Source organism: Cucumis melo, chromosome 8 (genome assembly GCF_025177605.1).
Source record: "Cucumis melo cultivar AY chromosome 8, USDA_Cmelo_AY_1.0, whole genome shotgun sequence".
Lineage (NCBI taxonomy): Eukaryota > Viridiplantae > Streptophyta > Magnoliopsida > Cucurbitales > Cucurbitaceae > Cucumis > Cucumis melo.
Window position 1 is genome coordinate 12,857,855 of NC_066864.1, and position 59,151 is coordinate 12,917,005.

The 59,151-nt window shown below is 32.9% G+C and overlaps 3 protein-coding genes across 3 annotated transcripts; 2 read left to right on the plus strand and 1 right to left on the minus strand.

Moving 5' to 3' along the window:
* Nucleotides 1-7,001: 7,001 nt before the first annotated feature.
* Nucleotides 7,002-7,995, plus strand: LOC103495858 (beta-glucuronosyltransferase GlcAT14B-like). The gene is made up of 3 exons (XM_017046324.2): nucleotides 7,002-7,605; nucleotides 7,705-7,780; nucleotides 7,875-7,995. Exons 1-3 carry the CDS (start codon nucleotides 7,002-7,004, stop codon nucleotides 7,993-7,995), a joined length of 801 nt encoding a protein of 266 aa, XP_016901813.1.
* A 24,368-nt stretch (nucleotides 7,996-32,363) lies between these two features.
* LOC103495860 (ER membrane protein complex subunit 8/9 homolog) lies at nucleotides 32,364-36,288 on the plus strand. The gene is made up of 5 exons (XM_008457539.3): nucleotides 32,364-32,714; nucleotides 32,873-33,019; nucleotides 33,148-33,207; nucleotides 35,737-35,903; nucleotides 35,988-36,288. The coding sequence occupies exons 1-5, from the start codon at nucleotides 32,508-32,510 to the stop codon at nucleotides 36,016-36,018; spliced, it is 612 nt and encodes a 203-aa protein (XP_008455761.1). The 5' UTR covers nucleotides 32,364-32,507; the 3' UTR covers nucleotides 36,019-36,288.
* On the minus strand, nucleotides 34,694-37,434 carry LOC103495859 (uncharacterized). The gene is made up of 2 exons (XM_051089391.1): nucleotides 36,613-37,434; nucleotides 34,694-34,997 (listed from the first exon to the last, which is right to left on the minus strand). Exon 1 carries the CDS (start codon nucleotides 37,346-37,348, stop codon nucleotides 36,617-36,619), a length of 732 nt encoding a protein of 243 aa, XP_050945348.1. The 5' UTR covers nucleotides 37,349-37,434; the 3' UTR covers nucleotides 34,694-34,997; nucleotides 36,613-36,616.
* Nucleotides 37,435-59,151: the final 21,717 nt, after the last annotated feature.

Consider the following 59,151-nt stretch of genomic DNA (forward strand, 5'->3'; position numbering starts at 1 on the left):
TTGGAATTTGAGAGAGAAAAATGTTTTAGGTTTATTTTGTAATTCAAAATGACAAAAATTATCAAAAGTCTTCTTTCATTTGAAATGATGCATAATGCATGTAATTAGTTCATAAAATCAATACCTAATATTCCACTAACCATTAGTGGAATAAAGGTTAGGTATTTACATCTCATATAACCACTTATCCCACTAAGTGTTAGTGGGATTATGCAACAAATTGTTTGAATTTTCCACTAACTTTAGTCCAAGGAAAATATTGTTATTTGACCATTGAAGCCAAAGTCAAACGTTGACATTTTCAAGTCAAAAGTCAACATTTTGACTTTTTACCTTTTTGTCTGTCATGACTAATTTCGACCTCTCGAGCATAAATTTGCATTTCTTTTTTTTGAAATTTAAATCACATTTGAATATAAAGCCGGTCAAAATTTGACTTTTTCAAAGTAAAAAAGTCAACATTTTGACTTTTTTCAACTTTAACTATTTCATCATTTTCAAACTTTCAAATATGGACCTACATTCATATTTTTTAAATCATATTTAAATATAAAGCTCTATCTCAAACTGATAACCAACGTTTATATCACATATATTTGTCGGCTTCTCTCTCTTTACCCAATTCGAACTATTCTAACATATTGTTTTAAGTTAATTCTATATGAACTAGCAAGGGAACCTAATGGACGTATAAATCATGGGCTCCAACGATCCAAGATTAATTGGCTAAACCCTTTTAAATCGAGCTAATTAACATTTTTAACTAACGAGTCATTCCACTAAAGTCTCGTAGTTGCAGTCCCCTCATTATAGATATATTTGTGTCCATCTGATATAACCATGATTAATAAGTTAATCATTCACAGGTTTTTCGTAACCTCGACTAGGCCAAAATACCCTATAGTTGCACTCCCTTCATTAGAAGAATGTTCCTTATTGGATCGATTTATATTGACAACTGTGAATCTTAATAATATTACTCATCTGAGCTGTGAAAGCTCTCTAAACTTAGGTGACATTCACTGAACAGGGTTACTAAAGCTTCGTGTGTTGTTTACTTCTGTTGTTCATCTAGCTATTACAACAATTAATTACTTTAGGATTAACTAAAGGTTTTATCGATTATCTCACAACTTTTTCAATTGGTATTAGAGCAAGGTTGAAAGACTCATACTCGAAGCCACACATGATATCGTTTCTTAAAATTCTTAATGGAAGGGCTTAGATAGCTCTTGTAGCTGGATGAGAACCACCAATGATCACCGTAGATGGTCAATCTGTTCATAAATTTGAAGTTGACTGGATTGATGCTAAAGAACAAATTCTTTTGGAGATGGTGCAAAATAAAGAATCCTAGCAAAAGGAAATATTGAGAAACACAATATGCCATGCCTAAATGATGTGAGATATGTTGAAGGTCTCAAAGCCAATTTGTTTAGTGTTAGTCAACTTTGTGATCAAGATTATATTGTTAACTTTAACAAGGATGGTTGTATTGTGATTAGTGCTGATAAAAGAGTTCTTATGAGTGACACTAGACAGATTAATAACTGTTATCACTAGGTGTTGAACAATAATGATTTATGTCATCTAACTAAAGAGGATCAGACTTGATTGTGGGATAAGAAACTTGGACATTCTAGTCTAAGTGTTATTAGTAAAGCTATAAAGAATGAACCTGTTGTTGGAACTCCTAACATTGACTCAAACATCAAATTCTTTTGTGGTGACTGCCAACTTGAGAAGAAAATCAAGTCATCACACAAAAGTATGAAGGAATGTTATACAAACAAAGTTCTAGAACTTCTTCATACAGATTTAATGGGTCCTATGTAAATAGAGAGTCTTGGAGGCAAAAAGTATGTCTTTGTAGTTATGGATGATTTCTCTAGATTCACGTGGATAAGATTTCTCAGAGGAAAATTAGATACTGACAAAGTATGCATCAGTTTGTGTTTAAGCCTTCAACGTGAGCAAGGAAATATTATTGTTCGAATTAGAAGCGATCATGGAAAGGAATTTGAGAATAAAGAACTGAATAATTTCTGTGAAGTAGAAGGTATTCATCACAAGTATTCAACTCCCTTAACACCTCAACAAAATGAGGTGGTAGAGAGAAAAAACAGAACTTTACAAGAGATGACGAGAGTCATGCTTCATGCCAAAACTCTTTCACTTTAGTTTTGGCTTTAAGCTATGAATACTTGTCACATCCATAATCGAATTACTACTTGTTCTGGAACATCTGTAACTTTGTATGAGTTATGGAAAGGCAGGAAACCAAATGCTAAGTATTTTCATGTATTTAGAAGTACTTGTTATATTCTTGCAGATAGAGAGTATCACAGAAAATGGGATGCTAAATCTGATATAGGTATCTTTCTAGGATATTCTCATAATAGTCGTACCTATGGAGTATTCAATAATAGAGTGAGGATAGTTATGGAAACTACAAAAGTGGTTGTGAATGATAATAAGAAGTCACTGTACAGACGAATAGATGACGAGGATGATCTACCAATTCAATCTTCGGTTGCTCCTGAATTATATATTGTTGATGTTCCTTCAGTAGATACAAATGTTACTAATTATGGTAATAGCTCTAAATCGACTAAGAAGGAAGTAATTTCTTATGTAAGTGAACTTGCTCCATCTTCACATGTTCAAAAGAATCATCCCTTAAGCTCTATAATTGGGGATCCATCAGTTGGAATAACTACCAGAAAGAAAGATAAGATTGATTATGCCTAGATTATAGCAAATATTTGTTACACTTCATCTATTGAGCCTACATCAGCCAATGAAGCTCTAAAAGATGAATTCTTGATAAATGCAATGCAAGAGAAACTATTACAATTCAAATAAAATAATGTGTGGACTTTTGTGCCTAAACCTGAGGAAGCTAATATCATAGAAACCAAATGGATATTAAAAAACAAGACAATGAGAAGGGATCGATAGCTAGATTGGTTGCACAAGGTTGCTCTCAAGTAGAAGAGGTGGATTTTGATGAAACCTTCGCACCTGTAGCTAAACTTGAAGTTATTCGCCTTCTACTTAGCATATTATGCGTTAGAAAATTCAAACTATATAAAATGGATGTTAAAAGTGTCTTTTTGAATTGGGCTTGAATGAAGAAGTGTATGTGGCTCAACCTAAGGGTTTTATTAATTTACTTTATCCTCAGCATGTGTATAAACTCAATAAAGCTTTGTATGGGCTAAAGCAGACACCCAGAACTTGGTATGAACGTCTCACGATTTATCTTGGTCACAAAGGTTATTCCAAAGGTGGTATTGATAAGACCTTATTTATAAATAAACCTGACACAAATTTGATTATTACATAAATATATATTGATAATATCATATTTTGTGGATTTTCAAAAGAGCTTGTCAATAATTTTATTGATATTATGCAGTTCAAATTTGAAATGAGCATGGTTGGGGAGTTTTCCTGTTTTCTTGGTCTTGAGATTAAGCAAAGGAAAGAGGGCATCTTTATATCATAGGAGAAAAATGCTAAGAACATTGTTAAAAAGTTCTAACTTGAGAAATCTCAGCAAAAGAGGACTTCAACCATTACACATGTTAAAATTACCAAAGATAGTGATGGAGAAACTGTAGATAATAAACTTTACAGAAGCATGATTGGTAGTTTACTCTATTTGACGGCCAGTAGACTTGACATTGCCTATGTTGTAGGAATATGTGCTTGGTTTCAATTTGATCCTCGTGTTTCACATCTTGCTGTAGTTAAAAGAATTATCAAATATGTTCATGGCACAAGTAAGTTTGGAGCATTATACTCAGATGATACAAACTCTATTCTTGTCGGCTACTGTGATGCACTCGGCTACTGTGATGCTGATTGGGCAGAATGCTCAGAAGATAGGAAAAGCACTTCACGAGAATGTTTCTTTCTTGATAACAATTTAATCTCCTGGTTTAGTAAAAAACAAAATTATGTTTCATTATCCAGAGTAGAGACAGAGTATATTACAGCTGGGAGTGGGTGCACTCAGTTTATATGGATGAAATAGAAGCTAAATGAATATGGTATACAATAGAAGACTATGAAACTTTATTGTGATAATATGAGTGCAATTGATATTTCGAAGAACCTTGTTCAACATAGTAGAACCAAACATATTGATATTAGGCATCATTTTATTAGGGGGCTTATTGAAGGAAAAATTATCACTCTTGAGCATGTTTGGTCGAATCTTCAACTGGCTAATATCTTTACTAAACCACTGGATGTGAGCTCATTTGAGCATTTGAGAGTTGGTTTAGGTGTTTGTAAGATTTAATTATTTTTATATACTATTTTATTAATTAAGTGAGACATGGAGAAAAGTTGAGTGGCATATATTTATGGCCACGTTAGTGAAATATTTGCTTTTTTAGGGGTTATTCAATTTGTTCAATTTTATGCAGGAAGTCTATTTTTTGTTTAAAGTCCCCTCATCTTTAAGAAACCCCTTCATCTTCGTGATTCAGAGTTCACGTTCTTTGAGTTTTTTCGTGGTTGAAAATGGTGAACACGCGTAGAGACAAGTATCAAGCTCACTCGCTCAACGTTGTTGCTGAAGTTTCTGACACCAGAACCAACATGCATGGAGTTTGAATGAGGGGACATCGTTTTAAGAGTACTCCTCAAAGACCCTATTGACTGCTATCCAAGAAGAATTGGGTATCTCTTTCTGATAGCTCGAGTGTGCCATTGCATGATGAAAATGTTGCTGAAATTACTTCTGATAATGTCAAATCTGAACCTGTTCCTTTTGAGTCTCATTTGTCTACTATGAATTCAGATGAAAGGGATGATATTTCATTAGCCAGTTTATTAATAAGGGTTTTTTTTTGAAGTCTAGGTCTGTTGCTGTCACTAGAAGAAATATGACCTTTAATGTCGGTTGTAAAACATGAAAACGGATCTTTAATGTCGTTTTTTAAAATACGGATGTTTAAAGTCGATTTTAAACCGACATCAAAGATGAAGGATTAATGTCGATTTTAAACCGACATTAAAGATCTGTTTTTTTCAAACCGACATTATAGATATATTAAACATTATAATTTCGTAAAAGATATATTTAGGGTTTCAAACCCCAAGTCACCATCTCTCCTGCCGCTTTCCATTTCTCTTTCCCTTCCCCTTTCCTTCATCTTCTTCAGTCGAAGGAAAACCCAGCGCCGACACTTCTCCTTGCCATCGAACATCTGTTCGCCGGTCGTTGTGTCTCCCAACTGCGCTCAATCTGACCACAGCGTCGAATCTGGCCATTTTTCTTTTTATCTTCTATCCTCTATATTTTCATTCTTTTTCCCCTTTTTGTTTCGATCTAACCTTTTTTTTTATGGTTTTCAATTTTTTTCTCAGCAAATAAAAGATTGGAAAGATGGTAGAAAGGAATAACATAAATGAAGAGATTTAAGAAGAAAGCAGGAATGGGGAATTTAGAATGGAGGTTGTGGGTTTTATATATGGAATCTGAGGCCATGAGTTTCAGGTAATTTCTTCCATCTTTGTTCTAAGAAGAAATGCCTATAAGTTGTAAAGAAATTTCTGACTCTGGGTTTTGCTTATTCTCAATATTTTCTTCCTCCTTAGGTCCTTACAACGTAATGACATTTGATTTTGAGGATTTTGTGTCTCCCAAATGATTTTCGCGCTCCACATCACCGTGTACTTCTACCAAATCCCAATTCCTAATCCATTTCTACTCTTGGTATCCTTCTTTCTCTTCACTTCAAGTACCGTTTTTACGACTAACTTGCTGAAATATTCAACGTTGATTACGGAACTACTCTGAAAATGGCGCTCAAATTCCATCCTCTCACCTCTCAATCTCCTAAGTTTCCGTCCTTTGCGATGCCGCAGCTTGCAAGTCTCAGATCTCCTAAGTTTGTTATGGCCTCCACTCTCCCCTCTACCTCCCAGGTAACTTCTTTTTCTTTTTCCTCGTTTTTTTTTTTTTTGTAATGCTTTCCAGATCTTTGTGAATCTTTTGGTATGTGTTCCCTTGTTTTGCATTGCCTATCGTTATATTAACTCCTGTTTTCTTTTGTATATCGTTTTTTTTCGTTCATTTCGAGGTTTGATGTTTTGTTGCTAATGAATTTATTCGATTTATCATTACCTCGGATTGACATTTAATTGCATGGTTGGTGCGTTTTGTTTTGTTGATTGTTTGCTTTTATGTGTCGCAATTCTGTGTGATTCTTTGCGCATTTTATCTTCTTGATGCGGTTTCTTCCACGAATTTTATTTTTAATTAGTTTTGTGTTTCCATTGGTATTTCATGATTTTTCTTCATGTCGTTATATTTTTTTTACGATTGCCTTTGATCTCTTTTACTCAAATGGAGAATGCATTGAATGGTGATGAGCATGGAAGTTTTTCATTTGTATTATTTTTCTTTCTATCTCCGTCTTCGTTTTCTATTACATATCACCTCAGTTGAGTGATTATGGATCATTCCTGCTGAAACAAACATGCTTATTCCGTTTTGGCTCATCAAAATGAAATTAGATGATCAATTTTATTTTTCTTCGACGGTAAATTCGAACTGTAGTTAATTGTGTGGTTGCATGACTGTCCATTCGGTATTCTTTGATTAATTGGGTGTTTCGACTCAATTGTATTTAATTGCTTGCCGTTTATTTTAAGTTACTTCTCTTTAATTTGTACCGTTGGTTTTTGGCTAGATCGTTGCTTAGGTGAAATGGGTTTCTCTTTTGAGCTTGTTTTGATTGTTTCTAAGCAATATTAGAATATACGTCGAATGATTTCCATTCTTTCCTCTTCATTTTACACAAGGCCAGTTAAGGTTCTGGCCAATTTGTTGTTGGTCGCTTTAATAACAGCATTGGAGATTTTGACAGAGGGGTGAGCGATAGAAATAGTGGCTTTGTGTGAGTTATCAATCTGTGGTTAAGAGCATTATTCGGAATGATAGAGCGTAAAGCGAATGTGGGTGGCTTTTTAAACCCGTCATGGATGAGGTCATGAATTCTCATTCAGGAAGGATGTTCAGCGATAGAAAATGGATTGTTCCATTCTTTGCAAGTCTGCTCATTTCAAGTACCCTGCTTCTAACAGCGACTTTAAGGTTGTTTATTCCTTCACAAAGTGATGAGCAATTGCCATTGGATGCTGTTTCGTTTGCAAAAGAGGAGGATTCGAGTGGGTTTTTCATTGAGCCTGAATTAAGAAGTTCATTGAAAGAAACAAGTGGTGTTGTGAAAATGGAACCTCCAAGATTAGCCTATTTAATTTCGGGTACAAAAGACGACAGTCGGAGAATGATGAGGACTTTGCAGGTTGTATATCACCCAAGAAATCAATATGTTCTGCACATGGATCTCGAGGCTCCACCTCGAGAAAGATTGGAGCTGACGAATCTAGTGAAGGCTGATTCAACATTCAATGAGGTAGAAAATGTGCGTGTAATGGCTCAATCCAATTTGGTTACATATAAAGGTCCTACAATGATTGCTTGCACGCTTCAAGCAATATCGGTTTTGTTGAGGGAGAGTATGGATTGGGATAGGTTTATAAATTTAAGTGCTTCAGATTATCCATTGATGACACAAGATGGTTAGTACACTTGTTTTATACTTCTATGATCAGTTCATCTCTTCCAGTTCCTATTGATGAATATATTTCCATGTGATCAAATTCTCTTTAAATGTGCAGATTTGTTTCATGTGTTCTCCAACATAACTAGAAATTTCAATTTTATTGAGCATTCTCAGATTGCGGGGTGGAAATTGTATGTAGTAGTTAATACCTTGAAGTTTTTTTTTTCTGATCTAGTAATTATAAGCATTGCCATGTTATGATAACCAACCTATCTATCATTTCAGGAGTCACCGAGCGAAACCGATCATCATCGATCTAGGCTTTTACTTATCCAAAAAGTCGAAACTTGCTTGGACAACTCAAAGACGCTCACTTCCAACATCCTTCAAGTTGTTTACAGGTTAGTATGTATATCATTTCTTTCATGTACTAATCTACATGTAGGTGCAATTTTTCTCCGATGTATAGTAAACTGAGCAACAAGGTTAACTTTTTCCATATTTAGAAGGTTATTTTTTTGGTTCAATTGTAAACTTAAGTTGAACAAACTAGCCATGTTATATGATCAAACAAAATTTGATACTAAATAGATTAATTAGCGTCTATCCTTTGACTGTAAACTTCGAGCAATTCCCATGCGCAACCACATTAGCATTTGTAAGGAACTTGTTTGCTTAGCTACTTAATGAAAAGTCTTTTGCCTGCGTTGCTCTCTCTTACATGGCTTATAGGTGCGCGTAATCATATTTGAATTCGGTGTTTGGTATGTGTGGCTTTCCAATTGCTGTTCAGATTTATCTCCACAGTGTTTGTTTTTTATACGCATATTATTTTTTGAGAATTAAGTTTTTTGATGGTGCTTTTCTACTTTTATTACTGTTTTTGAAGAATTTGGCATGATTTGTGTTAGTGTTGAGTAATTGATTCAACTTTTGTGATATCCTCTATTTTGAAATTATACGATTGAATTTTTTTTCTTAATTACATTATTTTGACTTCCATATTTAGCTTCTAGCGCTAAGTTGTGACCCTTTAAAATGTTAATGTATTACCATTATTAATGATCCAGTTATTCATATTTTAGAAACTTGGTAAAATTAGCAGAATAGTAGTAAATTCTCCATGTTCTTAAGTTGATAGTATATTATCTCTCTTCTTCTTGAAAAAAAAAAGGTCCACTTGTATTTTTTTTTCTCTTTATATTGCTAGAGACTGTTCTGAAAGCTCGTTTAGTGTTCTAAATACTGCTATTGCTAGGAAACGGTAGGATGTTGTCCTTGAGGAGAATGTTCCCTATGTCCTTCCCAAGGTTCTGTGTTCAATGTAGGAAAAAAATAACCTAATGTGTTTAATATTAACAGACAATTTAAAGGGATATAAATGGAATAGAATATCAGGATAGTGATTTGTTTGGTAAGTTAATGTTTTCCTTCATGGCATATTGAGTAAGATGGTAGCTGATGTCTTTTAAATTTACTATAAATTTAAGGGATATAAATTCACAAAGTTCATTTGTTGTTTCTAGTTTGTTGCCATATTTTTCAGTCAGGTTATGGCAAGGAGGAAATACCGCTGGCCCTGGTGTGGTGTTTTTTCTTTTAAAGATTAAAAAAAAAATCTTTGTGATATGTGGTTTGCTTGCTTTGAACGACCTTTTTTTCTCTTAAATAAATTGGTTTCTATTTTTTACATTTTTGTTTTGTTTATGATATGGGTACTTAGTTACGTAGGTTTCGGTTGGAGCCAAGTTGTATATAAATGTACACATTATTAAGATTTTATTTTGTATATGTACAAGTAAAAGATTTCATTTTTAACTATTTGGTGTCATACAAAATAGACAATAATGCAAGGATTTAATAAAAATAAATTTGAAAAACCGACATTAAAGACAGCTTTAATGTCGATTAAAAAAAATTAAAGACATCTTTAATGTCGGTGGAAAAACGACATTAAAGATGTATCATAAGTGACATTAAAGACATATTTAATGTCGGTTATCCACCGACATTAAAGATGAACCGATATTAAAGGCCTTCAATAACACCTTCAAAGATGTCGGTTTATAACCGACATTGGAGGCCTTTAATGTCGGTTTACAACCAATATTAAAGATGTCTTTAATGTCGGTTATAAACCGACATTGAAGTCCAACCGACATTAAAGCCCTTTAATAACGCTCGCAAAGATGTCAGTCGCCAAGTGACGTTAAAGGCCTTTAATGTCGATTTCTTGTAGTGTGTTAGTCCTCCTACCCCTTCTGTACATTCTGATAGTAGTTCTTCTCAAAATGTTTTTATTCCAACACTTGGTCAGCCTTCTACCACAAATAAGAACATTGAACAAATTGGTCATTCCCCTCTTGTTCGGTCTCATGTTCCGTCAAGTCCTCCTGTTGAGATTCAAAATTTTGTTCTTGATCCTAATCCTATAAGTCAGCCTACTGATAGAGTTGCAGAGAATGTTGAACCAAATGATAATAGTGCACCTACTTATGATGACCCAAATGTGAATGTCCATCCATTTGAGTCTGAACAACCTCGTGCAGACCCAAAACCAAAAGTCAAGAAAACTCAACATGGTCGTCGTATGGTGACTACTAAAACTGGTCGAAAAAAGACACCTCAAAATATTCCATCTGTACCCATTGATGGAATCTCATTTCATCTCGAAGAAAGTGTTTAAAGGTGGTAGTATGTTGTGCAAGGTGAATTGCTGATGAAGTCAATGTGTCTAATAAACATCATTCGTGTTTAAGCATCATGGATTTGGTGGTTAAAACTGGGTTGTCCAAAACTATCTTGAATGTTAGTCCTTTTTATCCTTAGCTGATTAGGGAATTCATTGTGATTTGCCCTCAAAATTCAATAATCCAAGCTGTCCTGACTATCAGACTGTGCATGTTCGAGGGCTCAATGTTCAAGATTTCTCTTGCTATCAATTTTTTGGAAACATTGTAGTGGTTGGTTCTCCATCTTTACATCCATGTCATGATGTTTTGGCATTTGTCTTATCTGAAGGAAATTTGTCTGTTTGGCCAGTAAATGGAATTCTAGTTGTTGCTTTGAGTGTTGAATATGTCATTCTCCATAAGATTGACATTGCTAACTGGTTCTCTTCTTTCCATGCTTCTAGTGTTTATGTCGCACTAGAAACTTTTTTATATCAAATATGCAACGATGGTTCTGTTGATGCTAGACTATTTATATATAATCAGCTTTTAAGGCAAGTTGGACTGTTTGGTATGAAGATCCCTATTTTGTTGCCTCGCTTCTTCTCAAGCTTACTAGTCTATCTGAATGCTGATATCTTGACTGCTAATGATGCCCTTGGTCTTGACCTAAAGACCTTGTCTTTGAGCTATAGGCTATTTCAAGGGAGTCATTTTCCTGACTTAGAACATGATATGAGGCCCTCTAGGAATTTCTCGTGTGTTTGACACTGATGATATAGATGCCACTGCTAAAGGGTTCTTTGTTCCTTATGATTTAGCTTCTACAATCATCAATACTCTCATAGTTGAATCTGAGCTCTTTCCACATCTATAAATCTGCTGTTTGATAAATGATTGTAGGTTGATTCTCTTGTTCGTCATCTTAAGACTCTTATTCCTTTGTCCAGTACGATTGATCAAACTCAGAAGTAGAATTTCTTTTCGTTCAAAGGAGGAGAAGAGTTTTGTGAAGTTTGAGGGGCAGTTTTGTTTTGTTTTTTTATAAAGCAGTATGGAGCTCCTATGAACTTATATATGATAATTATTGCTGACATTTTGTTATGTTGAATGAATGATGATCTTCGAAAGACTCTGCTTAATGAATTCTTGATGTGTTGGTTGATATATGCGGATCTGGTGTGTTGATGTATGTTTGATAAGTGGTTATCTCCTGACATCTGCACTACGAGAAGCTTCTGTGAAGCACTGACTTGAACATGTTGAAATTTCATCTTTTTGACAAAAAGGGGGAGTTTGTCGATATTTTTGTCAAAAAGAATTATTGAGATTATTTTATTATTTGTTGAGTTTTTAAATTAAAAAAGATAAAAGATCTTCTTTTATTTTAGGAATCTTTTATAAATATCTTTTTTAGATTTTGGTGGGATTTTGTCAAAAAAAATTTATGAGATTATCTTTTATTAATGAGTTATTTAATTCCATAAAGATAAAAGTTCCTCCTTCATCTTAGGAATCTTATATTATTATATTTTTTAGATTATCCTTGAGAAAATATATATATATACACTACGGAACTTGTGGGTTCTGGTACGACTGACGAACGAAGAAAGCTTTCGGAAGCTATTAGTTGAATCTGTATTGCAATAACTATGAGCGGAAGAAGGTAGTGCAATTATCTATCTATGGTCTCGATGCGTTGATCTAATATGATTGTGATTATGAGTACGGAAAATGACGATGCGTGATTCAAGTGGTCACAGTAAACTACAGTAGAGGATGAAGACATCGTTAAAGAGATTTACCCATGCATTCAAGGGAGCCTAAAGTCAGACATCATTGAGAAAGATTACTCATGCATTCAGGGGGAGCCTCATGTCTGAAGCTAATGAGCATGTTAATTAGTCATATAGTTGAACAATGATCATATGTTGTATCGATGTATATTGACTAAGTGTGAATTATAATAATATTACTCATCAGGGCTGTGCGCAACTCCCTAGATGTATGCAACATTGGCCGAATTGGGTTACCAAAGTTTCTTGTGTTATTCTCTTCTGCTATCCCTCTAACTACTACAATAGTTATTAACTTGAGAATTAACTAAAGGTTTATTTGATTATCTCACATTGTTTTTTCAATTGGTATCAGAGGGGGTTGATGCTGGTTCATTGAGTCTTCAATGGCGTCGATCAGGGAATGCAGGTCAACAATGGAGATAATCAAGGAAGGTCCTTCCACAACTCGTCTTTTAGTTTTAGATGGCACAAATTATGGCTCCAACAGCAGATATCAGAGCAACTTTAGAAGAAAGCATTTTGATAAACCTAATGTTAAAATAGACAGATTTTTAAAGTGCAGAGAATGTGAAGGGTATGGTCATTATCAAGTTGAATGCCCTAATTTTATGAGAAGAGAGAAGAAAAGTTCTAGTGCTACATTATCTGATGATGATATAGACGAAAGTGATGAAGAAGGTAAATGTACTAAAGCCTTTATTAATATTTTATCTAAAGATGAAGTTAAAGATTCTGAAGAAGAAAGTGAAGACAACCTGTCCTTTGAACAATTGAAGATTAAATTGAAAGAAGATTCAGAAGTTAGAGCAGTATAGAAAGAAAAAATATAGAATCTTATGGAAGAAATTGTAGGGATTGTTTTGAAGTTTGGAGTTTGTTTTGATATTTTTACTTTTAGTAGTCTCTGTTTTAGGATTTATTTCTTTTCATTGAGAGGTTTCTTTGGTTAAGTTCTATTGTTATTGATGTGTTAGTTATTTCTTGCACTGATTTTTGTTATTGATGTGATACAAGACATTGTATTTTAAATGTATCTTAGATTTATAACTATAACAAACTACGATGGATAAGGTATCGATTTTGTGAAGCATATTTTTCTTAGTTGACTTTGAAATTATAACATAACCAAATTGAGATTTAAGTGTCGAATTTGAGCATATATTTCCTATTTTTTTTAATCTTCAAATTGATATTAGATATAATATTTTGTTTTTATTTAATTAGATTCCAAAAATATCTATCTTTAATAAATCTTTATATATTTATTTAGTTAGATTTCAAATATTTATTTTTAATAAATGTTTAATATATTTATTAGTTGTATGATCTATCTTTGGAATAATTTTAGAAATATAGTGATTTTCAAAATTATTGACAAAAATAGGATCTAATTTCTTTGTAAAAAACTACCATACTTTTAAAAAAGTGAGACTTTTAAGTAATTAATTAACAATGTCTTATACATTTAAAATTGAAATTAACAAGAATTTAAAATTAATTTACAAACTTTCAATTATCTTCATCACCCTCTACGACATCATCATCCTGTCGTCGTCATATACGTTGCATGCGCCTATGATATATGTTGGCAACATTGAGTCGTTGGGTTTGCTGAATAATTTCTTCTACGACTCTCGTGGTCCTGTCACATATGTTTCCCAAAGCTTCTATAATGTGTTCCACGAAGAAAGCTTGTCCTTCGTTAACAAAATCATACTAAAAGATTGCAAGTAATACAAACCAAATTAATGTTTTATTATTATTAAATGTATAAAATAGAGCATATTAAATCATCACCATGGAATGATAAAAAGTGCTCTTTTGGGTGATGAAGTGTTTGGTTATCGACTTGTACCAGAGAAAATAGTTCTATGATATCGTCGGTTGGCTTGTGGTGGGTGTTTCAACGCGAAAATTATATTGCGAATTCCATATCCTGATATGTTTCACATGAATCCGACGCCAATCCTGATCATGCTTATCCGTTAAATCTATTTGATGCAGGCTTGGATCTGTGAAACTAATCGCTGGTGGCATTTGCAACATATTAAATTGTCGCAACATGCGATCTGGTTGATACTTCTCGACCAAATGAAAACAAATCAATGGACCCACATAAGTCCACACCACTCGACCACTACAACATCTAACAGGAAACGATGTCATAATGTCGGGCATGTATGGTGTCCAATTAATCTGTTGAAAAAACAAACGTCAGTAGGCAACAAAAATTGAACTATAGAACATTCGTATAATAATTTACTACCTAAGACTGCCTCAGTCGATCAAATATCCATCGATATGTCAGCAACATATTTGCTGACTGTTCAGATGCAGGTAGAACACCGTTTAATTTCATCTAATTTGTGAAATAAACCATTAATAAATTATTGATAGTGTAAAATCTATTAAAAAAAACATGTATATGCAACGTTCTCTATGGCGCTACAATGGAGAATCTGTTGTATGCCCATACTTGTAGCAGCATAAATGGGTCAGCGATCTCTAAGGACTGTGCATGACTCGCTCGACAGAGTTCCTTATACAACCATGCAAGGGTCGCAACGTCCCATGCATACGTACCAGCCTAGTCGAAATCCAATAAGAATTGGAGAAACATACAATGGACCAGGGTGTTTGACTTATCGACAAAAAGAAAGCCATCAATCAACTGCATGATATAGGCACGAACGTATCTCTGAATGCTCACAACGTCAGCATCTGGTGGCAATTCTTCAAACTGTTCTACCAACCATGAAACACTCAACCGCTGACCTTTCATGTTAGGCGGTAGAACTCCCAAGAAATCCTCGCAGATAATTTGTGAAATAAACCATTAATAAATTATTGATAGTGTAAAATCTATTAAAAAAAACATGTATATGCAACGTTCTCTATGGCGCTACAATGGAGAATCTGTTGTATGCCCATACTTGTAGCAGCATAAATGGGTCAGCGATCTCTAAGGACTGTGCATGACTCGCTCGACAGAGTTCCTTATACAACCATGCAAGGGTCGCAACGTCCCATGCATACGTACCAGCCTAGTCGAAATCCAATAAGAATTGGAGAAACATACAATGGACCAGGGTGTTTGACTTATCGACAAAAAGAAAGCCATCAATCAACTGCATGATATAGGCACGAACGTATCTCTGAATGCTCACAACGTCTGCATCTGGTGGCAATTCTTCAAACTGTTCTACCAACCATGAAACACTCAACCGCTGACCTTTCATGTTAGGCGGTAGAACTCCCAAGAAATCCTCGCAGATAAACTTCCAGTTATACCTTAATGATCCTGTCAGAGGCTCCCCATCCACTGGCACTCCAACTGCACTACAACATCTTACCGCGTGATCGTGCACTCCCTACAAGACATGTGAAATGTGTGGGTCTCTGGTCTCCAACGCTTGACCAGTGGAGTAATCAAATGCCAATCTAACTACATGAACCTAACCTGGGAAACCCCTAGGAATCCAGTAGCCTCTAAGTATGGTGCAATACACTGGTCGAAGGGGATGGTGTGCTGAGACACTGCCTCTCTCCTCCGACAACTCAACACGACGGTGGAGGAGGTATCCCATATGGCCTGTGATCTATGGGTTGCCTGTAGATATAGATGGGTATCATCAACTGGACTAGGATTCATTCTGCAAATAATATAAAAAAAACTTTCATTAATTACATGAAGAAGAAAAGTAAGACAATTATATAATTATATAATTGCACTAAAAGAAAAATATACATCAAACTCTAATTTAGTTAGAATGAAAATAATACAGTATTTTTAAAACTAAAATATACATGAATCAACGGCAATTTTAGTCACAACGTTTACATTTATTATCAAAGTATACTCAAGCGTATATATAAAAATTATACAAAAGAAATACAGAAGTAGTCCGTTAAACCTTCCTGAAATTACATAGAAGCAATTACATCGAACAATTACATCATAAAATCATTACTCCACTGTTTGAATCGAACAGACAAAATATTCTGGTTCGATTCGACTGCAACAATTTCGTAGTGTTGCGTCACACGGTACTTTTTTACGGCTAGCTGAAGATCTTTCTTGGAATCAAATAACATTCCCTTCTGAATTAAATAGGATGTGTTTATAGATTCATTCCTATTTGTCATGTAGACCCTTGCTCACAAATAGAATTCACAATGTCTCAATCTATCTGTGTAAATATCTCATAAAGGATCTTTTCATTCTCTTCTTCCATATCTAATAAGCATAATAGCAATAATAATAATAGTGATAATAATAACAATAGTAATAATAAGCATAATAGTAATAATAATAATAGTAATAATAAGCATAATAGTAATAATAACAATAATAACCATAACAACAACAATTTAATTGGGGTGATGTATCTTTAATGGTGGTATTCATATTTAACAGCCAATTAAATATGTCGTTGCGACCTGAAAATTTAGTTATCCTTGAACCCGATAATTATTTAGATAGTGATATAGATATAGAAGTTGATGTACTATTTGGTATGAAAGCTTATTATTTACATTTATTATCAAACTATATGCTTATTATTACTGTTATTATTATTATTACTGTTATTATTATTACTACTGTTATTATTATTACTACTGTTATTATTATTACTACTGTTATTATTATGACTACTGTTGTTCTTATTACTACTGTTGTTCTTATTACTACTGTTGTTCTTATTACTACTGTTGTTCTTATTACTATTGATGTTCTTATTATTACTGTTGTTCTTATTATTACTGTTATTGTTCTTATTACTGTTGTTGTTCGTATGAGGAATAGGCATTTGTCTCCGTTGAGGATCAAGGTGAGACGGATTAGTAGCTCGACAACATCTCTATCTCTAGTCATCACTTATGGAATCAGACTGAAGCCCACAGAGCGGAAGAAAAAAAAGCCTATCCTTAAAAGAAAAAACCTACTCAAATTAAATAAAGGGAATAAGGAGAAAGCCTAGGAGTCAAACCACCCTAGTATTGGTTAGCGGACCAAAAGTAGGAGCAGTCTTCAGTAGCTCTCCTTGTGGCCTTTTATTCAAGAAGACTCTTTCATATCATTTATGGAAATTCCCTTTCTGCTCGACCCCTTTTTTCACTTTATCAAGACCTAAGCAATCATGTGTATTTGAGTGAGGAGTATGCTTCCGTCTACAATAAGGCCTTTTCTTTCATCTACGTAAATTACGATAATCGGCTAAAATCCCTTTCTTTTTCATTGATGGCTTTGATTAATCTAGGGCTCCTTCACAGTCACTTCGCTTTACGCCTTCTTTTGAGCAAAGAATTTGCTTGCGAAAAAAGATTCAGTAAAGGTCGTAGGATTTACGAAGTTTCCTAGGTCTAGTCTGCTCACTCTTTCATAAGAGAGAAGGAGATTCCACGCGATCTGGCCCCATTCCATTAATTAGGGTCCTCGATTGTATGATCCCTTCTCCGAAGTGAGAGTCATCGTGGCTGTAGCCTTTCTTCTTGAAAGGGTCTGTTCTTAATTTACTTCCTTTTATAAACTGAATGATCATTCTCCTGGTTCCCTAAGAAATGTGAGAGCAAAAAGCCCAAGTCGTGGAGGTAAGATAGTCAAAAGCCTAGCACACTCTCGGTCAGCCTGTGAAGAAGGAAGTTTGAAGAGTTCTTGGGAAGTCACGAAAAGGCATTAGGCCTTTCATTCTCTATCGATCTATAATTAGCCATCTCTAAATTCAAAGCCTGAAAGGGAAAGGCTGGGAGATTGAATCTAAATTGAGTGCAAAATCTTTTTTATTCTCAATTTAGCCTATGACAAAACCATTGAGGAGATTGGATTTGATCAACATATATTCTATATAATGGTAGACTTTAACAAGAAGACAAAGACTGCATCAAGAACTGCTACTTCTGAAACTGGAATTTGTTCTCTTTATCCTATGAAGATGTGACCGATTCGAAGGACTTATTTACATCTATATTAGCTTTCTTTGACCCTTCTTTTGCTGGTAAATTAGCCTTTACCCACCAATACTTGACTCGTAAGGGGACTGAATTTTGAAATTTGCTCTCTCTCCTTTCAGTTGAGCCTTTATTATCTCTTTTATTGAGTTAAAATAGTCCATTTTCATGAAGACGGGAGACTACAACATCTTCTTTGAACCTCTCGATATAGCTTCCTTTCCTATTGCTCTCCTATAATCCTACTTCGGCAAGGGGGAAGAGGATTTTTCTGACCTTTATTCTAGAGGTCGAGCCCTATATTCTAAGGTTAATCTGGGAGATCAAATCAATTTTCTTGTAAGTGGGACAGGTAAAAGTCAATAAATAAAGAAGAAGGCTGACGACCTTGCGAAATCTCATTCAAGAGCATACCGAAAACTCAATCAACTTACACTTCTCCTGTCCATGAAAGAAGAAAAGCTACAGGCAACCAAGACCTTTTTATTGGATTTCTCACCTATTCATTAAGTGAGGCTGCCGATTTTTCCTTTCATATGGCTATCTTGAAGTATTGATCTCTCGCCGACAGATCTTTCCTCTTCATAAATCTTCCAAATTGACAATTTCCCACTGAGCGGGAAAGATGAGATCTCAATTGAACCTCAACCCATAATTCAAGCCCTGAAAAAGGCATTGAATAAATAATTCACAAATGGGTAATTCTTCTCTGCTAATTTAATTTTCTCTATCAATAAGAACTTTTCTATTTCTTTTTGTAGCATTTTTTATTTAATTTTCAGTCATTTGTAATCATGAAAGTAAAAAACTATCAATTTGCCTTCTATTTCATTTATCGTAAATAATAAAAAAATATGAGACGAGCGTTATAAAAGAACTAGTAAATCGAGCACAAAAAATCTGGAAAAACCGTTAATGTTTATAATAATGAAATCCCCACCGGTCCAGTGAGAAAAAAAGGTTATAATCTGCTTAATTATCTAATTTTGTTAATTCTTCATCTAGAATAGATATTAGGAAAGGAAAGTTGAATTCGCACACTTACTCCATACAGACCGCGAAGAGATCTTTAGTCTTTTCGCTAAGTTACCAAAGATGAAACTCGGGTTTAGGAGATAGGCTTGATCAAGTTTAGGAGGTTTAGGCTACCCCACCGGTTGACTCGCTTTGGCTTGTCTTCTTTCAGTGGCTCCTTATTTCATCGCTTTTTCTTTGGCCGGTTTGAGACCAAGTCGTAGCTCTAGCCCTTGGTCTTATCCTTCTGAATTCACTCATCAATTCCCCCCATCTGAGACTTTTTAGTGTGGAATTTCTCAAATTCTTTGATAAGGAGTTCACTTATATTACATTGAGCTTCTCCTCACAGATGAATATGCATTTCTGACTCGTTTGGAGGTGAATATGAAATTTCATGAGTCCTCCAGATGAATTTGATAGAAGTTTGGAAAGGAGGCTTTATGATCTGATCACGCACAAAAGATTAGTTGAGATTGTCGGGGAGGACCCCCCATGGGTTATTGACATTCTCCCATGGGAAATGAAAGCAAAAATTCTTGGCTGGGCATTTCCCCATTTGAATCGGGTCAACTTGATCGAGTACCCATGCGACCACTAGGAAATTACTTCCTCCTCTTTTCCACCAAGAGTGAGAGATCGAAAAGCCCACTACGCAGTATAGAAAGAGAGAAAGAAGAGGGATGGAGTTAGAAAGGTCAAAAAGCAAGAACTCTACTGTAGGGGTTGAGGGAATTCTCAATGATCCATGAGGAATGAGAATTGATCGTCAATTTCATTCTCAGTTTCCAAAAATCTGAGTTCCATCTTTGATACATCTACATTTTGAAAAGAAAGCCTATCTGTAGGACTGTATTAGAAGTAGATTCTAGATGTAGCATTCTTTCAATTAATGGGATGCCCTAGCTGCTTAGATTCACTATTTCCACAGAATGGAAGAGGAGAGAAGGCTCGGAAAGAGTTATAGGCCCATTACGCGCTTGCCTTCTTATGAAAAGATAATTAATTGGCTTCCATACCACTTTGTTAGGAGTCTAAAAGTGGAGGCGCGAAGCGAAGCGACTGTAAAGGAGCCCTTAAATTATTAGAGTGGAACTAAAAGACTAGGGCATGCTTTGGTCTATATGCCAAATCCACGAATCATGAGAGTAAGAAATCGTAGTCACTAAAAGGAAGAAAGTTGACAAAGAGTCAATTTTCATGGGATTCATCGTAAAGACATTCTCGGTTTGTAAGACAAATAATATGATTGGAAGAAGATAAGATAGGCAACGCGAAAAGCAAGAGGTCATATTGGAGAGGCATGAGTCAGATAATTCTTTCAGATCGCAGGTAGATTGCATGAAGAAAGAAGTATGCTGGGGAATCCCTCACTCAGAATCGAAAGAATCCCATGTAGCGGTTATTGAGCGAAGCTCCTTTTAAGAGTTGTGGGATCGCTAGAGGGTATTGTAGGATCTCCTGGAAAGGATAGTTATGAAGATTACACTTTTTACGAGAAAGAGAAAGGCGTGAAGCAAGGAGACGTAGTTTACAAAGTTGAGAAGAGCTAAGCTCGACTAAGTTCTATCATGATCGGATAGAAGGAGCTCTTCTTTACTTATTATATCTCGTTCATATCAACTTCTTAGTTTCCTACTAGGTAGGATCTTTGTCCTATGTTGTGGTCTATGACGTCTTACCATATCCTATGTATGGAGATGCCTATCTTCTATGTATGCCTCCGCTTTTCTTAGTGCTACTTGTTTACTGAGAACCAAGGGGGATTTCATTGGCTTTCAAAATCGGAAAGGTACACTCTTGGAAAGAGCTTGTCGATCAGGTGAAAGACATTAGACATCATATAAGGAAAGGAAGTCTATCTGAATATCGAGAGTCGAAGGCGAGACTAATCGGAAGATCTTTCCATCTCATCTATCTTATATGATTTCGGATTTGGAACATCGGAGCTTGGAACATAGAGGAGAAATCATCTGTTGACAACCTTCTTTGGAGTTCTTTTTTTTCTCAGACTGCATTTTCAATCCAGCCATGGCATATATAGAGAAGGGTACGATTCCTCTTGGAAGAACAGCACGTAGTGGGTTTCCCTAAGCCATAATGACTCTGGAAAAAGATCTAATTCATACTCTTATTCTTAAATACATCGATAAGCCTACCTTGAATTCTATCTGAGTGATAGCTGTCTCTTGCTTCCTTAACTGACTATGGACTGGTATCATTCAAGACTATTGAAGGAGAGCTCACCTAGTTCAATAAGCACTATCCAGGTGTTTAATGAAGAAGGGTGGGTGCCTATTGGCTTGGCTTCCTTTTCTAGGTTGTCTATCAATCTCATAGGGTTCACTCCCTCAAGTGATGTTCTTCGAGTCATGATGCTATGATTCTCATATTTCTCATCTCGAATTTGTCTGGCATGGAAAAGATCTTGATTCAATAATAGAATCAAAGTCATAATTCGACCCCTTCTTGCTTGACTCGGCCTATTGATAGATTTCTTAGCCTACTGATGATCGCCTTTCAAAAAAGGACCTTTGGGTAGACTTTTTTCTTATCTCAACTGAAAAGAGAAAGCCTACCTTTCACTACCTTTATGTTGAATATGTAGCCTTTTCTCTCTTGCTTGAATCTTACGATCTGAGTTCAAAGGTTAAAGCCAATTGATCATCATCCTATCCTAGCACATCGTTGGAGTCTTTTAACTACAGATATTTGACGTGAAAACAAAACCCCCACTACTAGAACCTACCTTCTTGCCTCAATTTCCATCTTTTCAAGAGGCTTCTCCATGGAGACAGTGATCATAGTCTCACTTTGAAATAAGAGATGAATAAGCGAGATGTGAAAACATTAGAAGAAATCTAGGCTTTAATGTCAGGAGGAAAAAATGAAAAATGAGTTTTAATGTCACTTTTCAAAAGGTTGATGTTTAATGTTGGTTTTAAACTGACATTAAAGAGGGAGCTTTAATGTCGGTTTAAAACCAATATTAAACATCCTCCTTTTTTAAAAGCGACAATAAAGCTCATATTTTTTTTTTTTAATTTTGTAAAAAGTTAATGGTTTCTCTCCCTTTCTTTACTCTTTTCTCTCCAAGCCATACAATTTTACAATCCCTCTCACTTTCTCAATTTCTTTTCTACTTCTCTCAATCTTCATCTCATGCCTTCGATCCCTAACTCTACTCCGAACAACTGTCGCAAGAAATCCATCAAGCCAACCCGTGCTTAGTCGTCATCGAATCCAATACCTTCATCCCTCGTGCCCAGCCTTGCTATCGTCGAACCACCACGTGCCCAACCTTGTCGTCATCTTTGTTATGAAAAAAATTAATCAATTATTTGCCCACTCTCCACTCTCCACTCTCTCTCATTCTCCTCCTTTTTCACACTCTTCGTTCCATATCCACAACCAATTTCCCCTCTTCGAATTTCAACTTCTATAGGTTGATACTCCTATTCAAGCTTTCTTTGTATTAAATGTTCTTTGTTCTCTTAAAAATTGTTTATGGGCTACTACTTCACTGATTTTTTTCTATTTATTTTTTTATTTTTCTACAATTTTGTAGGGTTTTCAAAATTGGTGGTGTTAGAGTTGGGTATTAGAGGTGTTGACCCAAATTGTTTTCTTTTCTCAGCCCATTTTTTAAGTGGCTCAGCCTTAGGTGAAGAGGTATGTGTATTTTAACTTTCTATCCTTTGGTAAGTTGTTTTTTCCTGATCATTTATCTTCATGATTCAGATATTGTAAGATTTTTCTTGAATCTATGTTGCATTTCCTTGTTGCATATGTGCAATTCGTAATTTAAAGATGACCTTGGATTCGGTTGTGTATTTTTATTTCTTGAGTGTTATTTTCATTACTTTTAGTCTACACTGTTAACAAGCACTTCGCCTATATATCTTCCACTGAAATTTGGAAAACAGATAATGGAATAAAAATTAGAAGAAAGTAATATAGAAAATTTTATGCGCCCATTATTGATTAAAGAAAAGAGAAAGAATAACTTCCTACAGAACAACTAAGTGAGCGCCATTTGAGACAACGATTTATTTTTTCTTTTTATCCTTTTCTTTTTAGTAGGATTCCGTGGTTTTGTCTTAACTCTACTGCTACGGTTGGTGTTTCAGCAAAGTAGTTTCTTGTAAACTAAGCTTTTTCTTGGAATAACGTTGTAACCTTATGTTTTCTCTGTATCCTTGCAAAAAGTTCTCAAAATTTGAAATAAATCTAACATTTTTCTGTTTTTATGGAGTAACTGTTCATATGCAAACTTAGTGCAGAAAAACGTTATTCCAAACTTAGTGCATAAAATGTTTTTCAAGTAATGCATAGTTTCTCTTCCAATTTACTTTTCAGCTTAAGGGATTGCATAACTCACCATCCGAAGAATTTTGCTTCATTCCTTTGTTTAGGTGTAGGATATCTTTGCTTCATTAATGTTGTGAATTGTATTACTATAAAAGAATAATAGATTCAACCTTTAAGATGTTTTTTTCATTTTCTCTCTCCTTTTTAAACATCATTTACAAAGTTTTCTTTGTCAGTAGTTATATTCCTGCTCCGAGTTCTTCAACCCCCAATTATTCTTTCAATTTTGTTTGTTGCCATTTTCTTGCCTGTTTTTTTGGGAGTTAGAGAGAAAAGAAGGATTTTTTTCTTCTATATTATTAAAGAAAGTGTTGAAATGATGTAAGCGGTTACTAATTGAGTGGTGTGTTTATTTTTCTATATTAATTGATCGCCACTAACACCAAATCTCTAACTTTTTGACCTCTTTCCTTAAACTCTCGGCTTATGTTTATTATATAATCTCACTATTTAAGCATAGCTTTCAATGATTTTCTGTAGCTATTGCACTAATATAAATGAAAATAATTAATGATATATATATATATAGACACACTTATGTTTGCGTGTATGGGGAAAGCTTTGGTGTGTGCTTGAGATCCGTGCAAATTTGAGTTCCTTTTGTTGTCCAGCTCAGATCTGGGCTAGACGGCCATCACTGACGCTCATATTCGAGTAAAATTCATCATGGTCCATTCGCAATTCAGAACTTAGAACTTGACAATGGAAAATGCAAGTTTTAACCTTTTTCTCTGTCTTGGCTACAACTTCCAATTCTTCATAGTCATTTTGTTATGTATTTTAGTGTTGTTATGTTTTTTGAGTACTCTAAATGTAGAACTTCTGTGTTTTCTTCCACCATAATCTATTTGGTTATAACGATAATTGTGTGCAGGAGAAACTTTAAGAAAAGGATTGAACCGTGGAATTAGCACACTTTCAGTTGGAGGTCTAGCATGAGAATGGCGGAGTTATCATTTCTTGCCGGAGAATGGGAAGAGGTTGTGGTTGTTATCAGTATCTTTATCATAGGTCTGTTTTCTTTTTCTTGCTAATCACCGATTTAATGATTTTGAAGATGACAGATTAACATAAATTACTTACATGTAGGTTGTAAGTATATTATTCATGATCGGGAGATGAAGGAGAGATATGTTTAATGAATGTGTCTATAATTTTTTTGTGTAATTTACTAGGACGTTGATTCAACCACCACCACTTGAAGATCAGAGCATACTTTGTGATTTGATTTTGTAGCTTTATGGTAAAGTAGGCAGTTCAGAAAAGTTCTTTTGTTACAGGTCTTCAAAAGTAACTTCTTATACCTTACGCAGTCGATTCACAATTTGTATGAACATGTCTTGGATTGCTTTTAAGCCATATTTGCTGGCTTAAGGTGAGGATGTATTTAATTCATTCAACGAAAGGTACTTGTTAAGTAATTTTATAGTGTTATGGAGTACGAATAACATGAAAAACGAGATTAGTGATTGATGCTCACAAGTGAATATTATTGATTCAAAATTAGATTTGTGATTCAAAATTAGATTTATGATTGATGCTCACAAGTGAAGATTAACTAGCAATTCTCTAATTTCTGCATTGAAATTTTTTCATCATTTTAAATGGTTAGATTTGTAGTAGAGGATATTTGACTTGTCAACTGTGGCACTTGGAAAATGCTATCCTTTGTTGAGGCATATTTGTAAATATAGGGTGGTAGGTGGAACTACAATACTAGCTGGTTTTTAGTTAATATAGGGCTCAAAGAGTTCTCTTAAAGTCTTCTCTCTAGCTTTCTTTCCCATTCTAGGTTGTTCTAAGTTTTTGCTCAAAGTGGGGTTCGAAGGGTGGATCTTCTCGAGGATTGTTTGGCCCTAAAGTATTTTCTTCTAAGTTTCTTTCTCTCCTCTCTCTTCTTAATCTTCTTTCTATTAATCCTATGTCTTCAAAGATTTCTATGTTATTTAGAGAAGAAGACATGGATAAAAAAGCAAGTAGAGTAAAGATCATGCATATACTATAAGCAAGAAAAAGAAAAGAGAGCATGCAATCTTTTTATATTTTCTATCCTTTATGGTACCACTTAAGAAGATGAATTCAAGAGGCAAGAATATGCAAACTTTTTATTTTATTTTATTTTTTCTAATATGCTACTATTGTTGTAAAAATGAAAATATTTCCCCATCAAACACCCCCCACTTAAGCTTTTGTTTTCCCAAGCAAAGTAATTTTAATAAGGATTAGTCAATCATGCAGCATGCACGGGAAGCACACGACAAACTTAAGTGTAAAATCTCAAACAATCATACAAGTAGAGCTTTGATGCTTTCTTAACAAGTCAACTAAGTAAGCTTAACTCTATACCTCAACAATCAATCTAAAGTTATTCTAAGTTTCATTTGGTCATTCAAAGAAAGCTAGCTATCGGTTGGAGATAAGTTTTAACTATAACTGTTCGGGGAAAACATGTTTAGTATGCACTCAAGTTTTGCTACTCTAACTCTAGACATGCTTAGAAAGAGTTAATAATTTCTTAGACTTGTTTTCCCCTACTGTGGATTGGGAAGGATTCCTCCTCTTTTCTAAGCCCTCGATCAAACAAGACGCTAGGTTAAGAACTTTAAGAACTAGGCAAGTCTGGTTTTGCTTAGGCCAAAAGTGAAGAGTTCCCTAACACATTCCAATCTAACCGACTTAACTCTCTTTTCTTTTTTCATGAGCTATTATGCATATTGCATTGGTATTCTTGTTTTTTTTTTTTTTTTTTTTTTTTTTTTGTGCTCAAGGATAACCTCACTTTTTTTTACATATGGCAAGCAAGCTACTCTTTTCTTTCTTTGGTATGCAAATGGTAACTAGACCTTGCTAGAATCGGCAGGTTATCCTTGTATAGGGTTCTTGACTTAATTCTAGTTTGATCGTTTCCTTCAAAGTGACAACAAGCTTTATTGAATGCCTACCCTTTACATAAGACTTCTAGTTTCATTATGGCTAGACGAGAGACTCATATCTCATCGTTTAACTGGACAAGAAAGTTATGACCGTCTTCAACTTCTAAAAGCTTTCCTATTATTTTCAAACTCTATCTAGGCAAGATTTAGACAAGTGCATCATAGACATGTCCTAGTTAAGCAACAAAGAAGACTAGCTAAAAAAAGGCATTCATGCATCATTCTTTTACACAAGCAATCAAACATTCACTAACAGTCATACTTGGTATTCAAACAATCATATACAAGTGGGTATGATCAAAAGAGGGTATTAATATAAAAAAGACAGCAACACATGTTTAAAGCGCATATTATTAAGTACGTACAAAATTCACTATATTCAGTAAAATTTAAAAGAAAGCAGTAAAATGTACATGTACAAAATATATCATCAATGACTTCTTCTAAGTAGTTCAATTCATGCACACAAGTGGGAGAGGAATGACCAAAAGCATCTATAATATATTCATCTATGCATTCATCAAGTAGATCATCTAAAGATTCAACATTATTGTCCAAACTTTCTAAATCTAAATTGTTTACATGTAAAGCATCATCACAAGAAAGTTTGTTACAATCAATTGCAAAATTATCCAATGCTTTAACATGTGTGGGGACATCAAAAGAGAGACTTTCAACAACATATTCCAAGGAAAGATTATCTATCATAAAGTCAACATGCTCAAGAGAGTGATTATGTTTAGGTTCTATGCCTACATGCATGTAATGTTCCAAGGAAGTTTCTTTTTGAGAATTAATATCAAAGATTGACAACCTTTTTGTCAAATTTCAGATTTAATGAATTTTTTTCTAGGTCACATGAAGGTTTTTGAGCTAGTTAGATTCTTTTTAGTATCACTTTCAATGGATTCATCTATGTAAATGAAACTATCTAATAGTGAGTTTTCATCTTCACTTATAGCTAGCTCATAGTCCAATTCATACAAGGATTCGTCTAAGTCATGATTTTTCTTAAAAGAAACGTTTTCCTTGCAAACATATGCATGGTCATATTCACAAAGAAAATTTTTCATATCAAAAGCATACTCATCAAACAAATGGTACTTAAGAAATTCACAATCAACAACATCATGGTTTTCAAAATTGTTTCCAAACAAGTTATCACAAGCCACAGGAATAGAGTCAATAGATTCTAAAAGGTTGAGAGAAATTTTTTCTATAGGATATTTCATGGATTCATTCATGTTAAAAGATATCCTATCTCCATCGAATTCTACAGAGACAAACTACCTTTGTCAACATCTATAATTGCTTTTGTTGTTTTCATAAATCATTTGCGGGCATTTCAAAGACAGCTTCGAGTCAAAAAATAATCTATGGACATAATGTACATAATCCAAAAAATCTTCCTAAAAAACATGAAATCAAGTGCAGAGAGGCAATTGTATAGTAGCTTCAGGTTTGAGTAAGAGTACTCAAGAGAGGTAAGGACCAAATATCATGAATAAAATGGGAGATATTGTATTTCTTAAGCTTTTAATATTATTTCAGCATTTTGGATTATATCAATATAATGCACAATCAGCATGACGTTTGTGCATTAAGTTTAGCATGCACATGCTTCTCATGTTTTTATTATAAAAATAGAAGGGAGAGAATGAAGTTTTTTTTTTTTTTTTTTTTAGAATTACATTTCATAATCGTAATGTTTTAGAATTTTGATCCATAATTTATGTGTATGTAAGGGTAAAAAAGAAGAATTCCAAATATAGTAATTAAAATCAAAATATTCAACCTATTTTATATATATATATATAACAATATTTAGTTAAATAACAAAAAAAATGCTATTGAATTTTGTAGTTTGTGTCAAAAATTACCTTAACTTTCAAAAGTTTAAAAAATACTCTTAAAACTTTTAAAAATAATTCAAAAACACTCTTACCGTTAATTTTGGATGGAAACTGATAAAATTTTGTTTAAAAAGTACCCCTGGAAAAGTTTCATAAATACCCTTGAGCTTAAAAAGTGATAAAAAAATACTTTCATTTATCCAAATTTTATACCAAATTTCTAACCAACTAAAATAAAAACCTAAATTTTAAGTTTAAATCATAATCTCATTTTTATTTGACTATTAACACACAGTGATTGATCGTGAACATTAATTGTTACATAAAAAATGTATTTGACTGTTAACCCAAAGTGATAATTTGATAGATCTATCAGTGCGGGATTTTTTTTTTTACTAATTATCGTATCAGTATGTTTTAAGGAGAAATTTTCGTTTGGAAACTTTGTGAGATTTTATGGAGTGATGTTGTAACCTAAATCAATAAAATAAAATAAAATAATTAAATAAATATTTATTATTATCAAGTGAGTAAACATGTTTATTATTTATATTATGTTTACATTATACTTATATTAGTGTCATTTGATGTTTTATTTTATGTGATTCTTGGACTTTTTTAGGATGTGTTGAAAATATCGATTTACCCCTTCTATCGATGCCAAATACATGGAAATATAAAATACCAATAGAAATATCAATATATCGATAGAAATTTAAAACTATGGATTTTATTTGAAGTACTAAAAAAATTGGTGTAAAAATTAGATTGATGAAGACATTTTTGAAGTTTTTTCACGCTTAAAGGATATTTATAGAACTTTTCAATAGTTGAGGAGTATTTTTTAACAAGACTTTTCAATAATTCAGGAATATGTTTTAAACAAAACAACGATTTTCACCTAAAACTAACCGCAATGGTGCTTTGGAACCATTTTAGTTTTTTCCTCCTTCTTAATATATCAAACTTCTCTCGCTCCCTTTCTTTTTCACTTCTTCATAAAATTTAAGTAATTAAAGAAAAACTCTCTTAGGGCCCGTTTGGTAACGTTCCTATTCTTTGTTTCTTGTTTCTTGTTCCTTGTTCCCTGTTTCCTGTTTCTTCTTTTTTTAGAACAAGAAACAGTAATGCGTTTGATAACTGTTTCTGTTTCTTGTTTCTTGAAAAAAAAAAAAGAAACAGAAACAAAAAATGTGTTTGATAACCGTTTCTTGTTTATTGATTTTCTTCTAGATTTATTTTTTATTTTTCACATCTACTTCAATTAAACATTAAACAAAAATATAGGTCTATCCATCAAACATAACAAATAAAATTATCAAAAGTTTATTCATTTAATACGAAGAAGTATCAATGCACAAATAAAAATAATAACATAAACATAAAATTATATTTATCCTTCAAATGTTACCAAATTTGATTGGAAATATCATCTCTTACTCAAACATTTTCTCTTTTTAATCCATCAATTTCAACAATCTCATCGTTATTTCGTGACATCTAGAATTTAATATTAATTTTAAAGTAAGTTATTATGTCTTCAATATTCAGAATTGAAATAAACAAAACAAAATTTAACCTTTTAACTCTTAACCTATGATGCTTTAGAGAAAAACCTACAACGAAAACCCAGATTTGCACAAAGAGGAAGATGAAAACTATGGATCCGACGAAGAGGAACAATCAGGCAAAAACTATGGATCCGACGAAGAGGAAGAGTTCGGGTTGTCGAGAAAGACGATGAGAGGTGAAGAGGAAACAGTGTGCAGAGAAAAACGATGAGTGAAAGAGGAAGATGATGATTATTTGGAGAAGACGATAGAGATAAAAGGAAAAGGAAACCAATAAAAATAATTGAGAAAAAGGAAAAGGAAACCAATAAAAATAATTGAGAAAGAGTAAAAGAAAAGAAATAAAAATAATTGAGAAAAATGAAAAGGAAACCAATAAAAATAATTGAGAAAAAGAAAAAAAAAACCAATAAAAATAATTGAGAAAAATGAAAGGAAAAAAATAAAAATAATTGAGAAAAAGAAAAACGAAACAAATAGAAAAAAGTTGAGAAAAAGAAAACCAATAGAAGCAATTGAGGAACAGAAGAAACTACTTTTTTTTTGTTCCCAATAATTCCTTATAAAATGAGAAACGTTTCTACCTTTTTTTAGAATGAGAAACAAGGAACGTTATCGAACACTTCTGTTTCTTAAAAAATGGAAACAGAAACAAGAAACAGGAACAAGAACGTTACCAAACGGGCCCTTAATTTCTTAACATGACAAAACATAAATATAAGAAATTCAAGTACCTAAACAATCAATTCCTTCAAAGTTAATTTGAGTGAAAAAAACATTGAAAACAACTCATATTTACTTGTACTTATCCTTGTATTCGTTCATCTCTTTTTGGAATTTTCCCTTCAACTAAGAAAACAAAAAAGTTAGAAGTTAAAATATCAAAATTCCTAAATTCAAAATATCTCCTCAAAACTTAACAAAATCATGAATCAACAAAAAATACAAAAAGGGCCGATAAAAAATATCATCGACCCTAGAAAACCTTCCCAAGTGACAACACTAAATAGACTAATTTGAAATTAAAAAAAATAATAAATAAATAACAAAAGGCCCCACCCATTTTTTTAAATATTTCAGATTTATATTTCATTTCATATTTTCTTTTCGTTTCCATCAAGATATTGAAAAAAATCGTTGGATATGAGTAGACGATCGTCGTTTAGATTCGACTAATCAAACCTAAACAAAGAATCTCCAAAATTTTCGTTTAGATTTAGATCCAATTCTAAATAATCTAGTCAAACTTAAAGGTGTACCATACAAAAATATGATTTATGTTTGGCTAACCAATGGATCTTGTTATAAGATCATGTATCAAAATATATCAGGCGTGAGTGCAAAATTTATTGTGTGTGATAGGTTTTTTTTTTGTTTTTTCCAATCGTAAATATTTTGATGTTATATTTTTTAAAAAACATTTTTTTTTGTTGGTTTTCATCCTCTGATATTTCTTCTCAAAATTATGACTCAAATGGTCACCATATCTTTTTTTAGCAACCATAACCTAACCTTGTCAAAACTTTATATCTAATATATTTTTCAAAGCAAATTACAAAATTAAGCTATTTGAAAAACTTTCGTAAATATAAAACTATTCAAATATTTAACGCGTAACAAATGTAAAGTTACCATTTTTATTTTTTAAATAATTCAAAATTTGATTTTTTTAGGGTCGATTAGATTTGTGTTTAACCAAATCTGATTTTTTTTATTGTTTTTCTTTTTTATGTCTTTCTTCTTCTTTTTTCTTCCTTATCTTTCTTTTTTCTTTTTTACATTGTTTAGATTATGTAATCGAATCTAAAAGATGGTCTCGTGTAACCAAATTTAAACTAATCCAATTAATTAAAATGTAAACGCCAAGATCGTATATCAAATATATTAGCATTGTTGACGGGTTTTTAGTTTAAGTAGAGCTATTTTTTTCAAGTCATATTATTTCTTTATAATTTTTTTTTAAATTTTCATTGGTATTATTATTATTTTGCTATTTAGCTAGTTGAAGTATCCCTTATTTAGAGAAATTTACATAAATTTAACAAAACTGTAAACTATTTAACTGGCTAACAAAGTCCAAGTTAGCCATTTTTAAAATATTCCAATTTTGTCGTTCCATCTTTCGTCTTTCTTGTGTTATTTCGTCTTTCTTCTTTTCTCTTCAATTTCTTTCTATCATCTCATCGTTTTTCTTGTTTTCCTTTTTTTTTCGCTTCGATTTCTTTTCATCGTCGATTGTGTAAAAAAAATAAAACATCACTACAAATAATTTTGAAAAAAAATCATTTAGATTGGAGTAGCTAAATAGATCTAAACGATTGTGTAAAAAGATCTAAATAAGAAAATCTAAATCTAAAAAAATCTAAACAAAAATCATTTAAATTTGGGAGCATGTTGCAACAAAATTAAAACGATATATCTAAAACTATAAATTGTAGTCATATGTAAACCATACCATATATAAATGATAGCGTATATATTGAATCATATCTAATTAATATATTACACCCATTATTGAAGACATGGTTGACGGGTTATTTTTAATATTTTAGCGTAAATATTTCTTGGTTTTTTTATATTTTTGAGAACATCCCCTTATTTATTTGTTTATTTATTTACTTGCTTCGTTTAATTTGTCATTTCTTCTCACTTCTCTGCTAATTGCCGTACGGCTTTACTTTGGCTGTAAACTCCGCCTCCTCCTCTCTCAACTGTCTCTTCCGGCTGACTTCCGGGAGATTTCCCAATTCCGACTCATGGGCGGCGATCTACGCTTCGAGATCTCTCAAAACGCTTACATAAAACTTGTTCTCCATGCCCTAAAGCACCGTTCTTCCGCCGTCAATGGAGTCCTTTTAGGTCGCATCTCCGGTCCCAATGATGTCATTGAAATTTCCGATTCCGTCCCTCTCTTCCACTCCAGCATCGGTCTCCTCCCTCAGCTCGAGATATCTCTCCTTCTGGTACTCCTTTTGAACCATTTTACATCGGTCCTTCATGTTTAGGTTTATGCAAACTGGTTGCTCATGTGTGAACTTGTTGTGTTTTGTTTACTCCTTTTTCATTTCCTATTTGAGATCTGTGATTGATGAGGTCGTGGACATGCTTGATTTGCTATCAGATTGAAGAATACTATGCGGCTAAGGGATTGAATATTGTGGGGTACTTTCATGCCAATGAGCGGTTTGATGACTATGAGGTCGGCGGTGTAGCCAAGAATATTGGTGATCATATTTCTCGATTTTTTCCACATGCTGCTCTTCTTTTGGTAAGAATTGTCTTATTGTGCTTCATCTGTATCTTCTTCCTTTTTATATATATATATATATATATATATATATATATATATATATATATATATATATTTCGTTTTGTTTGACTTATGCTTCTCTGCAGTTAGATCACAGGAAACTTGAAGCTTTGCCGAAGAGAAAGGATAGAAGCCCTGTAATGGAGGTGAGTTTATCGCTATAGAATTCTTATCACGGTTTTGTAAGTTGTATCATGGTTCTGAATATTGATGGTATTCAAGGACAGTGGAACATCGTAAAGTAGCTTTGTAACATTTCATATTCATTATTCATCCGCTAATCGAGGGGATATTCTTTATAGGTTTTCCAAATGCTGGATTTGACCTTAAACTAAGAGGTCACTAGAATGCTTTATAGTATTGTCTTTTTTAGACAATTTCTCGCTCCTTTTCCATTTATGGAGATTTGAATTTTTTATCTCAATATCATTGGTTGTTGTTGATGCTCTTTGCAATTCAATATAGGAAAACGTATGCTGGAGATTTTTACTGACTCTCTTACTCATTATCATAGATTAGAGCTAGTAGTAGTAAGTAGTAACTAGATCTTTAAATTTATTTGGTTTTCTGAATCTGTTTCAATGTTTTCTAAATTTGGTTGGCTTGTACTGATTCTGCTTTGGATTGTATACAGTTTGTGGGGTTTCTTTTAGGATGTGAAAGTTTGAGAGAGGCAATTGGAGTGTGATCTCTAATTAAGGTTCGAGCTGCCTCAGCGTTAACGTAGGATTTCATAAGATGCTCAGCATGGAATCTGTGGATGGATCTAGGAGAAACTTCAATAGAATCTTTTTTGCCCTATAGGTGGAAAGTCGTTCCATTCCTTTATTTAGTTTTCCCCCACCACACAGCGGGCTTATGCTTAGTGCATGATAATTTTAGGTGGATTCTCCGTGGTGGGGAGGGCAATGGAGTGGATTTCTTTATCTCTTTTCTTTTGGGATCTTTTTATGGACTTTCAAAATTCAAACCAACTATCAGAAAGTGGTGGCTTGAAGCTATAGGTTTTTTCTATTGTAAATCTTGTTAGGGTTTTTGGTGCAAGACAAATTTAATTGTTCAAGTTCATTTTACAAACAATGATTGAGAGACTGAGTGTTGGAATAATCCATACCATCTTTATTGTGGAGGGGGATAGACCTGGATGTTTATATTCTCCTTCATTTACCTTCGCAAGTGATTTTGGATTTTGTGAATTAACCTTATTTGATTTTTCCCTTCTGCATTTTCCTAAAAAGAAAAAAAAAATGTTTTATCCTGTTGGAGTTTCTTGTTGATTACTACCTGTTTTACCAGCTACCATGGGTTGGACTAGTGACTAAGGGCCAAAGAGAGGACAAGTTTAAGTTATGGTGGTCGCGCATCTTCATTAGAATTCTATGAATTTCCCTTTGGCACTTAAATGTAGTAGAGTGGTCATCTGGTGAGAAAATTTGGGTCGGAAGGGAGAATCGTGGGTATCTCATTTGTTTCCAAATGGGTTCCTACCTCAATTACATAGAATCTATGATACTTCATTTGAGAAAAAGAATCTGCATTGGATGTCGATTTGTTTAGGTATGCTTTGGATATGTGGCTAATATGTGAATCCAGGTATAAAATTATTTTTAGCTAGCATGTCCTCTCCCAGGTACATGAAGGGGACAAGCCGGGTTCTTTTTTTCCCTTTAAATCTTGCAACACACCCATTTACCCATAGTTGTCCTACCCCAAAAGAAGCATAAATTATGAACAAATTAAACAAAAAATTGAAAGTCCCTAATCCCTATCTATTGCGACGTCAAGCAGACCTTCATCTTTTTCTTCATTTTTACCTGTGCCATTCATGACCAGCCATTATCCTCTCTGTGTGCCACCACACCATCTTCTATGTCAGTATTTGTATTGTCTTTTGTACTCTTGTCAAATAATTTGACGTTTTACTCCTTTTAGTGGGCTACATTAGCAATAGCATCTATTGGTTAAATTTACATATATCATAAAATTAGTAATAAGTACAAAATGTAACGTACCCTTATCCTAGTTTATTTGAAATTGACGTGTTTTCATATCGTACTTTTTCCATGACTGCTTCTAACGTGAAAGTTAAGATTTTGCAAATCGACTCTATTTGATTATTCCCTTATGCATTTTCTTTTAAAAAATTAATCAAACTTGTTGGAGTTTCTTGTGGTTAGTAAAAGCCTTTGAGTGATTGGATTTAGTTCATGGTGGTCTGATTTAAAATCCTATGAGTGTTACTGAGGGTTGTTGGTGTCGTAGGAAATTTACTTTCAGATTTGGAGTCTTCTGCTAGCTAGCATTTCTAGATTCCGAATTCTTCCCGTTCCAATTGCTTTTTATCATCTTAGCAGCATTGTTTTACTCTTTCTAATATTCAAATTGATTTCGAGATGTCCTGTATAAGGTTTCTTTGGAATCGTTTAGTTTAATCAAGATGTGATTGCATTTTATGCATAACTCCACTTAACAATTAACAATACTGATTATCATAGCTGTTTTGTGCTGCATTCAACTTATGCAACCTGACCGGACGTCTTGTAATCTAGGAATACTTTTAAACTATAGGCCTTGTCTACGTTATTAGTTTCATCTTGAAATATGGTAGACTAAGCATGAGGAGATGGTAGATTAATGCTCTTCTCATTCATTTTGTTGGTTTTGTCTCCTACCAGCTATACACAAAGGAAACTTCCAAGAACTGGAAGCTGGCTGGATCAGATGGAAGCAGCCAGCTGATGATCAAGGAACCGTCAGCAAACGTGGTGTTGTTGGATTTCATATCATCTGAAAAATGGCAAGATGTGGTGGACTTCGATGATCACCTTGACGACATTAGCAAGTACAACACACAATCCCCCTTCTCTTTTTCAATCATGAATGAGTTTAAAGTTAAACCTTTGTTTTAAACTTTAAAATTTTGCAGGGATTGGTTGAATCCAGACCTCTTCAAGTAAAGATCTATTAGAAGGGATTGGTTGGAAAATGGAGCCTTGTGCTTTTCAAGGATTGAGAATATTGTTCGATGCATTGCTATTAGGTAATGGTCAAATTTTATCTCATTAGACATTGATTAGCTTTCTTTGATTCGAGATACTGAAGTTCTCGGTCTTGAAGAACTTTTGAGTTCGGGGCGAATGTTTATGGAGTTAATTTGGATATGTACACTAACACAATTTCTCATTCTTTGAATGTGAAAGACAAACACTACCATGCATTGAGGATTAGTTTATTGATTGAGAATGACTGAAAATTATTCAAAATGAAAATTTTAGGAGAGAAGCACCATTCCTTGTATTTTTTCCTTAAAATTAAATTAATTTTTATGTAACTACTTTAAGGATTATTTCTGCTTTTTTAGAATAAAGTGTTACAATTAGTAGAGTGAGAAATTAAGTTTTTTTTTTTTTTAATTAATTAATGTTCAACATAGATAGAGTGGGTGAAAAGAAACGAAACAAAAACCCTAATTTAATAAATGAGGTAAAAAAAAAAAGAAAAAACAAAAGAATTTCAGAAAAACAAGGGATTATATCTTTTCTTTAACTCACATTTTCAAAAATCTTCACCAAAGCCTGAACTGATTGGCATTTGAAATCTACAAATTGGACAACAATGGCTATTTTTCAACCAATTTTCAATGCATTTCCCATGAAACACATGTAAACAAGGCATTTCCAAACCACATCGCCCATTCTTCTTTTTCCTAACTTCATCCAAACATATAATACAAATTCTTTCATCTTCGTCTCTCACTTCCAATCTCTTCAACATCTTCTTAAGAGCTTTGTCGCATGCTGGAACCGCTCTAAAATCTTCTCCACCAAATGAGCTACCGTCTTCCCCAATAACATATTGAACCACAACATCTGTGATTGTCAAATTCACCGTCATTGAAAATACTTTATGGCAGCTTCTCGAATTCAGTTGGTCCCTTATCCCAATCCACTGCTCGATTAGGGCAGTTGCTACCACCTCTGCATCAATTTTAGGTTCGTAGTTTTCGAAGCTACAACAAAGGTATTGGAATAGAGAATTGTCGTCTCCATTGAAGATTTCAACAGGGAATTGGTGGTCGCATAGAGGAACTTTTGATGCTTCTTGTTCCTCTACTAATTGTCGCTCACCGTTCTCTAACACCTGAAAGCGGTTGCAACGGCGACGTAGGGTGAAGAGCAAGCCAATTAGTTCGATTGGTGACGGATGCTTCCGGATTCTTCTGGACATCGGAAGATCTATATCTATTTCCACTGCCGTAGTTGAGTATTGAGAGATTTGATATTCCATTGAAGAGATTGAATTGAACCAAACTTGACTGCATCAACAATCGACTTTATTAGGAAAATATTATATCCAAAGTTAACGACGTCAAGTAAAATAAAACTAAACTACACAATATAATATATATATATATATATATATATATATATATATATATATATATTTGTGAGTCTAATATTTCATCTTCTCAAAGTGATCTCGTAGAACCTAATTTTATTTAGTTATTATTTTATTTTTTGGGGGGGTTAGGATTTGGAAAAAACAAATTCTTTTATTATTTATTTGGTAATTTAAAGAATGGCACCACGTAAGAAGAAAACAAAAATAGAAACAAAATTCAGGTAAAGCACAATTCAAACAGATGTATTATATGGGAGAATTAATTAACCACTAATTAATTACGTTGGAACTAGACTAAACACAATGAATAAAAGAATTAAAAACATGTTTCGCATGCTTGTGACTGTCTAATATTTGGAATTTTAACAAAAATACTTTAATAAAAACTATATAATAAGAAAAATAACTAATTTTGTGAAAAAAATAAAATAAAATAAAAATATTAAAGGTTACCGTTGAGGTGATGTGTTTTCTAAAGTTGGAGTAGAGAAGAGATTTTATTAAAGAGTTGAAAGAAGAATATATGGTTATGGAGTGTGTGATGAGTTTTATATAATATAATGAGTATTCAAACCTAAATTAATATCCATAAAGGAAAAGGTAAAATAATATTTCTTTTGTTTATTATTATTTTCCTTATTTGAAATTCAACTCCATAAACTATCAAACTAACCATATCTACTTCTAATAATAATAATAAAAAAAAAAAAGATATTTTCTTTCACTTGTTATCTTTAAATTGTGTTTCAAAATATTACTTTTTGAATTCTGAAATTAGTTCTGAAGAATATCTTTATTTTATGGATTTTTATTCTTTGTTATACAAGTAGAAAATATTTTTTTTAATTTTGTTCTATATATATGTAAATTATCTATATATATATATATATATATATATATATATATAAGAGATAAAAATTGCAATGATATTTATTATTATGATTATTTTCTTTTAAGGAAAGGTTTTTGTTTTTTTAGGTTTATTATTTAAAAAGATGTGAATAAATGATTTCCTTTTATAAATCCAGCTTTTAACGTCTAATTTCAATAAAGAAAAGATTTCGTACGGAAGGAATAGAAAATATAAGCCTTTATTATTAATAATTTTAAAAAATAAATATATATACATAGAAACTTAAATATTAGCATTAGCATCTATTTAATTTGGCATCTGTAATTACATTTTATTGCTGAAAAATGTATGCCCATTTTAAAATCCCAAAATATTCATAAAATATCGGTAGTTTATTTTGATTTAAGGAAATTATAATATTTTAGTATATTTGTAAACATTTTCATAAGTTTTGTAGTCTAAATATTTTTTCAAAAAATTATTTTATTTTATTTTATTTATTTCCTTTTCGAGAGAAGGAAGGTAAAAAAATTGAAGAAAATTCTGAAAATAGCTACAATTAAAAAACAATAATCTGATATCGAAAATTAACAAGTTAAAGTGAAATCCAACTAAAAAATTACATATTGATGACCTTTAATATTTCGAATTTTAGACCTACTTCTCGATATCTAATGTTGGAAAATTTTCATTTGTTTTGTTTTTTCTTCTAAGAATGACACCAAGTAAGAACAAAACAAAATCTACCATGGCCACAATTTAAATCAGAACAATCTAGGTTAAATTGTAAATTAAAAAATTAGAAATATTTAATCCTATCTCCTCAATAGTTTGTATCATTTAATAAAATACTCGTAAATAGTAATTGTGATAAAGATCATACATAAAGGTTTGTATAAACAATGAGGAAGTAAATTATAAAAAGGATTATTCATAAATCACTCCACTCACTGGATCAGTAATTAAATTTGAACTAATGGCTACACATAAACAAATAAAGAAAAACACTAAACAAATGTTTGCGAGACTCTAATATAAGCGAACAAAAAATTAAAAACAAATCTTCACAATAACACTGCTACAAATATTATCAGATTTTGTGACTCTTCTTTTCGGTCCTATAATTCACCATCAAAAGTGCATAAATGATTCGAGGAGAAAGTATAATAATTGATTGTTTCATGACATTTCGTTTTTAAATCAACGATAATTATTTAATCACTTAATTTGGTATTGTTTTTATAAATAAATTTTAGGTCAAAAATGTGTTTTTAATAATGAATGCATGTTGTTGATTTGGTACATGTTATTTATATTGCTCCAATTTTGACACAAAACAAATAAATATGAACTTCCATGAATAACAGTATAGGTTTCAATGTTTATACAATGAAACTGTAGTTAAATAGTAATTATAATATATAAATGTTTGTTTCATTACCAACCAAAAGAAAGATATGTAAATAACTTGCTTGGTGAGTTATTTCCTTGCTTCAACCAAAAGAAAACAAGTTCATCCCAACAAAAAAGGTATATAAATATTAAATTAGAATTGCAAGCTGTTTTAGAGATAAAAAGGTTGTTTAGTATTTTAATTGAAAATTCTTAAATAAAATATATATTTCATCATTTTAGATATAATATAAGAGTTTTTTTAAAAAATGTAACAAACTAGCAAAATACTTATATCCTACAAAATAATTCTAAAAATTAAAAAAAAAATCCTAAAGGCCTACAATAAAAAATACAAAAAATGCTCTAACCAACGTACGATTAATCGGTCACACACGTATGTGTAATCGTCTTCTAAACGATCATGAAACATGATCATATAAATAATGATACATGGTCGTGTAGGTAGTATTAACATGATCGTTTAGTTCTTTTTAATGATAGGAAAAGAGTTTCAAATCTAAATAATCGTGTTGACTATGCTAAACGATTGTTTTGTTATGGTAAACAACAACCGTTTTAGATTTTATCTACACGATCGTATAGTTCTTTTTAAACGGTGAAAAATGGCTTCAACTCTAAACCATCGTGTTGACAATGGTAGACTATCGTTTAGATTATGTCACAGTGATATTTAAACGATCTTGATATTCTTGAATATGAGGAATATGAAGTTAATATTTTGATGAAATTCAATATTCTTTTGAAACGATCTTGAATATTCTTGAGATTTAAACAGAAGAATAAAACGTTTAAAAATATAAGAAAGAAAATCTGGAAGAGAAAATGAATAAATCGCAAAGAAGAATAAGAGAAGTAACCAATCGTCTTTAATATCAAGAACAAATCTAAAATTTATGAAAAATTTCTACCAGCTTCATTGGACTTTTTTATTTTAGTATACGGACCGTAAATATTTTGATGCTTTGTTATATTTATGAAAAATTAACCTATAATATAATATAAAAATTGTGATAAATAAAGTATTTAATAATATAATATTTTGGTCTTTTTAAAACAATGACCTAAAGTGTGAGTTGTTTTCATTTATTGAAATGGACAAATAAAACTGTAAAGGTTATTCCAAATAATAGATGTAATTATTTATCAAAATTAAATACTTAATAATTTTAAAAGTTAAACTACATAAATTGCTAAAATATGTTGTTTGTCAAATTTGTTAATTCATGATTGTAAAGATTAAACGCTTCTTCCAGATAAATTTGGTAATTCATACTTTATTATTCAAACTTAATAAAATATATATATATTCATTTGCTATTGAAAATTCATCAACAAAAATGATGATGTTCTAAAGACTTTTAGTCATGTATTCTATAACTACTTATAAAAAATATGTTATAATCCACGTAGTACGATAAAATTCTTATAGAAACTAATTAACTACTTATAAAAAATATGTTATAATCCACGTAGTACGATAAAACCCTCATAGAAACTAATTACGAGAATTTGTTCTAAATTATAATCGTAATTAAACCATGAACTATATAAAATTAGTATTATAATCAAATATATCTTGATAATTAATGTTCATAATAAAAAAAAACAATTGAAGTGTGTTAAACGGTTTATTTAAAATTACATAAGCGGAGTTCATTAAATCTCTTTCTTTTAATTCAACTAAAACATCTTTTTCTTTAACTCAACTAAAATTCTGTTGTTAAGTATTGAAAATATATCAACACAATTTTAAACAAAATAATCATCAAAATTAAAATTTGGCATCATACTATGGGTGGGTACCACTAATTTGCAATTGTTTAAACTAAAATCTCATTTTCGAATTTGTTATCAAAACACATATGTGTAAACATGAAATAAAAAAAAATATATATATGATTTTGATTTAATCCTATGTTTTCAAGTATTGTTCTAATCCGATTTTCTACCAAATAGACCAATTTTCTAACTTGTTTATTAGTTCTCGCTTCTTTGTATCCGAAATAACATTGTGCTTGTTTAAGGCATTAAAAAGAAAAAATTATTGAACTATTTGATCAAACAACTTAAAAGAATTTGCTATTTAGGTTTATATAAACGATGCATTGAAAGAATATCAAATCATAAACAGTGAATACATAATTAACTAATTGCATTAATTAAAAAAAAAACAAGATCATTAAATTTATTTGTTTAATTTAATCTTGTACAATATAGGAAGGCAAAAAATAATGTTTTTTGACCTTAAAAAATGGTGTTCTTTCTTATAATTGAATATTCTATTATCAATATACCAAGTTTTGCTCTTGAATAATTGATAATTATAAAATAAAACCCAGTATACCGACCAAACTCTTTATATTAAGCTGAGGTCATTGCTATTTAAAAGAAAATAAAATTTCTTAAATTAAATCGGAAGGTAAAACAAAAGTTCATGATTAAAACTTCAACTACTCATTTAAAATCATAAATAAATAACGTAAGTAGAAAGAAATCTAAAAGTAAGTTTCTAGCTCGGGCCCTATCTAGTTTTTTTTTAAAAAAAAAACAATGAAAGAACCAAAATACTAAAATCATAACGGCGGAAGCAAAAACGTTCCCTATGGCATGTCACGATCACTTATTTTCATTTGCCAGCTTTCCTCTACTTTACCTCTACCTCTACCTGAAAAATTAAACATAAGAGAGTGAGTATAAAAGTATACTCAGTAAGGGACCTACTATTAGTCACGCTTGGTGGCTGTTAACTTTCTATTAGAGTCCTGTAAACTGGTACCCCTAACTGTCATGTTCCTGAACACGTGCAATCTGTGATCCCGTAGGAACATCTCTGACCTTCGGTGAACCCAAAGGAACACCTAGAACAAACTGGTCTTTAGTGATTCTCGAAAAAAACACTAAGACAATCGAACTGTGAGTGACTCCATCGAGCTACTCGTAAACATATCATCTCATACTGAACTGGTGATCCCGTTGGACTATGCAGTCATATAAGGGTGGTGATCCCGAGGGACACCCATGTGAGTACGACTCTAATAAAAAAAGCTAACAGTACACCCTATCCATACATGAAGCATAACATAACATCATAAGCATGACAAGAATAATAATCGCAGCAGTCTAAATCATGAGATTATTAATTCATGCATAACATTAGTCATCATCACACTACCATGTCATAACTTAACAGTCATCATAAATATAAACTTTCCCCTGATTATCAATCATCATAACATAAACTCATTTTGCATCTTAGCTACATCAATACTTAACGGAAACTTTATGTAAGCTCTTACTTCAGTTTGAAGGTCTAGTAGGAGAATCTCTTACTTGAAGATTAGCTTAACCAAACATAATCCTAACAGAAAGGCCAAACTACCAAAGAATAAATCCTAAACAGAAAGGGAAATTCAATAAGTTCAATAACTTAACTCGCAGTTGATTAGGGATCCAAATATCCAGTTGATTTAACTTACCAAGGTCAAGGTCGAATTCGATTCACCCTTAGTTGGACAAATTCCCAGCTCAGCTTCCAATTAAAATCTAACCAAATTTAATAAAAAATCCATAGTTAAATTAATTAGAGTCCAAAAATCAATCTTTGTTAAGGATTAACCAAACCCAATCCACTTACCCAAAACTTCCCAAAAATAGGTGAAAAGGCAAAAACTAAGCTTGGTGGCTCAAAATGGTTCGGCTAGAGGGGAAAATGGCTAGGTAGCTCGACTAAAGGAGGGAAATCGACTGGGCAGGCGGCTCGTATGCGTAGGGGCGGCTCACACGCGCAGGGGCAGCTCGCATGCGCAGGGTCGATTCGGTAAGGCTGCACGCGTCTTGAAGAGGCTTGCGGCTGGCGACAGCTCGGTGCGAGGAAGTGGCTTACGGCTAGGGCATGTGTGCGGCTCGGGTTCAACTTGCACGCGACTCACTCCTACGCGGTTCGCTTGATCGGCGACGACTGACGAAAAGCGACGCTCGATGTGAGATGGCTACGGACGACAACGAAGACAACTCGAGAAAACGCAAACAATCGGCTGAAGGTTGCAAACGGCTCGAGGTGCAGCACATGGCGATGAGGATGGTTGTTGGCTTGGGCGTCTACGGCTGAAAGCTCGCGTGAAGGCAATCGGCTGATGGACGACGGCAGACGAGACAGAGATGATAAAACGTTTAAAAATATAAGAAAGAAAATCTGGAAGAGAAAATTAATAAATCGCAAAGAAGGATAAGAGAAGTAACCAATCGTCTGTAATATCAAGAACAAATCTAAAATTTATGAAAAATTTCTACCAGCTTCATTGAACTTTTTTATTTTAATATACGGACCGTAAATATTTTGATGCTTTGTTATATTTATGAAAAATTAACCTATAATATAATATCAAAATTGTGATAAATAAAGTATTTAATAATATAATATTTTGGTCTTTTTAAAACAATGACCTAAAGTGTGAGTTGTTTTCATTTATTGAAATGGACAAATAAAACTGTAAAGGTTATTCCAATAATAGATATAATTATTTATCAAAATTAAATACTTAATAATTTTAAAAGTTAAACTACATAAATTGCTAAAATATGTTCTTTGTCAAATTTAATAATATAATATTTTGGTCTTTTTAAAACAATCTGTTTGCTAAACAGGTTTTCTTTCTCTTCCAGATTTTCTTACCAGATTGCGTGAAGGCAATCTGGTAAAAAACGTTGTTCTCTTGCTTAATCGGTCAATACCCTAGTTTAATTGCGAGATGGTAGACTGCTACTTTTGGATCAAGTCCTGGCATCTCCTTGTATAACCAAGCAAAAATGTCTTTATACTTTGTGAGCAAACTCATGTACTTATCCTCCTTTTCACTAGAGAGAGATGCACTAATGAAAATTGGGCGTGGTTCCTTTATTGTACCAAGGTTTACCTCTTTCAGCTCATCCACGGTAGATTGGCCACCATCCTTTAAACTCTGTGGAGCATCTTCCACGTCTTCTTCAGGGGTTTCAATCTGTAATTCCTCAAGAATGGTGATGTGATGACATGAGGTTTCACCTTCTCCTTGTTCTAAGTCTTCCTTTTCAGGATTACTTAGTATAACATCATGTCTTTTCACCTTCAAGGAACCTTGACTTGTATTGAGAGTAACAAAAGCTTTTTTTTCATTTGGGAAGGAACATTGCTACGAATTTCTCTCTCTCCCTTTACCTAACAAGAAAACTCCTTACCATGGTAATTCTTGACATTTGTATGCTTAATTTGGCGCCAAACTGACGTGCGAGATGTTGGTTCCTTCTTCTTTGTATCTATGCTAGAACCAGTCTTGACATGTGGGCCTCCATCCCTCATATGATTAAAAATTGGAGCACAAAGTGTTTGTACATTTTTCTTTTTAGCCACACTTAGCCTTTCAAAGGCTGATGGTTTTGTAGCCGTCAAGGCCTGACATGTACCTTTCTCTTTTTTAAAGGTCGTAGTTAACCTTTGAAGGACCGATAGTTGGTTAAGGTTAGATGTTGACTAGTGACCTTTTCTTTCTGTCTCTATCATGCTTAGTCTTTCAAATATTGGGCCGCGTGCAACATGTGGTCTAATTCGATCAAATGCTGAGGTTCTCTAACTGTCACCTTCTTTTTCTTTATATTATCAACCTCCTCTACAGTTATATGATTGTTGTCAACCACTTTTTCCTTTCCCTTTCTAGTTATACAGATTGGTTATGGCGACTTGTACTCGAGTCCTTTTCTTGACACAGGTATAACATGTCCTTCCTGTAACAGCTTCTTTTGGATTGAGGAGAGCTCAAGTTGTTTGTGAATTTAAAAGTTTTTAAACTCGGTGTGAGTTGTGAAGTCATAACCTGCTTTCACCATCAATTTGTAAGTCTTGAGGTCGAACCCGTCTTTCGTCCGCCTTTGAAGCAAGCTTGCTTCCGCCAGGTCTATCTTTATTTCTTGCTTAGTTATTTTGGTAAGCAGTGTAGTGAAGCTTTCTTTTAGGACTTCAATGTCACCAACTTTCAAGCCTTGTGGGGGTCTCTACAAATGGTGACTCGCCTTTCTTGCATCTCGACAGAGGGACATAAAGCAAAATCGATGGGTTTGAAGTCTTTTCATCGATCATACTTTTTGTGGTGCTCGTGGATGCCTCATCCTTTCCAGAGTTAAAGGTTCATATACTTTTATGTGGTTTCCTACTTGCAAGTGATATTAGCTGTAAATTATCTTCTCTGTTTACAAGAGGAATCTATTGTCATTCTTCAAATAAAACTTTACATCTGCAAAATGAGACTCAGCCTCTGAGAACGGGTTAAAGTCAGCCTCAACCTTCTTTACGCCATCTTGATAGATGCAGTGTCGAAGTTACTACTCCATTTTCATGAATCCAAGGACGACCGAGTAACAACTTATAAGTGGTCCTCGAGTTTATAACATGAAACAATGCACTAGCCTTTAGGTCACTAATTATGAGTTCTAAGTGTATCATACCTATTACTCTTTGGCTGCCCAGATTGAAACCTTGAATTACCAGTTTACTATTTGAGAGTTTGTCCATCAAGATGTCTAATTGCCTCATAGTCGATTTCGACATTATGTTGGCAGCTGATCCATTATCGATGAGGATCTGGTCGACTCTCTGTTCTCGAACATATTCAGAAACATACAAGAGTCTATTATGAAGTTTAGATCCCAACAGTAAATCCTCATCTGAGAAGTCTATAGACATGCAATAAGAAGTACTTTCGTATGTCGCAGTTGGAGCACTCGAACTTGATGCTGCTGAATTTAACAATTCATTAATAAGGATGGTTTTGGTTTCTTGAGGAAGTGACAACAAATCATCCACATTGAACCTCGATAGGTCTTTTAACACTCCCTCCTCCTCTAGTGATCTTGGCAGGGTGCTTTCTTACTCCGTTGCATTAATAGCATGACATGCAACAACTTCTAGGTTTTCATCCTGATGATCACAAAGGAATCTTGTTGGAAAGAAGTCTGCCAAGGTTACTAAGCGCTGAGGTTAAGAGAAATCTTTGTCTTCCTCGTGCACGAGCTTAGACTTTCGAGTCTTCTTCTTTTTCTTATTCTTTTTAGTCTTATTCCCTCTTTTATAATTTATGTAGAAGCGAAAATCTTTTTGGGTCGGAGTCGACTTTCTTTTCTTTCGGCGGTCACAACGATCCACCCTTCATCGTCTTTTTCGATCTATCTTTCTTTTTCTTGAGAATCCTCGGGTGCAGCTTCCTGATGGAATTGTACCACTATAGGCTCGAAGGTCCCAAATTGGAACATGCTTTCTCTTTGCTCAAAAGTCAATCTTGGCGAAAGAGCCTCTGACATTGTCGTTACTATAGCATGGTTTGTTTGAGCTACCTCCTCCAAGTCTAGCTCAACTTTTTTCTCACGAGCTAACCTTAGAATTAGCTCCTTCAACACAAAACATTTCTCTACTGGGTGACTAATGACCCGATGATACTTGTAGTAATTGGGATCATCCACCTTTCCTACTTGCTCAGGTTGCTTACATTTCGGCAGCTGGATCAGCTACTTCTCTAGTAGTTTCTCTAGCATGTTAGCAATATCTGAATTAGGAAATAGGTAAACTTTTTTCTGTCTTTCTTTTAAACTCAAACGTCGTCTCTCGCTTCTATCATTCTTCTTTTCAGCTCCCCCTTCTTTTCTTTTGGAGAACTTCAGTGGAGTCGTGTTTACGACAATAGATTCCTTCACGGTGCTCTTCACTATCTTTTCAGCACCCTTCGTCTCCTTCTTATAGTTTCTTACTTCAGAAATAGGAAAATCCTTAATTCCTCTACTGAGGATGCTCAATTCCATATCATGAGCGTGAATTGCTAATTCTTTAAATGTGCGTGGCTTTATTCCTTGTAGAATATAGAGGAGTCCCAAATGCATGCCTTGGGTGCACATTTCTATAGCCGACAACTTGGTGAGTCAATCTTTGTAGTCAAGAGTTAGAGCTCTCTATCGATTTATGTAGTCGATGACTGACTCTCCTTTTCGTTGTTTCGTGTTTGTAAGCTTCATCATGCTCACGATATGTCTGGTACTATAGAAACGGTTGACAAACTCCTTTTCAAGCTGTTCCCAACTGTCAATGACTTCCAACTCCAGATCGGTGTACCACTCGAAAGCATTTCCTTTCAAGCTTCGAACGAACTACCTAACAAGCTAGTCTTCTCTTGATCTTGCATTCTCACATGTTTAGGCGACGTGGGCGATATACTGCTTTAGGTTGCCCTTTCCATCGAACTGCTGGAATTTTGGAGGTTGGTACCCAAGTGGCATTCTCAAGTTGTCGATTCTCTTGGTGTACAGCTTAGAGTACATACATGAAGTTTGCGACGGTCCTCCATACTGACCTATAATGGAATTCGCAATCAAATCCTGTAGCTGTTGAACTGAGAGAGAAGCAACAGAAACTGATTGTTGTTGTGGTTGGTTTTCCTCCACCACATTCTTCCCTTTATCAGTAGCTTTGATAACAGGAGTTTGATTTAACACAGCAGTTTCACGAGTCCACATCTGCTGTCTCAAAGCTATGATTTCATAGTCTCATTCCTCCATAACCTTCATTAGAAAGTTAATTTACCTCTTCATCTCTGTCATGGAAACCTCGACCGTTATATCAGCCATCATGACAGACATCACGTCAGGGTGTGCTTCCTTCTTTGGCTTGCTAAAGACAGAATCAGAATTATCATACAAATGATTTTTTTTAGGATAATTCCAGCTTTAGGAGACTCCATCAATTGCTTAAGAATGCTCTGAGTGATGCCAGAACCTTGATCCTACTCCTGAGTGATTCCCTTAGAACGACTGCGGGTGATAGGTCCTGTGTAAGTGTTGCTTGCAATAAAATATTTGGATGCAACCTTCTTTAGTGCCATGGGTTTTCTTGTAGATTTGGATGACGAGAGAGAGATGAGATGTAGAGAGGTCCCACTGGACGTGTCAATTTGTTCACACGAGATTTTTGGAGAAATTTGATTTGTGGAGTTGAACTTGTGTTGATGTTGTATTTACGTTGATTTGATGCGATGTGGTTCGATCTCTAGAATTTCATCCTTTGAATCTCTCTCAGCTGGATGCCTACGCTTAATTTGAGGAAGCGAAGCACGTGATGTTCTTGAAGTTGGAGTCTTAGAAGAAAGCATGTATCTTCAAATGAGTTTCAATCTTCGAGGGTGGTCGGAGCTTCAATATTCGAGGGTGGTCGACTTCAAGAGTTGAAGAGTCTTCTATCTCTTGGGAGAATTCCCTCCAGACCTTCTGGAGTAAAAAAATTTCCTTCCTACACAAATGAAAAGAACTCCTCTATCTATAGAGTTCCCTGGTGGGCTTTTATAGACTTGGGCATGGTCTGGTCCATGGACTATACCCACGGGCTCAATCATATGGATTTGAGTCATATTTAATTTTGGGCTAAATTAAACTTATTTTTTAGCTCAATTGAATTTTAGCTCAAGTAAATAATATTTAATTAAACCAACATAATTAATTTGATCCAATTGTCATAATTAAAAGGGTAATTAGAATGGATAGCAATTGTTAGAATAATTATTAACTATCTAGCAACATTTTAAAAAAATTGCAAATATAGCAAAATCTATCGGTGATAGACTTCTATCGTTGATAGACTCCTATGGTTTATCAGTGATAGACCAACATTTGCTACATGGTCTATCGGTGATAGACTCCTATCATTGATAGATTTTGACAAATTTTGCTATATTTGCAATTTTTTTAAAATGTTGCTATATACTTAATTATTTTGAATATAATTGCTACATTTGCAACTATCCCTACTTAAAACATGTGACATCATTAGAATTATCCAACTTGTCTTCAAATTTAATTTGGGACACATGTCAATTTTTAATTATCCAAAATACAATTATTTTAGTAGATGACGTGGCAATTTGTAATTGGTTTAAAAAATTCTTATTCAACAAATGTCCCATTTTGAGATTTATGCACGTGTATGGGTGGGTGAATCTTGAAAAGATAAATTTAAAGTCCAAATACGAGCTTCTTTTTTTGTTTTTTGTTTTTTTGTTTTTGTTTTTGTTTTTGTTTTTTTTTTTTTTTTTTTGCTCAATTTGACATATCAAATTAATCAAACTATGAATCTTGTACATGAGTTTGATTTAAAATTGAATTAAATGTTGGAATATGGCCAATCCTTAATTTAAAAAAGTTTAAGGTTTTATCCTCAACTTACTTTGATTTGAGGATAAAGATTTGATGATTTTAATTTGAGACAAAGATGAGGTTTCTAGCATACCCTAATTTGTCCTGAGATTCACAAGAATTTGGAACGATCAATTTTAATTTTGGGATAAAATGACCAAATCTAATTTTGAGATAAATACGAGATCTCAATCTTAGGATAAAATTAGATTGATGACTTCAATTTAAATTTGAGATAAAAATGGGAGAATTGATAATTATATGTGGAAATATATATATAATTATTATGGGAAAGGAAAGGATAATTATATTTGTTGAAATATAATTATTTATGGAAAAGATAATATGTATTTTGGAGAAAACATATTTATTAAGGGAGAAAAGGGAAAATATAATAATTTGTAAAAGGATAATTATTTTGGGAAAAGAATAAAGATTAATTATTGTAGAAGATAGTTAATTATTTTGGAAAAATGTAAATAATAATTAATTATTATAGAAATTAATTAATTATTTTGGAGAAAGATAAATATTGATTCTGCAGAGAAGTTGATATGGTTGGGTAAATAAGGAAAGCGAAAGAATTTGATTTGTTTGAAAGAAAAATTGATAATTATATATTGAAATATAATTATTGGAAAAAGGAACGTAATATTCCAAATTTTTAAGGAGGTGGAATTGGATTTAATTGAATATATATAAATATATATATATATATATATAATAATTTGAATTTTTTGTGGAATACGATATTAATTATTTGGTTTTGTATAAGTAATTAATATGGAAAAGTAAAGTTAATTATATGATGGAATATAATTATTATTGTTTGAAAAAGAAGATAATCCATGCGGAGAGAGACAATTGATTTGATTGGATGAGAAAAAATGATATATTTATTTAGAAGAGAAAATGATGGTTTAAATAAATATATATGTTTATTATATATTTTGGTAAGAGAATAATAATAATAAAGAAGTATTATTAATTATTATTATTATTAATGGTTATAAATATCTAAGATTTTGTACATTTAAAGAATTTATTTAAAAAAGATAATGAGAATAAAAATATATGTATATATTGGTATTATATATACATCCTAAAAGAAAAAGAAAATAATAATAGTAAATATTATTGTTATTATTTGGGTTTATAAATAGTATTGGAATGTTTAAGTTGGAAAGAAAATGAAAAAGAAAAAAAAGTTTTTCATTTTCTTTATTAAGATAACCCTCCGTCACTGCTACACCAGTTTTAGTTATGATTTGTCCCTTTGGCAAAACTTGAAGATTTAAGTGATGAATTTTCCCATCAAGGTTAAGAGAATTTTTCAACCTCCATTTGAGTAACTTTGGGAAGCTAAGGTAATTAATTTAATAATTTGTTAATTTAATTTTGAATCTAATTAAGGTCTCTTTAAAAGTTCAATTGGCTAATTTTTAAAGATTTAGTCTTGGATTTTTCCCAATCAAGGTTGAATTGGTTTCAACCCCAATTTCTTTAGGAAGTTAATTAATTTGGGAGAATTTTTTGGATGATAGTCGAATGCTAATTTTATTAATTAAGACACTGAAATTTTCTTTTATGATTAGGATCAAATTAATTGGAGAATTTATACTGTCAGTTAGGGAGTAGCTAAAATCTCCAGGTAAGAGATTCTCTTACTAGACATTTGAACTAAAGTTAAGAGCTTGCATGTAATTTCTCTATTATGCATTGATGTAGATGATGATGACTGTTTTTTACGTTGATGATGATGCATGATATATTAATCACATGATTAAGGACGCTAAGATTAATATTCATGTCATGTTTATGATATGCTACATGCTATGGATGGGTGTTCTATTAACTTTGTCTATTAGGGTTGTATCCGTATAGGTGTCCTTCGGAATCACCACCTTTTTATGATTGTGTGGTTTAATGAGACCACCAATTTGTCATTATATGTTTATGAGTGGTTCAACAGGGTCACTTACAGCTAGATTGTCTTAAGTGTTCCCACTACAAGAAATCTGGCCTTTAATGTCACTTGGCGACCGAAATCTTTGCGAGCGTTATTAAAGGGCTTTAATGTCGGTTGGGCTTCAATGTCGGTTATAAACCGACATCTTTGAAGGTGTTATTGAAGGCCTTTAATGTCGGTTCATCTTTAATGTCGGTGGATAACCGACATTAAATATGTCTTTAATGTCACTTATGATACATCTTTAATGTCGTTTTTCCACCGACATTAAAGATGTCTTTAATTTTTTTTAACTGACATTAAAGCTGTCTTTAATATCGTTTTTTCAAATTTATTTTTATTAAATCCTTGCATTATTGTCCATTTTGTATGACACCAAATAGTTAAAAATGAAATCTTTTACTTGTACATATACAAAATGAAATCTTAATAATGTGTACATTTATATACAACTTGGCTCCAAAGACAAAGAAATTATGAAGCTTAATTATTATACACTAATCATCCTTTGGAAAAAAAAAAGAAAGAAAAAGAATATATTGAGAGAGCAATAACTAAAACTGCAACTAATAGCAAACTAGAACGCTTCACAAATGACCATCTTCAAGATCTTGTCATAAAGATGAGGGTCTGGCTAATTGTACTCACTTGCAACCATTTCTTCTATTGCAGTCATTTGTTTAGTGATAGCTCCCTGTAAAAGACATCAAGATGGTTGAATTGATAAGTAACAATGTTATGACCTAGTTATAATTGCAAGTCCTCGCAACCAAAACCTACGTAACTAAGTACCCATATCACAAACAAAACAAAAATGTAAAAAACAGAAACCAACTTATATCAATTGAAATGGTACAAGATCATAGTCCTAATGAGTTGAAAGATGAATGGTCCAAACCTCATATCAATTTAGTTCTTTTGAAAACGTGTGAGAGGAAGGCAATATGAAATTGAAGGTTAATGACACTATAATTTTTAATTCATATCAATTTCTTTTTCTTTGTATGTATTTATTTATTTATTTTGCAACATGTTGGATGGAGCACTAATTACTTTTCCAAAAAATAAGAAACTAAGCTTTCTTTAAGGACAATTAAAAAACTATACCAGAGCATGCAAAAAAGACAGGGCAACTAAAGAGGTCAAAACAAAACTTGAGCTAACAAAGCATAAAAAGGGCTACATCCAAAATGTCAATAACTCCAATTACTTGCTTTCTATGAAGTGTTAGATTCCAAAATGTTGAGATTAAACTTGAACTAACTAGCCAAAAACAGGCTACAATGCAAAATCCAAATCAACTTGATTAATAGCTTCCTTATGGAATACTAGTTTCAAAACTGAAATTAGCTTTGTGGAATGAATTGTTCGAGTAGGTTTTTCTTTCCTTTCTTTTTTGTTTAATGAGAAACAAGCGTTCAAGTAGAGGTTTAAACATTTCCATTGATGTTACCAATAGGTCCAATAAAAGAAAAAACTTTAGTAATTTTCCCAAGTTCAAATTAAACCATAAAAAGAACCAAGAATTCCTCTGTTAAAAGCTACTTCTTCCTCCTTCCTCCTTTTTATTTCCTTTTTCTGTTCCTTTCATTTATTTTTGGGGTTTATAGCTCTACCACTAACCTATAGACCCACCTTAAAAATAAGGGATCCATTTAAAGATAGGGGGAGAAAACCATGTATTGATGGAGCAGAGCATTCACAATTTCTCGATGAATGAAATATGCCAAAAACTGACGTACTAACCTGTTGTGTTCTATCACCATGAATGGTAGTGGCAGAAAAACCATTGAGGCATAACCAATGTTCAAGAGCATTAGCTCCCTTCTTTGTCTCCACAAAAACCAGAGTAAGAGATTGCTGTCAATACAGAAATTATATAAGAATCTTCTTTCCTTAGCAATTTGGGAAAAAGATAAATGATCAATGCCTAAGATTTAATATCCTTTCCTAGAAATATGAGGTCAAGAGATGCACAAGTCAATTAGAGATCAATTAATAAAATAAGTGATTATTATTTAAAAACAAAAACTAGATCGACCCAAATCCTCACAATGATGTAAAAATATGGAACATATACCTTGCCCTGCACACCATTTGCCCTCTGTGCGTGAAGAAGGTCCAATAAATGACTTCTTTTGTCAGGTTCATGAACATATTCAACTCTTTGAGCAATTAGATCAGTGCTCGAACCCACTCTTCCAACAGCCAGAAATATATACTTGTCTAGAAAATCAGAGGCAAGTCTCTGCAAGAAAAAAGTCGACTCAATATAAAGTAAAACAAAAAATAATAATAACAACAACAACAACAACAACAACAACAACAACAATAATAATAATAAATTATCTTTGTGTTGATCTACATCTTTTATGAGGATAAACAATAGGACAAAGTTGGATACTCTAGAATACCAACCTGGCTCTTCTTACTATCAAGATCAAACAACTATTAATTAATTAAAATGAGATGCAACAATACACATGGATTTTTGGTGTTGGATTCGCACTGACCTCCAATATTTTCACAAAAAGGCGCATGGCTTTAGCAGGAACCATATTTCCAAGCCCATCCCAGCTGCAGAATCCCAAATAAGTTCCTCAAAAACTCTCAACCTGATCGAAGCAAACCCATAATTATACAAGTGAATTAAAAAGCGTGTTAAAAACTTCTATGCAGCTTAATTGCACTGTCTATCCAAATTCCTAGCGAATGGTTAGTTAACTGTTGACGCAAAAGTAATCCTTGACTCAGGATGTGAAAAGAGATTACAATACAATGAACGCAGCATAGTAAAACATGTGTTTGCATTATCTCACCGTTGGGTAGCCAGGGGAAAACATTCGTAGTCACTGGTAACCTTCCTGTACAAACCAAAAAGGACTAAAAGATGTTGATTTTTTTAGCAACATATACCAATTGCAAACAAATAACAAATTCAGATTTAAATCAGAATTAATAATATAACACCAAAAGTTGATGAATCTAATACTATCTTTTACCATGGCCTCTGTTTCTAGCTCAGCGTCCTTCTCTGTGTTTATTTGTTTGAGTATAGGGAGAAGAACACAAATCAAAACTGAGAAATCTCTCAAGTTCAAACTTTAGTTTACTGCCCATTCTTCTACTTTGTACATGGGAAACCCCCTTAATCACCTATATACCAGAATAGTAGCAAGTCTTAGATGAAGAATATAAATATTAACCAAAACCTTTTAGTTCAATGACAAAAGAAATAAATAATACAATGATACAATATGTTTCCAATGTTAAAACCAACATTCCTTAGGAGTTTGCATCTTTTGAACAACCTACATTCACAAAAATAATACTAAAAAACCAAACAAAACGCTCACTCAATGCATAAGAAAAAGAGACTTTTACGAGACATTTCATCAAACATCTTATGAGCATAAACTAATAACTCAAGAATGCATCTTCCTCATCTTTTCACATAGCGCAAGGTGAAATCTAAATTCCACTAGCAACAATAAACAAAATTTCGAATCAGATCATCGATGCAAACAAACATATTCAATTTTCAAAAACAAAATACAAAAGAAAATGACCCTAGTCAAACGTGTCCCAAAGTCATAAAAAGCATACTCAAAGTTCTATGTTCACAAGCAACTATCCATGGTGATGATCGTGAATATAAGGTTAGCTAATAATGATACTTATAATTTAGCTTTGAGTCTCTTGTGATGGTAAAACAACAAGGGCAGCTTTATGGCATTCTTTAATAAGTTGCTTATGTATGAGTATCTTCAAGGTTTGATCAGAATATTGAAGCTTGAAATCATCACCAAGCTCACCTTATTCATTAATGGCTTTAATTAAAAACTCAACCTGTGATTTGAGTACTTCATTTTAATTTTAACAATACTGAGAAAAAAAAAATAAAGTACCATAAAACAATACTGAGAAAAAAAAATCATGGCTTCAGATGGTAAAAGTTAATCCTGCTGAAATTTTACCATTTGTCGAAACGATTGAAGGCGTTCTCAAGCTGACGCTCCGTGATGTCCCACGACAAACCGCCGACAAATATTCGGTACTCTTCTCTTTCGGCCATATCAAGCTCCGGATTTCAGAGGGGAAAATATCCTCATGCGCAGCAAAAACCAAGGTAATTTGAGAAATAGAAGCAAAATTTTAGAAAAAAAATCGACATAAATGAAAAGCATCCAGTAAATTTGCTACTGTTGAACCTAGTCGCTCAGAGGTTAGAAGTCGAGACCGTTGATAATAGGTTAACCAGCCAGCCCAGGTGCGAAGGAACTCGATTCTTAAGGAGAGAGAAGAGGAGTGGGACAAAGTAAGCAGAGCGAAAGAGACTAAGCCTTCGTATGAGAAGCAAGGTGATCCCTATTGACATCTCAGTTTTCGCCTTTGAATCGGCCCAGAGAGGAAGCAATAGCTGTGAGACCGCGCGGGGGAGTTTCAGTTCCGGTAGCGGTGGTTGAGGCTTGAAGTTGAGTATGAGTTCGAAAAGCTGAAAGATGCTCACTAAACTCTTAGGGATGAAGGTGTCTTCCCTTGTTTCGACTGGAGAAATGATCGAAGACAAGTTGCAAGGCAAAGAACTGCTGCTTGATGAAAGAAATTTGAGAGAGATGAAAAATAGTGTGTAGGAGGGTTTGAGAAAAGAGTAAAGTAAGAGAGAGAAAGTTGAATTTTTACAAAATTAAAAAATAAAAATAAAATAAAAATGAGCTTTAATGTCAGTTCTAAAAAAGCAGGGTGTTTAATATCGGTTTTAAACCGACATTAAAGCTCTATCTTTAATGTCGGTTTAAAACCGACATTAAACATCCGCCTTTTGAAAAACGACATTAAAGCCCATTTTTCATTTTTTCCACCCGACATTAAAGACTAGATTTCTTCTAGTGTCCTTTGAGTTCACTAAAGACCAGTTTGTCTAGGTGTTTTTTCGAGTTCACCAAAGACCAATTATGTCCTAGATGTTCCTTTGGGTTCATCGAAGACCGGATGTGTTCCTATGGGATCATTAGATTGCGTTTGTTTAGAAACATGCTAATTTAAGGGTACTTCTTACAGAACCCTAATGGAAAGTTAACAGATGCCTAGTGGGACTAGTAGTCAGTCCCTTACTGAGTATATGTCTATACTCACTCTTTTCTATGTTTAATAATTTAGGCAAAGGTAAAGGTAGAGAAAAGCTGGTGAGCGACAAAAAGGGCCCATGACATGTCATATGAGGACTCAGTTTTGCTTCGCGTTTATATATTAGTGTTTCAGTATTTTGTTTTTAATGAAAATTTGGTCTTCCTCTTTTCAAGAAATTTTCTCTTATTATTGTTTCTTTTTAATAATGACCTCAACTTAGTATAAAGAGTTGGGTTGTTACAATAACTTACTTTAGAATTAATATTACATTCTAGATGTCACAAAATATCAATGAGGTTGTTGAAATTGATGGATTAAGAAGTGAATCGACATCATCTAAGAGAAATGGCCCGAGCGAGAGATAATATTACCAATCAAATTTGGACAACATTTGAAGGATAGGTACAATTTTACGTTTATGTTATTATTTTTATTTGTTAACTAGTACTTCTTTGTATTAAATGAATACATTTTTGATAATTTTATTTTTTATGTTTAATGGAGAATATATATTTTTGTTTAATATTTAATTGAATTAGATGTGAATAAAATAACATAAATAAAATAAAAAATAAATCTCGAAGAAAATCAGAAAACAAGAAACAGTTATCAAACACATATTTTGTTTCTGTTTCTTTTTTTTTAAGAAACAATAAATAGAAACAGTTATCAAACACATTCTTGTTTCTTGTTCTACAAAAAGAAGAAACAGATAACAGAAGACAAGGAACTATAAACAAGAAACAGGAATGAGAATGTTACCAAACGAGCCCTAAGTTTTTTTTTTCAACATTATAATCTTTAAGTTTAAAAGATAATTACAAGTCTTCAAGCCAATTAAATTGACCAAGGAAAAAAATGAAAATGTTATTAAATTAAATTAGGGATTTCTTCACGCATAACCTAAATAAATATATTTAATTACATAATTGAAGTCTAATGAGCTATTATTTAAGGGGTCTTTTCACAAATATAACAAAGCGACAAAATATTTACACTGTATAGAATAATTTCGAAAACGAAAAAAACTCACAGGTCCACAATAGAAAATACAAAAAATGCCCCGTCAACAACACGCATAATATATTTGGTACACGTTTGTTTAGATTTGGCTATTGTTTGGTACACGATCGTTTAGATTTGCATAACCAAATCTAAATGATTTATTTTTTTAATTTTATCGTTTAATTTAGTTACACGATCGTTTAGATTTGGTTGTTTAGATTAGGATACACGATTGTTTAGATTTAGCTACCTCAAATCTAAACAACTTTTTTTTTTCAAAATTTGGTACACAATCGTTGAGATTTGGCTAGACGAATTTTTTTAAGATTCTTTACGTACACAATCGTTTAGATTTGTTTACACGATCGTTTATTTTTTTCAAGATTCTTTGATACAAGATCGTTTAGATTTGGCTAAACGTTTTTTTTTTTAATTCTTTTGGTACATGATCGTTTTTTTTTTACACAATCGTTTAGATTTGGCTACTTAAATCTAAACGATTTTTTACAAGATTCTTTATACACGATTTTTTACAATTGGTTATCCTAATTTAAATGACGTAAAAAAAAAGAGGAGGAAAAGAAGAAAGACATAAAAAGAAATCAGATTTGGTTACCCAAATCTAAACAACGTAAAAAGAAGAAGAGAAAAAATAAACGATGGAAAGAAATTGCAGCTGCAAAAAAGAAGAGGAAAGGAAGAAAGACGATAGAAAAAAATCACAGTAAAGAAAGGAAAAAATCTTGAGCGAAAATGAGAAAAAATATAGAAGGGCAAACTTGGAATATTTAAAAATTGCTAACTTTATGGCCTTTATTACACGGGCCGTAAATATTTTAGTAATTTGTTATATTTATGAAAATTAACAAGTATTTAACACAAAAATGTGACTTAATTCAGTTTTTCAACTTTCCTCGAAATTGTTAGTAAACTATTGGTGATTTGAGGCTAGTTAGCGGTGGTCGCCAGAGTTGGTTGTCGGAAGTAGGCAAGTGGAGTCACTGAAAGTGGTAGCCAAAGAATGACCGATGGCGGTCATCGAAAGTAGTGTAAAAAGTTGACTTGACGAATTGAACAACTCTTAAAACAAACATCCATTTATTAGGGTTGAAGAATAGC

Coding starts and splice junctions, on each gene's coding strand:
- LOC103495858 (XM_017046324.2), top strand. CDS start 7,002: ATGGATGAGGTCATGAATTCTCATTCAGGAAGGATGTTCAGCGATAGA. Junction 7,606..7,704: donor TCCATTGATGACACAAGATG/GTTAGTACACTT, acceptor TTAAATGTGCAG/ATTTGTTTCATGTGTTCTCC. Junction 7,781..7,874: donor CAGATTGCGGGGTGGAAATT/GTATGTAGTAGT, acceptor CTATCATTTCAG/GAGTCACCGAGCGAAACCGA.
- LOC103495860 (XM_008457539.3), top strand. CDS start 32,508: ATGGGCGGCGATCTACGCTTCGAGATCTCTCAAAACGCTTACATAAAA. Junction 33,208..35,736: donor ATAGAAGCCCTGTAATGGAG/GTGAGTTTATCG, acceptor GTCTCCTACCAG/CTATACACAAAGGAAACTTC. Junction 35,904..35,987: donor CACCTTGACGACATTAGCAA/GTACAACACACA, acceptor AAAATTTTGCAG/GGATTGGTTGAATCCAGACC.
- LOC103495859 (XM_051089391.1), bottom strand. CDS start 37,348: ATGGAATATCAAATCTCTCAATACTCAACTACGGCAGTGGAAATAGAT.